At 34.0% G+C, this 72,089-nt stretch overlaps 1 protein-coding gene across 4 annotated transcripts; it reads right to left on the reverse strand.

Annotated features, from left to right (window-relative positions):
- Positions 1–7,382: 7,382 nt before the first annotated feature.
- Positions 7,383–32,525, reverse strand: LOC149566052 (WUSCHEL-related homeobox 12-like). Of its 4 annotated transcripts, XR_016362097.1 has the most exons (7): positions 32,345–32,510; positions 32,065–32,223; positions 31,522–31,642; positions 8,412–8,990; positions 7,930–8,140; positions 7,687–7,847; positions 7,383–7,585 (listed from the first exon to the last, which is right to left on the reverse strand). XR_016362097.1 is itself a non-coding variant. In XM_089819490.1 (6 exons), the coding sequence occupies exons 2-6, from the start codon at positions 32,122–32,124 to the stop codon at positions 7,838–7,840; spliced, it is 981 nt and encodes a 326-aa protein (XP_089675616.1). In that variant the 5' UTR covers positions 32,125–32,223; positions 32,345–32,525; the 3' UTR covers positions 7,383–7,837. The 4 variants fall into 4 exon arrangements, 2 of the variants coding, with proteins under 2 accessions (XP_089675616.1, XP_089675617.1); XR_016362098.1 differs by having other exon boundaries at positions 7,383–7,847; positions 7,930–8,120; positions 32,345–32,481; XM_089819490.1 differs by having other exon boundaries at positions 7,383–7,847; positions 32,345–32,525.
- Positions 32,526–72,089: the final 39,564 nt, after the last annotated feature.

Raw genomic sequence — 72,089 nt, forward strand, 5'->3', positions numbered from 1 at the left:
GCATTATCTTTAAAAAAAAACAAAGATTTATTTCTAAATAAACTCAAAAAGTGAAGAGTTATTTAAGAAATAAAGAAGATGATAGGATTGAGAAGATATTTATGATTTTCCAAAAAAATACAAAGTTGAGAAAATGACTATCTTTAATTTTTTTAATTTTTGGATTTAAGGAAAAAATAACTACGCATTTTTTTCTTTAAAAATTTAACAATTTGAATATATTTTACATTTTTTGATTTATTGTCATTTTTAAATTTAAGAATTTAGAAATTAGCAATTATAGAGTTTTTTGAGTTTTTGTAGATTTTAATTAAATTAAAAATTCAATGGTGAGAAAGGTGAGGTTAATCTATCTGAAATTAAGATGAAAATAATTAAAATTAGATGAAATGAAATTATTTGGAAATGAAAGTGAAATTAAAATAATTTGACAAATTAATGTGATTTAGGAAGAGTAATTAGATAATTAAATGATAATTATTCAAACTATAGGATAATGAAAATTGAATTTAAGAACATCTATTGAGGTTTAGTTATTCGATAGATTTTTTGTTCCAAAGTAATTACAAGAATTTTAGCTACCAATAAATGAGACAAGAAAAAACTATGCAACCAATTACAAGTCAAATACTAATATACAAGAAAGAAACAATAAAAAATTATATAAATTATAAAAAAAAGTTTTACATTGAAATTTTTTTTGCATTAACAAAACTTGATATTATGGTGAAACTGCAAAACTTCTTCCTTGATTTATTAGTTCCCACCAAGGCAAGAATACTTATGGATTCATGTCAATCCAAATATGACATTAACATTCACCAATCAAATTCAAGAATTTAAAAGATTATATGAGATTTCAAATGTTTATATCTTTTTCTAATTTTCCATTAATTTATAAATCATATTTTTCATCCATTCTATTGGTCCATACTATTTTTGGTGGGGGAGAAATTTAATTTTCTTCAACAAAAAAATACAAATATTTTCTAACAACGTCATCTTGCATTAATGAATGTATTAATTATAACTTTATCTTTCCACATTTGTGACAAGTTGATAAGATTTTATTTTTTCAATTATTTTATCTTCCACCTCACACAACATGTGTAATCAATATTAATTATCACAATCTATTAAATATTTTTAATTTCTTATTTTATATATATTTATTATTAGTTTTATATTGATGTTTATTTTTTACTATTTGATCTAACTTGTTCCTAAAACTTCATGCAATGCACAAGTTCAAATTATATATATATATATATATATATATATATATATATATATATATATATATATATATATATGTATGTATATATATAACTAATAAATATGTCTTTTTAATATAATTTCAATATGTTATACCTTTGTATTTAAATTTCTAATTTTTTTAAAAACTTTGTTTTTTTATTAAAAGTAGTTAAATTATTACTATTATTTTACTTTATAAAAATAAATTAAACAATATTATTTTTTAATTATATTTTATAATAGTGTTTAGTGTTACAATTTTTAAATTATATTATTTTTTATTATTAATATTTTTATTTAAATAATTTATCATTTAGTTTAAATACATTTAAAACTTAAATATATATTTTAAAATTAAATTAATAATTATATTTTATATCAAAAAACATATTTAACAAATAACCACAAAATAGAAATAATTCAATTCTAAAATATATATAAATTATTATTGGATTTTTATAAACTATGTATTAAAATAAAATAGTTATATTTTATTTCTTATTTATTACATCATATTTATTCATCAACATCAAATTTATATGTATTACATATATTTATTATTATAAATGTACATATTAAATTATATAGATATTATTTCATAATTAAAAATTACTTAATTTTATGAAAATTTTGGAAATACAAAATATTAAATAGTAAACCTTCTCTTAAATTAAACAATTAGTTTTATTGATAAAATATTTTTATATTCCAATACATTTCATTTTTTCTTATAGAAATGTGAGTTTTAATATAAAAATTAAATTCTTAGCTTCATTAATTAAAATATAATATATTTTAATTTTTTATTATAACCATGATTTTATTTTGACTATTTATTTTACTAAGAAAAATAATTATATTTAATTCTTTCTCTCACACACAACTTATGTTGGTATCACTCTATCTTACTATTTTATCTCTCTTCCTCTTCCTCTATATTATCTATCATTTTTTCCTCTGCATATATGTTTATGTTGTTATTGTTGTATACTGATATTTATCTCTATCTATATCTCTATCCTAGTTTTTTTCTAGTGCTAATGATTAAATAAAAATAGTGTGAGTTCCATTTGATAATCAAGATGAGAATAATACATAGTTGGGGGAGTTATTCCAACTACTTATGGTTGTCTAGTAGCATGCATGGTATGCTTAAACATATAATGTGATACTCCAAATGCTTCATCACTTCTTCAAGTTCTATAATTCAAACATTGGTATTGATATCTTTCCTCATTGCACATAATTTAAGTTGTCAATGTAGAAGGTGCAAATTTGTCTAAAGCATATGTATTAATCATAGTATGATATTAAGTACTTGGTGCCATATTGGGGACTTTGGCCTCTTATTCTTGGGCTTAAATGTCCAAAGATATAATAATATAGCACAAGAACTTAACAACAAAATATGAGCCATCCTATCAGATCACAAGTACATTCCTAGGACAAGAATTTAACAACAAAATATGAGCAATCATATCATATCATAATGTTAATGCATTCATAATGTTAATTTAGATTCTCACTCATCTACACCTCTACAATGATTATGCATTAGGCAGGAACTATGACACATTACGTCTCTTGTTAAAATTATTTTTGCATTTATTTTAAACAATAATCATAAAATTATATTTTCAAAAAAGACAACTCATAACACAACCACCTTATATCCAACGTTGCATACATTTTGTACACACAATTACATAGCACTACTAATACACATCTTCCACCCCTAGTCAAAATCATTCAACATGTATATAAAAATATCCACTCATAAGAAATTAATAACCACACACTATAATTTAATATATTCGCTCTACATAATGATTTTTGTACTCCATAACACATTGTCATACAACACCACAAACAAATGATACCACTATTGGTGTGTTTGTAATAAATGTAACTATCCACTTGCTGACAGTTAAATAAATTCCTTCTTATCACAGCACATTTTTCTTTAAATTTTTTGTATTTAAAAGGAAAATTAACCCCACCAAAAATGCTTTTAGCCAATTAGAAAAAGAATTTATATCTTCAAAAAATGATTTTAAAAATAAAACTTTTGAAATCTTAAAAGTGTAAAATTTATTTGTCATGTCAGTTAATCAAAAGGGGGGTTTAATGAAAACATTAGTACCCTGCCTATTAATAGGCAGGGACTAATAACTTAAATGTCCAAAGATATAATAATATAGCACAAGAACTTAACAACAAAATATGAGCCATCCTATCAGATCACAAGTACATTCCTAGGACAAGAATTTAACAACAAAATATGAGCAATCATATCATATCACAAGTGCATTTCTAGGTAGAAATTAATGCATTCATAATGTTAATTTAGATTCTCACTCATCTACACCTCTACAACGATTATGCATTAGGCAGGAACTATGACGCATTACGTCTCTTGTTAAAATTATTTTTACATTTATTTTAAACAATAATCATAAAATTATATTTTCAAAAAAGACAACTCATGACACAACCACCTTATATCCAACGTTGCATACATTTCATACACACAATTACATAGCACTACTAATACACGTCTTCCACCCCTAGTCAAAATCATTCAACATGTATATAAAAATATCCACTCGTAAGAAATTAATAACCACACACTATAATTTAATATATTTGCTCTACATAATGATTTTTGTACTCCATTGCACATTGTCATACAACACCACAAACAAATGATACCACTATTGGTGTGTTTGTAATAAATGTAACTATCCATTTGCTGACAGTTAAATAAATTCCTTCTTATCACAGCACATTTTTCTTTAAATTTTTTGTATTTAAAAGGAAAATTAACCCCACCAAAAATGCTTTTAGCCAATTAGAAAAAGAATTTATATCTTCAAAAAATGATTTTAAAAATAAAACTTTTGAAATCTTAAAAGTGTAAAATTTATTTGTCATGTCAGTTAATCAAAAGGGGGGTTTAATGAAAACATTAGTACCCTGCCTATTAATAGGCAGGGACTAATAACTTAAATATTTGAAATTTATACAAACAAGATCAATGTTAAGAAAGAATTAGTATCAATGAAGGTATACAATATATTCAATGCAGCAATAGAGGAAAAGTTTGTTTGTAATTGTTATCATAGGACCATACATATAGGACTATGTTATCATGGCATAGGATTCATATGATGTATTTAGTTATGTTGTATTGGCAATGATTTAGGGTTTGCTTCGTGGATTCTTTCCCTAATGAGCTTTTGAATCCAATTTTATTTTAACATGAATATATTTAGTCACTTGCCTAATTTTGCCTTTTTAAAAAAATTGTCTATCACCCATGCAGCTACTTCTCAACTCTACAACACTTCAAGAATTTGCAAAAACTTTCTATCCAATTTTCTCAACTGCATCTTCAACCTTACACATCTATTTTGTAGAGAATCACATCACATTGCAAGTTTTTCTTGTCAGTGTCGCTCTTAGAGTTTCTACTAATTTCTCACATTCTTTTTGTTGATTGAACATCTTTTTTATCAATTATTCACTTGATAATTCATTTATTTTTAAATGAAAGCCATTGACCAAAAAATCTCAAATTTGGGGTGAATAAATCATCCATCATGTATAATCTTGATTTTTTCATGTTTTCTACTTCTAGGTTATATATATTGAAACTACTTTATAACATTAAACTATAGGAGTTTGTTGCTTCCCCATTTAAGGACAATCGATAATAGTGCATAATAATTAGAATTTAAAAATTAATGTACAATATTAATTGTATAGTTGATCTCATCAAAATCCATAGAGCAATGTGTGCAGAGAGCTTGGTCATATTGAAATCAAAATTTAAAACAAATTCATTAGTTGCTTGGACACTATCTCACATGCCTCCTACAATTTAAGATAAATGAGGCCCTTTAAAGTTTATTGATGATCGTCATTACTCCTCCCACTCTTTTGTTTAAGGTTTCCCAAAGGTCATAAAGGAAACTAAAAGGACGACATTAAATTTGTCTCAAGTTGATTTCTCATTGACTTCACTTTCATCTTGGAATCACTCCTATTTCTTAGCGATTCATCAATTTCATGAGTTTTTTACAAGGTTTTTGAGGATTATATTAATTTTAATGTGCTATAAGTGAAAAACGGTGAATGAAAATCGAGTCAATGATTGGTCAACAATTTATTTCCAGATTGGGAGTTTTTAGGAAAAAAATTGGCAATGATTGGTCAACAATTTATTTCCAGATTGGGAGTTTTTTGGAAAAAAATTGGCAAGCCCCGAGATTCAAGATTAATAGGGTATAATTGGGATTTGCTTGAAGATTTATGCTTATATGTAAATTAATACCATTTTGTTTACGACATCCCCGAAGATAGGAGAGTGATGTTAAAGAGGATTAATAGTTTGGCAATGTTGGAAATGCACAAACTTGAAAAAAGTTTAAGGAGCATAGTTTTGATATCACTAGTTATAAAGTTGAATCATCAACTTTGCCAAAGCATAAACAACATTTAGTGGCAGGCCTAAAAAAAGACAACAATTTGGTTGAGAAAGAACATCAAAAAGGATGAGGGAGGCTATTGAGATATGCGGCTCCATGGTTTCATTAAGGAGAACGGACTAGAGCTGAGTGATTTTTAAGAATTTATCGATACAATAATTAAAACGTGATAAAAATAGTAAATAAATAGTTAAGCATTTAATATCTGTGGAATTAATTCCATCATAATATCATATCCCTATTTTGTCAATGAAAGTTCTTATAGATGCAATCTTATCAGTCACCCCGACGATTGGAGACATCACTTCTCCTAAGCCTCAAATTTTCCAAACGATCATGTGAAGCAACCATGTTGGTAACAACTAAGTGAGATTTGTTTGGTATGAGCCCTCATTTTGGAAATTTGCATACCTTGCTAATATCTAATATTATATGTAAAGGACAACTGATAATAAAATGAGATCCTTTAGAATATTCTGATTGATAAGTAGGAGATATTTCCCACAGCAAGGTAAATTGTGATATTGCTATCAAGATTTAACTGTGTAGTTTTTTTAGTCAAACTCATTGACCAATGTTTCAAGTAGCTACAATAAGCTCCTTTCAACAGTAAACACATACATTTACCTTACAATGGAAATTTTAAAATACTAATCAGTAGCAACCATGAGCTCCATTCTACAGCAAATACAGATTCCGCCTTTTTACCTTACGTGCTAGTTTATTTATAAAAGCCCATTCAAAAAAAGAATGTCATCATCTTCTAGGAGTGTATGCTTGTTATAAAATATATTAATATCTAGGTTGCATGGGTACTCGTACCTGCACCCCTGGTACATGTACCCAAGTAACAAGCACATGTATACCTATTTGGTTGAGAGCATCGTAGGTAAGGACCTTGATTAAGATGTCTGAACAAAAAATGGTTTTTTCTTTACATAACAGCTTCTTGTTTATCAATCTTAATTCGATATCTAATAGGTATATTATTGTAGGGGCCCTACTAGCTATGGGCATGTTACGTGTTTGAAACTTTGATACAATATTGATTAACGATAAACTTTGTCACTGTTCAAATCAGAAGTTTATCATTTGCAATATGTCATTGTCATATCATTTATGATCTTGTTCATATTTAAAGTCTGCCTTCTCTGTTATGTATCTAAACCTTTATCATATATTATTATTACAAACAAATAGCAAATCCGAAACTGAAAACAATACATTACATTTGTGAACTTTATCACTGTTCTTAGTTTTGAAAAACCTTTGTCATGACTCATAATTTCAGATTTTCTGTAAGTATAATTAAAAATAAAGTTTGACATACCCAAGTACCCCTATCCCCTATTTTGAAAAATAGACGTACCCATACTCATAGTATGTACCCCTGTCCCCATACAACCTTGATTAATATGTGATTGCACAAGAATGAGAAAAGAATACTGAGAATATTCAACCCTTGTCAGTCTTCCAGTGAAAAAGCATGATAGCCATCAAATCTCAAACCTGATTTCTTTTTGTTATACAGGCTTAAAGAATTAAATATGTAATGCCCGTTCTAGGAGGAAAGTTGGCAAAGATCTAGAGTGACAAAAAAAGCACGGCTCAAATAATTTTCATATCAAATAGCACTAGAATAAACTATTTCAAATTCTGCATTCATCTGATATAATTTTACATAGCATCAGTATCAAGTGCACTGATATCAATTAAACCTAAAAGACTAGAAACTCTACTTATCCATGGAATCACATAATCCTGATATATAACTTCGAATCCAGCACTATATTCACTCTCAGGTAAATCCCACATTTATTGCCAAGAAAATTTCGCTCCTGGTATAAAAAAGTAAAATACAGGGTAACTGAAATACATTAGAGTTCTGTAATCAGCACCACACATCCTATTATTTAACAAAAATATTTCAGATACTTACAAATTAATACAATAGTTTCTGATATTAATAGGTCTGCAAACTGCTGTGCCTAAACCAGTCAGACTATCATTCATTGAATACACCTGGAAAAATGATTTAAACCTTCTACCGAAGAATCTGATGATTCCTTTCCAGACATCTCTTGCTTCACTTAAACATGCCTGTCAACATAAGGTGGTCAGGATCTGATGCAAGATATAAATTTAATGAAACTGAAAGAATTGTACCTTACGGTAGAATTACCTTATAAGACTGTAGTTTTCACTGGCATGAAGTGGGTGAAAAGTAATTCCTGCATCATTTGTAGGGACCACATTCCCATGAGCATCCACCAACAGTGCAGTATCACCAAACATCTTTCTAATATCAACTACTCCAACTGGCACTTCCCACAGTTTTCCATCAAGCAGTATGGTCATCACACCAGATTCTTGCTGATTTAATACAGGAATTTCTGTCACATTAGAAATCAATTCAAAGATCAACACAACTACAACGGTATTAAGAGGTAACAGAAATGACTCCAAGCACAGTGGGAATGGATAATCGTAACATAACTACACACATTTCTAAGTTTAAAGTTATAGCTTAAAAAGCTAGCTTTCTGTTTCACATCACACCATTTGCAGTGCAGCAAACAGTGGTACACTTAGATCTCATTAATAAAGTATTGGCCTCTCCATTAACTTCAGTTTGACAAAGAGGTGTGCACAATGGGATGTTACCTTGAGAATCATTACATTGCTGCTGATCAGTGGTATGTTGTTTTACTCCAACCTTAACTTGGTTTTTCTCACCAAACTGTGCATTTGTGCTTGCATTACATGGACCCCCTTCACACATTTCATGCTCCACCTCATTCACATCTGGCTTTGCTTCAACCTGCACTTGCCCAACGAGAAACATGGCATCTTTACTCTCATAAGCGTCAGCAATCTTCTCACCCAACCATGCACTTTCATCCTCTCTAATCATTTCATCCTCGATTTGAGGCTTACTTTCTTTGTAGGATTCAGAATCTGTATCGACTTCAGATTCACCTTCTTTAAGTGGAAGATGGTTATGTTTTCTCTTAGCACGAGCTTTACGATTTTGGAACCAATTATACACATTCATTTCAGAAATGAGACCGTGCTGACTAAGCTCGCTAGTTATCTTCTTTATAGTCTGCTTATTAGGGGTGCCATTACCATGATCATATAGCCTCTCTAGAATATTAAGCTGGGCAGGACTTGGTGTCCAACGCTGTCGGGCAGGTTGTCTAAACCCTGGGCCTGGTAAAAATGGGTCATTGGGCATGTGCTCTGCAGCCAAAAAAACAATTAGTACAAAATTAAATATACATCAATAGCAGTGTTATAACAAAATAAACAAGTTTCAAAGAAATAAACAGGGTGACACTAGGAAAACATAAATTTATTCTTACTAACGTAACATTCTATGCCCTATGACCTTCAAAATGTTATATACTGAAGGTGAGAAACAGCCTGTGAATGATCAAGTCGTAAAGACATTTTGCACTTTAATGAATAAGCTAATAACCCGGGACATGTAACATGGATCTTTCCAAGGACAAAAAAAGAGCTCTTTTTACAATAAAGAAAAAAATGAATACAAGAAGACAGAATGTTAATAATAAAAAGTGCCTAGTCATAGTTGACACATCATGTCAGGAAACTATTATTGCAACAAAAACGTGTCAAATTTGAAGAACGAGACCTATTATCAATGAGAAGAATTGTTTTCACCATATTTTTAAGAAACAAAGGTTACAACCAATTATAACTCCCTTTTGTTGTAACCGATTGTACCACAACCATTACTGGTTGGAGTGGCCTACAAAGTGCTTCCTTCCGGGAAGAAAGTGCAACTTTAAGTATGGATATAAATCAAGATAGGGAGCATTGAATACTCCTATTTCAAAGTGAACTACAGACTTCACCTAGGCTCCCTTTGATAAAATACATGAAAAGGTAAAAGCAATACTCTCCATTCACCCTCACCACTTTCATATAACAAAAGCCATAAATATATCACCAATACTGCATTATGACAACTTTTAACATTTTCTATACTTATTGAGATGAATCATCGCATTATATTAGAATAGCATTAGGATACCAATAGGCCGACAATAAACAGCTCAAAGGGAACGGTATATCAATAGTTCAAATAGGGTGCTACATTTAAACACATCAAAGACACAATCAGTCTTTCATGAAATTATCATAATTTCATTTTGAACTATTCTCAAGAATATCTGCATCTCTATTACGCTTTTAATTGCCATTGACTCTAGTTACATATTCAAGCACACAAGCTATCACAATTCTGTTATCATATTTGCAGTGCATGGTGGGAGAAATCAAGTGACATAAGCATTTTTCTATTTGTATTAAAAACAAACGTTATTTCAGAGAATGGGAATCCCTTTAACCTAAATTGGTCCAATAGCAAAAAACCTGAATTAGTTCAATACCGAAAATTCCAGACAAAATAAATTCCACATACTTCAGGATATTGTAAGGTGTTATTTTAATCTTTGTTCCCTGAATTTATTTTGCTCAAAGTAGATTCAAACTTGCAGACAAGAAATTTTCCCATTTATTCCAAACAAATCTTGGCAAGTTGCAGGTTCAAACTCACCATGAGCACTTACCAAGTCTGATTCTACAGCTGCAATCTGGCCAGCATTGAAACTGCACCAAAAATGCAAGCTATTTCTCTTTCAAAACAGCCACAAAGTCACTTGTCAGTAACACAATGATCATTTGCCTTTCAGCTGTTTGTGTGGTGATTTTAGTTGAATGTGGAAGCAAGACTACAGATATTTTGAAGGTTTATTCAGTACATTCTTATGTTTTTTCCAATCAAAGTTTCTTCTAGATTTCATAAAAGAAAAAAATTTCCAAGTATTTTGAAACATAACTGTCCATGTATATTTGTGTTTTACAAGCACTTGAATTAATCTAAGCTAGCTAGGGTTCCACATTTCTCAAAAATGTTAATTTGATTGTTCAAAGCCAGATTCTGTTAATTTTAGTTTTATCAATGATAAGGTTGGCAACATTTATTTTCCTTGCATGCCAAGGCTTGAAATTTGCATCCTATGTTGTCAACAAGTGGAAGCTAATGCATTGAATACAAGTATGTCACTCTGAAGCATGGTGTATTAAAGCTGTCCCTAGGAATGGTCATTTGCAACTATTGTGGATCAAAAATAAGTAGAGGTATCATTTCTCCCAAATAGCAACTTGCATGTATTGTTGACCACGACGTCAAATTGTGTTTGAACATTGAGCAAATGAGTTATGTGAGACGGATGTCACCCTTGCATTGACAAAGCCAAAAAAATTGAGAAGATGAGGGAAGTTGCAGCAATGAATTCCAACATGGCATGGAAATCAAAGGCAGAAACATATATAGACAGTGTCTGCGAATCTGCAACACATCCACTGCATCAAGCTTTATCCAAATGTAATCAAATGGATTTATTGTTCTATGGAATATGTCAAGTGTTAGAATAAAAGCGTATTTTTTCTAACTAATTATATATTTAATTAAGGTCCTTTACACACTAGCCTATTTACTTAGGTCACCTGCATTTTTTTCCCTCAAATCATATGATGAGAACGCACCATAATCTAATTTTACCTTCACCTAGGTTTTTTCAAATGCCAAGTGAACTTTTTTACATCACCGGTGACGCCGGCACGTCACGCCCTCTAGTACCATGTAAAATGTTTTTAACCCAAAGCTATGAACTGGTGAGGTCGCAGATAGGGGACTTCATCCCCAATTATCAATACTGAGGCTCAATCTTACAAGCACATTGGATCAATGAAGGCAAAATGTCTGCAATCACAAATAGTCCAGGGGGTTTGAACCTCGGTGGTGACAACACCATCACCACTTAACCATCATGCTAAGGGATGAACCCACCCTCACCTGGGGCTTCATCTTGGTTTGCTTCTTGCATTTTCCTTACTATTAAGATTCATTTTTGTATAATTCATTCAATCCACATCCATTATATTTCATGCCTTTTTAGACCAATAGTCCATTTGTAGCATTTTCTATTATTTTTCTCTCTGTTTGTTACAAAAGTTTGATTGCAAGTAATCCTTTGGAGTTGTAGGGTCAATTTACGATTCAACTCCAACATTTTATCAGCTCTAATTTTATAATAAGTAATTACTAGCATAACACGAGCACTGGGGAATGTCAAGATGGGGAAAAGCAAGCTTAAATTTGGGGACGGTAGGGGGATGGCGATAGGGAGTGGGGGTCTGTAATATGCTATACATATAGTACTTGACATACTAGTTACAAAACGATGTATAATAGTATATGAACTAATAAATTATAATATCAAATACTTGGACACAGAAAATCTACAACATGAATATTAAAAATATCATAAAGATGATTACATTGAGTAGCATGATATCAAAACAAGTACAAAATCATGTGCATAGATTCGTAAATATGCATATGTAGTGTGTGTAAGTGTGTGTGTAACAATGAATTTTATGGTAGCCAATATACCCCATTTCTATGACAAATGTTTCAGCTGCAACTTTTTCTTGCAGAAACCTTGACAGTGAGATGGTGGCATGAAGGAGGTCAACCGACCTGGGTGCATGGGGTTTCTTTCTTCTTTTTCTTTTTCTTTTCGGGAGGAGGTTGTTACACAGGTAATTGCCAATCCATTTTTTGAGGGATATAACCTTGTGTAATCAATGATGCATCTTGGAGAGACAAGCCTCACTATTGCATCTAGAATTTCAAACACTTGTCCAAACAATGAAATCAAAATTCAAAAAAAGCAGAGCAGTTTTATTTTAGGGTCTTGGAATATAGGGTTGTAAAATTCCATAAAATGATGTATGGATTCATAAGGCTGTATGACACTATATAGTCTGTACAGCCACATATGCTAAAATTCAACAAAAATAAGCAGCACAACAAGATTTTTTAGTTTTATGATATTTGTTATTTTTATGAATGGTTGTTTTCCCTACAAGAAAATATTTTTAATTGGGCAGATTTGTGGGGTTTTCAACAATCTACCTGTTAATGTAGTTTTGTGACCACTTCAACATGCAGGATGAAACACTTGATATTTTAGGATGAAACATCAAAATCTAATTCTCTCTTAAATAAGGAAGCTTGGATGCTAAACAATGTATGATTGTGTGATGAACTAAGATAACACTAGGGTTTCTTCTTCTTGTGGACTTACTCATTTGTATGATGTGATATGTTGGCTCATTTGTATGATGTGATATGTTGGATATCACTTGGAAAATTGTGTTCATTCAATGGACATCAACCTTGCAAATGTGAATGATTCGGCAATTGAGCTCTTTAGTCACTTTATCAAAACAAATTACAAATAGGAATGGGTTTAGGAAGCTAATCTAACTCCACAATGTAAGAGACCATTGATGGTGAGTTGAAACTCTAACCAGTCCTTGCTTTGCCAAAAAAACCGTGCAAAGGACAACGCTTGTTTTTAAGGATGCATGGATGATTTTCATATTGTCAAACTCATTCAAATCCCCAATGATGTCACACATTAAATGAGCATTTTCAATTGAAGTTAAATGTGCAATTAGGCAAAGAGTACCCTTACATTGATGTTTGCAATCGAAAAACACCAAAAGATATGGAAACTAGCTTTACCATTAATCACCAATACTCCAAAATTTCACAAACATTCACCATAATAACAATGATGAAGGAATAATTTTGGTTGCATTGTAGCAACAACCATTCCAAGTCTCCCTCTCTACTCTGTTCTAACTAATCTAATCTTAGTTTAATGAGTTACAAATGAGAAGGCCTTGCATTTTATAGTTGTTCAAGTACAATGAATGGCTCTGATTGATTTAGAACCAATGGAGAAGATAACAACAACAAAATTCTAATGAAACTACCAACTACAAGCATTAAATTCTTAGAAGATAAGTGGGCATCACCTCAACATGTTTATCTTGTAGACTCCATCAATTTCTCTTGATACGCAATATTTTCAAACCTTGGATTGATGGCAATGGCTCGTATACCCAAATTGCTTCATCTACATGTCTTGATGTCTTGACCCTAATCCTTAGAAGTTCTCAACCTTAAACCTTTCTCCTTCACATGTATTTGAAGTTGCTTGTACTAGTATCTCACCTTGACCTACTTTTGCAGAAGTGATTAGGTGTTTCATTACATTGGATCTTTCAATTGAACTTGGATTTCTAAAGGAAATTCAAGATTGTGATGATCTTCATTTGCTTGTAGGCCTGTTCAATTTCCTTTAGTGTAACACCGATACTGCGGTACATTGAGACGACTTTTCGGGACAGGGGGACGAAGGGCCTCAATTTTGAGATGGTGGCAAGACGGCAAGGGGACAGCGGCAAGGCAGGGGGTGTTGTATCCTATACAGGTGGAACTTGAAATGCTAGTTACAAAATAATGTTTTAATATGACATCAAATTGAAATACTTGAGCATAGCAAAATCACAACACTAACCAAAACCATTGAACATTTAACATAGTAACATAGTACATACCCAATAGTAACATTTAAAAATCAAAATTCAAATAGAAATTAAAGTACCCATCTCGATTGTAACATGATTGCAAAATGGCAGAGGTGGGGATACTCGGTAGTACCCAATGCAGGGTTGTCTCGAGGGCAGGTACTTTGAGGTTTTGGGAGGGGTGCGAGTCCCAGTATTTCAATTTTTTCCTTGTATAGCTTTGCCTTTGACTTTCATCTAGATGACTCGAACTTGAATTTGCATCTTCACTTGATCTTCAACTTTGAAGAACCTTGCTTGCTTGAGGAACAACTTGTAGTTTGATGATGCTTGAGGTCTCCATGTTGTCCTTGATGTTGAAATCATGCTTGCACTTGAACCATTCAGCTCCTTGTCACCTTCGCTTGAACTTCAACTTGAACCTTGGCTTCCACATTTAGTCACAATTCAACCTTGCAAAACAATATCATTTTGATAAACATTTGAGTTCCATATTTTTCATATCAAAAGGCTATTACTAGAATTCAATTTCTTTATGACGATATTCTCTATGAGCATAGCCTTGAACTCAACATGAAAGATTGAAAAGATTGAACCTTTCGATAAACATTTGAGTTCCATATTTTTCATATCAAAGGGTTATTACTAGAACTCAATTTCTTGATGAAGATATTCTCTATGAGTATAGCCTTGAACTCAACATGAAAGATTAAGCCTTGTACTTCAAGACCAAATTATATATAGGCAAAATTGGGACTTCAGATTAAAACAATTCAATCATTAATCCTGTCAGTTTCAAATTCCTAGTTTGGAGATGTTTTCACAACCCTTTGCCAGCTTTGGATTACCATTAAACCTAACACACTTTGTTGTTGCACTCAAATTCTAAGTTTGAAACTTAAATCCAGAAGTGTTTGATTTCGATAAGGCCTTCTAAACTTTCAGACTCCAAACTTCCACAGATTTACAAATCCACACCCCTTTTTAACCTGATTTCCTTTGTATTTTATGATCAATTTCATCATCACAGCTAACTTGTTCAAGTCATCTGATTGAATTTGAAGGCAAATTGATATGGGGCAGAAAATGTATATGTATTAGGCTCAAACTCCTTGTGACTTTCAGAAATTTACCATATGTTGGGCACCTTCAAAGGTAGGGCCAAAAATGTATGCTAGTTGGGCTCATACAATTGGCATTTTCGGATTTGGAGGTGTCTTTGGGCTCTTCACCTTTTGGAAAAGATTGCACGTTAATTGTTTTCTTGCTTCTTGATTTTTGGAAAATGATTCTCCGTTTGGCTCAAAGCCTTGCATTTTTGGAGTTAGTACAGTTATTGGGCAAACACTTAATGCCTGGAAAGCTGGGACATATTTTGGCTTGCTGCTAGGCGTCTATAAATGGAATGCTGGGCAGAATTCGCCCTCTTGTTGGCCACAATTACATTTCATAGAACAAGGGCAGAATTTGTCCTTCACTTGGGCATAATGCAATGCACATTTGGAAATTATTAAAGTGTTAGGCGTGAACATAGGATTGTAACTTGGAGGTGCAATTACATGTACAACTCATGATTCAAATTGCAAACGATAGTGTTTTAGTTCCAAACTCAAATTGCGCTTGACTTCCTGATCTGCTAGTTGATCGTGTTGAGCCCCTTGACTTCTTGACTTCATTACTTACAATACAATCTCAACTTCTTTTGCATTGGTTTTAAATTTTCATCTCATTTCTAAGTTGACATCTTCATTCCTTTGCTTTCAAGTTACACATGGGTTGCTTGAGGGTTGCCATTTCATGGTGATTCAACTAAGTTTCAAAGACAATTTTCTTCTCACAACTTTGCATGCTTGTCTTGCTCTCAAACTCCACATTCCTCCATGAGTTGTATGAATCTCCACTTGGTGAGGACATAGGCTACATGCTAAAACCTTACATGGCTATTGAGAAACATGATCCTCTCCATGACTGTGAAGTGCATCTAAGACCACTCTTAAGACTTTGAAATCTATGCCCTTGGAAAGTTGCTAGACTGCCACTAAGACTACAAAAGTACTAACTGCTATAGTGAAAAGAGGGGTGCCCATTTGCAATGGAGCAATGGATCCAAAAGTTCACAACATCTAGCACCCACTTGAATGGAATGTTTTGAAACATTTCAAGGATAACAATTGTTTGAGACTTAGAAACTTCCATCAATCCTTTTCACCTATCAAACAACCGTGAAAAGCACACAAAATTGAAGAAACCACAAATTGAGCCATGAGTCTTCATCTTTCATTATCTATGTGTGTGTAAGTGCATTTTCCCGCTCAACAAGACCATTAAAAGCTCCCTAAGATCCATTGTAGTTAGCTATGTAAGATTTTGACACTTCAAAAGCAACCTAGATAGAGCCTCAGTATTTTGAAGTAATTGGAAAATATTTGCTTGTTATTAACAGTGGTCCAGAGATCAATTTATACAAGAGATTCAATGAAGTTTCCTTATGAAACAATCATAAAGAATAGAAACATTATATTCTAGAAACAAAAAACTAAATATTAGAAACATTCTAATATTTATAGAAGATTACAATAGATAACCATTAGATACTAAATAGAGATAATAGAAACTATCTATTATCGTAATACCCTCCCTTAATAGTTAATCTATCCAAAGCACAAAGTTGTCAAAAAGCGTAAAAGGCAGATTTTGTCTGCTCAAGGGGCTTCGCACTGTTCATTGTGGGCTGCTAACCATATTGCCTAGATAGGGCAGCTATGCGCTTTCGACATTCAACCTTCATGTGCCCATACTTGTGGCAATAGTTGCATTGAATGTTCTTTTTCCAGTAGCCTTTTGAATTTGGAGCAGAGGATGTCTGCTGAAAAGATTATTGATGGTACTTTGGATAATTCCCCAAAACTTTGCAGATGATCATAATGCTCCAAAACAAACCACAAAAAGCCATAATTTTTAGGAGAAAATTGAAAAAATCGAACACAATTTTTGGGGTGAAAAACCAGTCAAAACCTAACATGATTTTTGAGGTGAAAAATCAATCAAAACCCAACATGATTTTTGAGTTGAAAAATCGATCAAAACCTAACAATACAAAGCTTCATTTTTTAAGGAAAAACGGTAAAACCCAATAGATAATTTTTGAGGAAAAAATTACAAACCCACAAAAGAATCCTACACAATTTTGTGAATTACAGAATCAAACAATTTTAAGGGAAAATTTATAGAAACCAATAAGAAATTTTTTAAGGTAAAAAAATATGAAAACCCACCAAAATTTTTAAAGGAGGCAAAACACAAGATTTTGCATGGTTAAGCAGCACATGCAAGTACATGCAACCCTCAAAAAGTAAAGACCCAAAAAATTTGAAGAGTGACCCAGAAGAGAGCTCGAAAAATCTAGAAGGAATATGTTGTTGATTTACAGATCGGCTGGCTCAAAAATCGAGTAACAAAAATTGAGGCACCCAAAAAAATATTCAACCCAATTGAGATCTCAAAAAACCAACCACGAATCTGTTAAAAAAATTTGATTTGGTACAAAAAAAAAAGGGTTTCGAACAAAAACGGCACTGCTGCAAAAAAACCACAAAAAATGGCAGAAATATGCATAAAAAACATATAGATTTGGACAGAAATGGTTTGCAGAACTAAACTAGAAGTTGGTGGATTCAGATCTCTCAAAACAAAAACCCTAGTTGGATTATAGAGAGTTGGAAGCAAATATGCATGTAAATAATTCTGAAAATAAAAGGCAGATAATTTCAACCAAGAAATTATAATTATTTTCGAAAAAATTTAGAGTATTGGCTTTGATACCATATTACAAAGTAATTGAAAAATATTTGCTAGTTAAAAATAGTGATCAAGAGATTAGTTTATACAAGAGATTGAACGATGTTTCCTTATAAAACAATCGTACAGAATAAAAACATTCTATTCTAGAAACAGAAAACTAAATATTAGAAACATTCTAATATTTAAAAAAGATTACAATAGATAACCATTAGATATTAAACAGAGATAATAGAAACCATCTATTATCATAATACTCAATGCCAATCAAGCATCCATAGCCCGAATGAGGTTATCACTATAATTCTTGCCAAGATTGCCCTACTTGTGACATTTACAACGTTTCGTTTCTATTTTAGTACCTATAGTGTTGTCAACATACCCAATCCAGTATTTCATTTCATTTTCTCTTTTTTCCCTTTTCACATTTTTTTCACATTTTCCATTTGGTAAGGCTGAGAATTACAATAGCAGTAAAGTAGGAGTTAGGATTTTTTAGTATCTACAACTTCTCCTAAGAAACTCCAATGACTTGGAGTAAATAATTGTGAAGATAAAGTAATCAAAAGATTTGGGTATCCAAAACGTAACAGATGACTTCATCCAAAATGAGGACAAATCATAATTGCATGATAAGGCTAATAGGAATGATCTCCAAATCAAAATAACCTCCCAAAGAGATATCCAAGAAATAGACCAAATAGACCTACTAAGAGAACACCAAAGTGTTCTTTGTAAAATACATTGCTTTTCTTATAGATTGCGATCCCACAAAACTAAACTAACAAAGCAGGAACACTTAAACTAGAATGGTCAAACAACTAGCCATTACACTACTAGGGTCAAAAGACCCAAGGCGGATCTACAACCTAACACTATAAAGTAAACCAAACTAAATAACTAAGCCACTACACTACTTGGGTCAAGTGACTCAAGCTAGATCTACAACCTAACACTCTAAAGCAAACCAAACTAAAGCAACTAATTGAGCCTCTACATAATTTTTAAGCCAAATGATTTAAGGAACATTAGGATCAATAAAACAACTAAACTAAAACCAACAAAAGGGAAACATGTCCTAACTTCTTGAGCCAAATGGTTCAAGACAAATCTATTCTAACTATGTTCAAGGACATAAAACAAACAACTCTCAAAAGACCTACATATATACATGATCGAACATGATTTCTCAAAGTGTTTAGCAATAACAAGGCTTGGTTGATGGTTCTTAATCTTATAAAGTTCTTGTATTTTGAGAAATTGTCACCTCAAATTCAAATATAAGAAATTTGTCCTATAAAATCAATAGTCGAGGTAATTCATATGCTGTATGGTCAATCCAAATGCAAGTTGTCTTTCCTAAATCTCCATAATCAAAATGACAAACTTTTACAAATAAGAGCAAGGAAAGGAACAACTTAATGTCTTAGTTCTCAAATTAAACTTGTTGATCATCCACATCCTCAAGAGGAAGGAGTGGATGATATATTCTCCCACTAGCATCAACATTGAACTCATGATTGAAGAATGCAGGATCAATCGTGAATACATACCCATGAAGAACCTCTTATGATTTCTTATCCTTGTGTAGCGCAAACCTGCCTCCTGGTGTGTCTCTATCAGCATGTCTTCAAAAATCAAGGATTCCTTAGTGAGGTGATCTTCAAACACTTCTTTAGGAATATCTTGCAATTCTTCATGTGCATATTCCCTTTGTGGGTGTGGATGAACATTTCATCAAGCACTGATTGGTGGATTTTCAAATATCTTCATGAGGTGTTCATTGAATACAACCTCAAGTGGCAATTCACCAAGAGGTTGAAGCTGGTGATGAATCATGCCTCTTGCAGCAACTCATTCGTCCTATCCATGAGATCTTTCAGCACCCTCCCCCCACAACACCACACCCCCAAAAATCATTGTGGTGATGACAACTTCTTGTGCCTTGTCAAATTGCTCGTCACACTTAGGTTAATATGATGGCTTACACTTCTTGGTTCAATATGTCTACCCGAGTGTCTTCCTCTCCGAGGTTGCTTTAAATTTCTTGCAACTCATTTTTTAGGACTTCCTGTTGTAGCATAAATGAAACTTCATCAAGGATTTCATTGTCTTGAGGCATATTAAAATTATTTCTTTTAGTTGGATAAGAATTCTATTTCAAATCTTTGATCATCCTCTTTTGTGATAATAACGTGTAATTGTTCATTCTCAAGTGCCTCCAAATGTTGGTCTTCACTCGTAACCCTTTCTCTTCCTTGAATATATTCCATTGCCTCCTTTATTATCCTTTCAACACATTCCTCTTGTTATGTGATCCATGAAGGTACTTGAACACTTTGATGACTACATTAAACCAATATAACCTAGTTGCACTTGCCCTAATTTTCCCTAAAAAACTTTTTTTTGCATAATTTGAGTATAGTGTCAAAAATTGGCAAACCGAATTCTAAACATTTTCTAGTGTTGCAGATATATTTTTCCAATTTCACCCTTGGTACAATTTATTGCCTGTGAAAATCAGATTTTCGTTTTTGGCTCTTGAGCAATTTTCTGGCTAGATATTTGTTTTTCATGATTCATATGACATTGAAGAGATACTTCAAAATTTCATATCTAGCCATGCACTTTTTCCAAAATCTATCCAATGTATCTTTTGTTTAGTTTGGTGTTATTCCACATTTTGGTAGATTACTTGGACATTTTGGTACCTTGAAAAAATCAGTTTGCATAAAATGATGTTATAAACCTAGTGTTTAATCACAATAATTGAATTAAAATATAAAATCCATATTATCACTGTTAAATCCTAGCTTTGGACAAATGTGCTCGTGTCAAACAAACTGTTGTCGCACTTCAAAGTTAGAAACTTGAGCAAATTAGAGAGCTGCAGGTCTTGAGATAGATTAATTTGATAATCAATTTACACCACATTGAAAACAAGAATAAAATAGGGAGTATGCAAGTGGACCAACAACCAATATGGGCACTTAGAATCCTAGTTAGGGTTTACTACATAACTGCTATGAGTGGTGGCTGTCAAACGACTCCGTGTGATTGTCCAAGAACTTGATGCTGCTCCAGATCCAAGATGAAATAATTAATGGTGCACTTTCTGTTAACTCAGCTTGTAGATTGCCTCAATTAGTTTGCAGATTTGGTAATGATATGTACCTGGTACAGCTATTGAGAACTCAACTTGTGATCACCTCTTAATTTCATCCAATTGGATGACCCCTTGTGACTGAAAATGGTGCCACAGTTGCTTGCTAACAAGATTTCCAAATTCGTCATTGGACAATGGTAATCTCCACTGTCCTTAACTAAAGGTTTGTAGTAGTTGGGACTGGTAAATTCTGCTGAAGATTAAGGTGGTGCAGCTGACTGCTGTACCCTCATTATTCAACCCAGCAACTGTAGAAGTAGTCACCAATGGTTAAGCTGCCTTGATAAAACCCCAAACTCCCTTACAAACCATTTCACCACTTGTAGATCATTATTAAGAATGCAATCCCAATTGAAAACCCTGATTCATTTTTGCTCATAAAAGAGAGTGGTGTTGAATTCCATAGATCGATGCTGCAAATGTAATGGCACTGCATGTTGAAGAATGTGTTTTCCAATTGCAGCTACTTCTGATATTTATAACAGAGTGAGAGTATGGACATATCCCTTCATTAACATAACTAAAATCTCTTTATATATATATCTTGATGTTATTTATCTGAGTAAAGCTTACAAAACATCAACACTCCCTCTTAGCTATGGAGGATAAACACATGACCATATATTAACTCAATGTAATATACGAATATCTTTGATCAGAACATATTCACCATTTTGATATCAAGGGTATTGGTCTTCCAGAATATCAACACATGATATTCACCAAATACTTAATAAGGTTTGATATCACGTCTGATATCATGAGTATTGGCCTCCCAAAATATCAATGATATTCACCAATTAACCACAAGTGTTTGATATCAAATATGAATCTCAGATATCATGAGTATTGGCCTCCCAGAATATCAATGATATTCACCAAATACTCTTTGAGTAATAGCCTTCCAGAATGTTGAGATGCAAGATATTCACCATATACTGTGAGCAATGGCCTTCCAGAACATCAAGATGCGTGATATTCACCAAGTACTTTGTGAGTGATGGCCTTCCAAAACATCAAGACATGTGATGTTCACCAAGTACTCTATGTAATGGCCTTCTAGAATATCAATATGCATAGCATTCACCACGTACTCAAAAAATGTTTGTAAGGTGTGTGCACACACATTCTCATAATGCTTACCATATAAACATCTACCATACTAAGTATAATCTATTATGATCTACATAGACATAATAAGAGATCCATCATAATAAAAAATTAAGTTATTGTAACATCATCACCTTTCAATAACTTCTGCAAATACAAGTGACATCATTTGGAAGTCGTCACTTCCTTATGATGTACACAAGGGGTAGGCCCATTAATATCACATCATCACAAGGCACATTCATGAATCACAGCCCTCTTGACTGCTACAATTTATTGATCACTGAAGAATCCATCACAACATGGTTTACTCCCTCTAAATCAATATGATCGGGGTCGCTGAAGGTTGACTGGATCATATCTCTATCTGCTTGTTTTCTTTCAAGGTTGCCTAAAATGTCAGTTTCTCTCTAAATCTCAATCTTCTAAGCTCATTTACCTTTGAATAAGTGTTAGACCCCCTCTATATCTGATCCCATTTCCTGCAAGAACATACTCAAAGCAAAAAGATTGAGGCAAGTAGCTCTTATAAACATAAAAATAAGAGAGAGAAAGACTACAATAATACTCAAGAATAATAAATAGTTCGACATTAATAATAACACCATTCTAATAAAATATAGATAAAATATATTTTGAACATATATGCATTTATTCAAACTTCTATATATATATAATTTTTTATTTTTTAAATTTTTTTTTAAACATATTATTTTGCTATTAATGTCACATATAAAATCCAATTTATTAAAGCTTTTAATACATATATAAACAAATATCTTTATTAACAGAGAATTTCTCATACCTACCTCACCAAGGGCCCACAATACCCCTTTTGATAGTGGATAAAATGGACCAATTTTAAAACAATGATCTTCCCCTTTATTGAACGCATTTGACTTGTCAAAATGGGGCCTCGAGTACTCTCACAACAGTCAATGCGCAAGGTGCTAAAAGATCAATGGTTTTCACCGTCCATATACCTTTATTTAATGTAATTAATTGCATCATACTTTTATCTACTTTCCCAATGTATTTGACTTCGTCGCTCTTCTTTGTTCCTTTACTATGCCAAGACTTAATCCACTCTATGCACGAGATTCCATGCCCATAATGAATGATCCATTGGTCAGTGTACTCAATTCATCTACGAGGTTCGATAGTGAGTCGGGCCAATAATTCCTTTGCCCACGGCAAATTGTGAATGCATTTCAAAGTCTTCTTGCTTTATTTGGTTGTCGACTATATGTGCATATCACTAGCAAGGCTTTGTGTGGTGAATAATTTTTGCAATGATTGATTTCCTATGGACCGATACCTATTCAGTGTTCACCTTTGTTGTCAATAATGCAAACACCTTTTATATTTCTTGGTTTTTCCCCTTCATTCATGGTATTACAAGGGGGATTAAGTTTATATATGTTATCCCCTATATTTCGTATGTATTCTTCCTGTCGATATTAAATAGGTATGATCGATTCCTCTCTTAATCTAAGAAGAAATGAATTTCCCACTATGGAATCCCCCGCAAGAAATGAATGTAACCACTCACATGTAATCAATATTATAGATAGGACAGGGCCGAGACAATCCAATATGGCAATACAGTGCCAAAAGTGTCAGATCAAAATTAAAAGTAAATGAATGCGACAGTAATACAGATTTGGAAGCCTATATTATATGAAGCAAACTAGGCCCTCTCGACAATCCTTACAGGGCCCAATAAAAAATGGTCTCCAACTGTTACGTTGTTTTCAAATCTCGGAAACATTTTTCTCAATTTTCTCCTTAAACTATATGTAAGCGATGCTCTCATCAATTGAAACCGGTGCTCTTTATCAAATGTATTTGAACAATTTATTACATTTGCAGTTGGCTCTCATACCATGTTGAATTCCAGAGATCGATGCTGCAATTGTAATGGCATTGCCATATTGTGATATGTGTTTTCCAATTGCAGCCACTTCTTATATTTATAACAGAGTGAGAGAATGGACATGTCCCTTCATTCATTAACATAATTTAAATCTCTTAGTTAAATATCTTTTAATATAAATATTATATATATATATATATCTTGATGTAATTTATCCAAGTAAAGCTAGAAAATGTCAACAAGTGAGCTTTTTATTCTAACTAGTACAATTAGGGATTTCATCCTATTTGCACAAGTAACTGCACTTGCAGAGAGTTGCTCCAGAAAATCCCCAAAGATCAGAAGTCTTTTATTGAAAAAATTACTTCTATTCATAAAGAAGTTGGCTTTCACAAAGGATTGCCGCCAAAGAAAAGAACCATGCAAAATTATGTCAGCCTCAAAATAAATACTATTGTTATTATAGTAATAATTACAACAATAATTATTGTTGTTATTATCTATTATTATATTAGTGTTTAAAAACATTTTTTTAATTGAAGTATTGAGAGGTTCAGCCCTAAGGAATAAAGGATATGACAGGTGACTTCCGAAAGCACTTCTTTTGTAAATGAATTGAGATAAAGTGCCACCATTTTGCATGTATAATGGGGATTTTGTGTATCATGTTGTGCCTTTTTCTATAAATATTACTTTATAAAGTGCCATGGGGGGGATTTGTTGTCTTTGTTTTGTTATTTGCAAACACAACCTTGTCTACCTTCATGCATGTGTCTTGTTTTGCACACCTTTTTTCAGTTGCATGAAGTACCTTCTGCACATTATGATGATGGTTCTTCTCCTTGCACTACTTTGTGACACAGTTTCATTGGACTTGCCATCCCTCTCCCTTGTCAGCGTTGTGTGGGGGAAACATACTATTGGTGTTGATTCTTCCTTCGTTTTGATTTGTAGTGAACATTGTATGTATATTTTGTTCCTATATACTAAACGGATGCGACAATTGGTTAATCATTAATTTTGGTGAGATAGAACACATACCATAAAGACAGGCTTGCATTCTAATTTTACGAAGGCAACCTTGCATCATCACTTGATCAATTTCTTCACATTATTGGAACCTATATTTTTGGCTGACAATATATTTTGCATTGGTTTAGTCTTGTTGGGATCTGTTGTCCAGATTGATTCAATGTTTGTATCTTCGACTATCAGATTGTTGCCTTGGTTAGTCATCTGATCCTTGTTGAATTGTGTTGAGGTGATACAAATTTTTGTCTTTTTGATCCTGATTATCATCTTGATTTCAAAGGAGGTTCTTCAATATCAACACTTCAGCAATCATTTTTCCAACAATAGTCGCAACTACTTTGTGCTCATTATAACTTGTGCTCTTTTGGATTTATAGTTTCTTTGGCCTCCATTGCAATTTTTTCACTTTATCTCTCTTTTTGTTGCAGTCGTTTAATTGTCAATGATTCAACTCTAACATCAAGTTCACAACATTTGCTAGCACATACATAGATTAGAAAAAGAAGAGGCATAACAAAGCAAACATTGATGACTGCACACACTCAAATCAGTATAAGACACACACACTCAAATCAGTATAAGACAAACTCTTACTTACTGTAAAATTCAACAATTATGAAAAATCAATCACACTGTTACTGTAAATGAGGCTTACCCATTACCTTGCATAAGCTTCACTTAGGCAGCCAACATTATATTTAATTAGATAATTAGTTGCATTTTTATTTAATAATAAGAGTGCATATAAAGTTAGCTGCTGGTAGGTGCACGGTTACTTCTACCTACCGGTTCATTCTTTGCCCTTCTAAGGAATGCAAAATTTGTAAATTATTAGATCTCAATACAATTTCATTTCTATGGTGAAATATCTGTCTCTCTTTGAAGGTTATAATGCAGGTTGTAATACTGGCAAGAGTTTACTTCAACACATGCAAGATCTACCAACTAAGAGATGCAAGATTTAAGTGGAAGCCATTTTGAGAGAAAACCGCAGAGATAGCTACTTGGATCTACTGTCCAAATCCAACCAACAATAAATTGCTCTTTACAAATTGTCCTAGGGGCCAACCTACTGGATACACCAACTGTAATATGCACACATGATCCTTGCCCAATTTTTTTGCATCTTTCACACTGAGTTATCTCGTCAAACAGTTTACTTGGTAATGAATATATTGTTTCAGATTGATATATTTCAACTTAGATAGTTTTCAGGTCTCACGGAACATCACAATTGCATTGGGAATAACCTAGAACGGTGATAACAAAATGCAATAGCTGCTGGTATAAATATAACAGAAAATCTCAATACCGACCCTTGCTGGAAAATACAGAAAGAAGATAAATATTTCTGACTTTTTATTTGATAGAGATAACGTTGCACAGGTCTGCAATATAATCAGAAGCATTCATCCATTCATGCTGAAGTGATACAAAATTAGCTAGCTTTAAGAACAGCAACAATACCCAAAAAAGATATGCTCAGCTTATACAAAGGTCTCAGTATTGAACAGCAGCATAAGAATTTCAACATTCATTGTCTAGGCCCGACTATAAACGCTCAGGAAGAACTCTCAGAAACAGTATACAACAAAGTTGACCTTCAAGCATGAATAAATGTGCAAAGAGGAGTTTATAATATAAAGAAAACTATATTCAGCAACCACTTCTACATCCATATCTTACGTATAATCCCCCCACGACTTCCAGCAAACTCTCTCGTGTCCTTGGCAAGATTTCCATGACCAGCAGATTGTATGATAGGCGGCCACCAAACAAACAAATCTCTGCCCTTAAACTCCTACCCTACATTCTCCCACTTTTCCTCTTTATAAAACTCACGGATTGTTCTTGGAATGGGATAAACGCCCAATAAATGTGGATTGCTGCAACTAAGAATTTCAGCAAGTTTTAGAACTCTTGGGGGCACCAAGCAATCAAGGTAAGTGACCCTTCAACACCCAACAACAAGAGATAAAGCCTTACATCTTAGCAAACAAGTTTCACACTTCCAACAGCAAAAAACTTTTATCTCCTTCATAAGTGTCGCCCAAACCCAACACGAATATGGTGTCCAAGTATTTATTGAGTCTCAGAAACCCATCAACTGGCAATTGACATAAGTATCCTTGGCATCAAACAAGAATAAGCAAGCTGTACAAGATCGTGTCCAAGAAACCAGAGTAAAATTAACCATTAAGCATAGCATTTCTCATGAATGGCATTTAAATAAGCTTGCCTGAAAACTCGCAATAAAACCAAACTAAAATATTTCTTGAGGAATGGCACCTCAAATATCTTGCCTAGAGACTCCCTCAACATGGTAAATCATTTGACAGAGAACGGAAGAGAATGGAAAAGTAAAAATTTGGTTGATTATGATATTGAGGAAGACAAGGAACATGAATGTGAAAACAATAATGAAGAGGAAGGGAAGAGTAAAGGGATTGACGAGGATGAGGAAAAGGACGAAGATTCAGATAGCTCGGAGAAATCAACTGAGAACAACTCCATCCACATCTCTGAGCGCATAAAAGAAGATCGATAGACCTGACCCATGTCATTATGCTACAGGAAATGGAGATGAACAAAACCATTGCTGAAGGGACCTGTCCTGATTGCAAAGCCACTGAAAAAGAGTTGAAAATGCTCAAAGCTGAAGTCATGGGCATTGAGAAGAAGTTGGGTAGAATCTCTCTGTTCAACTTGAGTATCATGCACAGTTCTGCCACCTCTCTTTGCCTGATGCAAAAGAAGATCCTGGGGAATGATAATGCTAATGAAGGAAACTATAAGTTTAAGTTCCTCACTGAAGACTGGATAAATGTGCACTGCATAATTAAGAATACCTGCTAGGGTTCATTTGACATGGTGAATCATTCGACAGAGAACAGAAGAGAACGGAAAAGTAAAGATTTGGTTTATTATGATATTGAGGAAGACAAGGAGCATGAATGTGAAAACAATTATGAAGAGGAAGGGAAGAGTAAAGGGGTTGATGAGGATGGGCAAAAGGATGAAGATACAGATAGCTCAGACAAATCAACTGAGAACAACTCCATCCACATCTCCGAGTGCATAAAAGAAGATCGATAGACCTATCCCATGCCATAATGCTAGAGGAAATGGAGATGAACAAAACCATTGCTGACGGGACCCGTAAAACCAATGCAGAAGGGACATGTCCTGATTGCAAAGCCACTACAAAAGAGTTGAAAATGCTCAAAGCTAAAGTCAAGGGCATTGAGAAGAAGTTGGGGAGAGTCTCTCTGTTCAGCTTGAGGGTCATGCACAGTTCTGCCACCTCTCTTTGCCTGATGTAAAAGAAGATCCTGGGGAATGATGATGCTAATGAAGGAAACTATAAGTTTAAGTTCCTCACTGAAGACTGAATAAATGTGTGCTGCATAATTAAGAATAACCGCAAGGGTTCACTTTTCTTTGTTTTAGTCTATTACTACTGTTTATGCCCCTAAGTGGCCTTATAACAAGACTCTTTAAGGTTTAGATAGTTTACTGGGCTATGGTTCTAGAGTTAGAACTTTTGTCTATGGTAAGTTGCTGAACTGGTATAGTTTTTAACTTTTTTATGTTAGTATGCTATTAGTGTGTCGAGGATGCTTTACTGATGATGGTTTTATGCACTCTAGGCTGTTGTTGTATAAGGTCATCACCCTTGTTTTGCTACTTATTAATATCAAAAACATATGCTGAAATTTATCTTTGAAAGACTTCACAAATTTCTTAAAGCTAGAATTGTTGAATCCAATTGCAATATCTGAATAACTCTGCCAAAAGTGCCAGCTATGGTCCCAAAAAGGGTTTCATCCCCCAAAGACCGAGATCATCCACATTCGATCTCCCAAACCATAAGGGTCTTCTCAATCAGAGAAAATGAATAACATGTGATGCCCCCAACTTAACCCATGAGGCCTAACAATGCATTAGTTGTCCTTTCCTTGGGTTACCCGAGTGGAAAAGGATGTAGAGCGTTATTAGGTTAAGTGTGATCTCTTCGGCTTGTAGTCTATTCTATTCTTAGGTTGTGGGCACATCTACTAATGCAACTTAAGTGACTCCTAGCCTAAAGACTTAATTTGTTTCCCTCTACATGTATTTTAAGTAATTTAGATGAGTGTATGACAAAAAGGCCTACGGAGTGAGGGTTTCCAAGGAGCTTATTGGCTCATTTTTAGGGTTTTGATGTGGAGCGTTGGATTGAGCCAGTAGTGGATAAAGGACTAAGGTTTAATCATATTTCTGGGGATATATAACAATCAAGGGTTCTTTCAGGGCTCATTATGTTATCAGTCTTTTCTCTATTGCTGCTGTAGGCATTGGCTTAATGTCTCAAACCCTTGAGTATCCTTGGTTTCGAAGAGAAATATGGACTCCCCCTAGTCAAAATGGTGTGTTTTGGTGGAATGGACTTGGTTTGTGATTCCCTAGCACATCATTTTTAAAGTTACATATCCCTATCAGGTTTAGAGACCATTTTCTGAAGGTCAAATTCAAGCACCAGGTTTAGATCATGAAAAGGTGGAAACAAATTGGCGAGAACCACTAGGTATTGAAGACATTTCTAAGGCATCTGTGTCTAAATCCACAAACTATTAATTACAGTTCATTTCAAAAAAAGGAAAAACAATGTGAAACATTTCTGGAGTTTCTAAGCAGATTTAGAGTGATTTTTCTGTACTTTTCTAGACTAGGAAACACTCAAAAATTTATATGTATTAGCAGAATAGAAAACTTAGTTTGTTGAAGAATTTCTTCTATGCAAATAAAATTTCACAGTTTTTTGTGCCCTATTTTTGAAGACATTATTTTGATATTATATCCCTATTTGGGGATATTACATAACCTGCATAAACTGTATCATCCAAATGAGCTGTCAATCCCTCTTTATAAGCTTTACAAGAACTTTTTAGCATCTAAGCATTTAGAACTTCTTGTTGCCTTTCCAACAAGCTATAATACTAAGGATCCTAATTATTATTTTAATTAAAATGGCAACCTTAGTGCAATTAATTTAAATTGCTCAATGTTACACCCAACTAACAAGAATGGTCAAAACGCATTAAAATCAAAAACTAACTAAACAGGAGTGGTACTGAAAATCAATAATGATAATTGGACCTAAGACTAACTAAAAAAAAAGCTCCACTGAACTCCAATATCTTTAACACTAGGTGTTCCTGCACCAAAGGTGCAATTGCAGATTTTCTTCATTAAAGATTGAGTGAAGAATTGGATAGAAAAGCTCCAATACTTTCCTATTGGCGAACAGATAGCAAATATACTGACAAGGCTTTGGTGAAAAATAAGTCTGGATTTGTCAAGGATAAGTTGGATGTTGTACAAAACACCTTCCTCACCAAGAGGGAAAGTTAGTTTTTTGTTTAGCTCAGAAAGTGGAGTGATATTACTTTAAAGCAACTTGAGTTGGATCTTTAGCAACAACTTTAGTTTTTATTCTATAAATAGGATCATTATGAGTTTGTGTAGTTGCATAAAGCACGAGTGATTTTATGTGTTTTCAAGTCAAAGAAAGCAAGGAAAGTCTCTTTCCTTGCTTGTTAAGTAAAGCAGTTGGGCTCTATATATGTAAAGTTGTAGCAAACTCTATTGTATTCTGGAAGATAAAGTTTGTTGTTAAGCTGAATAGAAGATCCAACAGTTGCAGGTTTTTCCCATTGGGGTTTCCTAGGTATATTTGTGTTATTGTCTAATTGTGTTTGGTTTCTGTTATTTTGCTTCCACTATTTAGTTTCAATTAATTAACCCAAAGTATTAATTGTTATAGATCAGATAGAGCTTCTTTCTGTGAATTTATTGTGCAATTAATCTATAACTGGGTTGTGAGAAATTAACATTTATAACCCAAAAAAAAATGAGAGTTGATGTATAGAATTGAAAGATACAATCCAAGCCAATAGTGGCATGTTGTGATAGTTAAGTTGTTGAGTTGTTATTCTTGCCATCAAGGTTCGAATCTAATAGGGATGAGGTCCCCTTTTGTGGCCTCGCTGGTTCATAGCTCCAAGTCAAAAGATTTACCCCTCTTATTAAAAAAATTAAAAAAGAAGAAAGATGCAATCCAAACATATCCTATATTGCATTTAAGCTAGCCTATATCATTGACCAACATTTGCTAGTAACAAAAGATTCACCAACGTAAGAAATACCCCTCATGTCTTTGAGTTCGATTATAACTCAAATTCAATGGGTCGGAAAGTGAAACCAATGACTCCGGGAAAAGATAAAAATTCAAATAAAAGGGAAACAAATGGTATTATAACTAAAATACTCACGGGTAGAAGCATAGACTTGCTGCGACATGGCCTTATGCATTTCGACCAACTGGCTACAAATAGTTGAAAAAGCGCTAATCTGCCTGCGCAGGGTCTCCATCTGTTTTTTTGTCATGACAACCTGGACAACAAATGAACAGAGACAAATGGTTTTATTTAAATATAAAATGGTTAGTGAATCATCATACTATATTTGACAATTTATTTCCATCTATAAAAAATACCACAAACAAAGTTGTGATGAAGAACATAAAATGTGCTTAGGGACATCACGTTCTGTTATCAAAACTTTCAATGTCAAATAAGCTTCGGGAAGATATTCGGCAGAAATATTTCCCTCCTTTTGGATTGATGGACTGAAAAGAGTGATTCCAAATGTGAATTAAGATAATTTTACACAAATTCTTATCAAAGCTTGTTTCGTAAATAAAGCTTACTATTACTGCATGAATCTCAAGTGAAAACCAGGGAAAATGTGTCTAAATTCTTCTTAGTTATCAATTTCTCACTTTTTGAAACAGAGAAGAAAAGACAAGCTCTAACCTGACCATCATCGCCTGGGAGAATCCCAGTCGAGCATTTGTCTACTTCCTCCGCATCCATTGCATTGCAAACGAAACCCTATATTCTGGGTTATATCAGCCTTCGGAATGCGAAATCAGCCCTCAAAGCCTTGGTTTCACTTGCCACAAGCTCAATTCCCTGTCAAAACAAATTGGTGTATTATTTCAACCCTGATGAGGCAAATACAGTCTAAAATCCTCAGCTGTGCCCTAGACATATAAATTTAAACTATTTCTGGATAATTTCAGTAATTTCTCACGAGTGCTGGATTTCCTTAACGCGGCCTTCTGATCCTGCATACTTTTACAAACGTGAATAACTTCGAGAGAGAGCGTCAATTTTTTCAAATTATAGCTCCAAATGCATGATATCTTCAAGCGATTTAACAGCTGCAATACATTTTGTACGGATTCGGTTGATTTTATAAAAATAAATGAATTGGAAAAACCTTTAAAACCATGTGCCTCTTTTAGACTCCTTGAAATTTGCCGAAGGACTTTACGAGGAATGTAATTTTAGTCTATCAAATTGTTTCAATTTGTTTCAAAAATATCATATTTTAATATTTATAAACATTTGTAAGGTAATCGGTGTTTAATAAATAATTAATTAATTAATTAATGTGAATAAAGATTAAATTATAATATTATTTACTTTATGATATATAAATAAAATAATAAAAATCTAAAAGAATCACGTAAAAAATCTTGTTAAAAAAAAAAATAACATGAACTTAACACCTAAAAAAATCTAAGTAATTAAAAAATAAAAACTAAACTGATTGAAAAAGTTAAAAAATAAACTAAAATATAATTTTTGAAACTTAAAATTAAGTCAATTAAAAATTTAAAAAAAAAACTAATTTAAAAATAAACTAAAAAAATTTTAAGAATTAAAAACTTAAAAAAAAAATTTAAAAATAAAAAATAAATTAAAATAATTTTAGTAACTTAAAAACTAAACTAATTTAAATAATAAACTAAAATAATTTTAAAAACTAGAAATTAAATCAATTTACAAATCTAAAAATAAAATTAATTTAAAAAATAATTTTAAATATTAAAACTAAATCAATTTTAAAAACTAAAAATAAACTAAAATATTTTTAAGAACTAAAATTGAATTATTTAAAAATCTAAAAGCTAAAATAATTTAAATTAAATAGTCATACTTGTAAGGAAACTCAAGTGTGGAAACAGCTTCCTACACTAATTTCTTAAGGAAAGTATGGTGCAAATCCTTTTTAAAAATTTACACTTACAAATTCGATATCATGTAAATAACAATATTGCAGCCAACCATGCATACAGAAAATAGATAGAGAAAGAAACACATAACACAAAGATTTGCCGGTGGGGAAAAACCTTTCGGTAAAACAACCCCACCCCTTCAAAACCTGCACAATGTATTATCTTCGACACAAGGTTACAATACACTTGCAATGCAAGTTTAACAGCAACAATAGAAGACTTCAGCAGCACCTCTGTACCTGCACACTCTCCTCTTCCTCTCTCTTTGCAATACTACTTTTATGAACATCTTAAGACCCAACAAAATGCCCACAAAGGAGTTGGGCATTTTTCATGGCTCAACCACTAAGAACCATGCACAATGCCACATGTACATGCAATACCAAGAAAAGGGTGTCCATCCCTTGAATAGGCAATGACAACTTGTCATAGAATCCACCAAAAATAGCGATCACAAGAGAAGTGTAAGGGAATCTGTCATACCAACCTATTTTTGGCATATTCTCTTACACACACCAACCACTTAATCTTGGGCGCCCAAAAAAGGCCTCATGTCATAAGATGCTCTTACACCTGTCATAGCTCATTCTTTAAATAGCTCTTACGCGTCATAGGAATCTGTCATAACCTTTTCAGCCATGATCTCCTTCACACACTTCAAGATGTCGACACATGTAAGTGATCAACATGCCAACTAGACATGTATACTCACCTTTACATATTATTTGCAAAAATACATTTACAAAACAAATAATAATAAGAATAGGAATTATACAAGGTTGAGACACCTTATTCCTAACATTCTCCCACTTGTCGAACACCTTGTAAGAGCAATAGGAACATAACAGGGATTAACCGCTATAGGCCAAAAGGCCCATAGACTCCGAACACCATCTGAACTTCTCAGTGCCCACTGGTTTCGTTAATGCATCTGCAATATTCTTCACAGTATCTACCTTCTCCAAATTTACCTTTCCATCTTCCACCATATCTCTCACAAAGTGAAACTGCACATCAATGTGCTTTGTTTTGGCATGGAAAGTTGGATTCTTCGCAAGGCAAATAGTACTCTGACTGTCAAACCAAATAGTAATCTATTTTGCATCAACACCAACATCAGAACACAATCTCTTAAGCCAAATGGCTTCCTTACAAGCATGAGTAGCAGCCATGTACTCAGCTTCTGTAGTGGACAAAGCAACCACAGGTTGTCACTTAATCATCCAACTGATGGCACCACCAAACATAGTGAACACATAACCACTGGTGGATCTCCTGCTGTCAATATCACCTGCCCAATCTGAATCCACAAATCCACGAATACAAATTGAATGCAGAGCTCCAGAAGAGTTACCATGATAACATATGGAGTAATCTGATGTACCCCTCAAATATCTAAATACTCACTTAATTGCATCCCAATGTACCCGTCCAAGATTAGCCATAAATCGGCTCAGAACTCCCACTGCTTGGGCAATGTCTGGTCTAGTACAAATCATAGCATACATAAAACTGCCAATTGCACTAGCATAAGGTACTCTACTCATGTCCTCCATCTCACTAGGAGATTTTGGACAATCTTCTACAGATAACTTTGTTCCCACAAAAACAGGAACACACAAAGGTCTACAATCTGCCATGTTGAACCTGTCCAACACAGACTTCACATACTTAGTCTGACTCAACCAAAGTTTTTTGTTAGACCTGTCTCTACTGATTTCCATACCCAAGATGTACCTAGCTGCCCCAAGATCTTTCATCTCAAACTGTGCTGACAACTAAGATTTAAAATCAGAAATCATACCCTTACCCTTCCCAAATAGCAACATATCATCAACATATAATGCAACAATAAGAAGGCGATCATTTACAACTCTGAAATAAACACAATGATCTGATTTTGATCTTACAAATCCAATTGACAACACAAAGGCATCAAACTTAAGGTACCACATCCTAGGAGATTGCTTCAAACCATATAGAGATTTCTTTAATCTGCAAACTAAGGATTCTTTACTTTTAACAATGTAGTGCTCAGGGTGTGACATATAAATCTCTTCCTCCAAATCACCATGAAGGAAAGTTGTCTTCACATCCATCTATTCTATCTCTAAATCATATGATGCAACAAGAGATAACAGAAATCTAATGGATGTCAACTTTGCAACAGGAGAGAATATTTCACCATAATTTATTCCCTCTACCTGTGAATACCCCTTCGCAACCAATCTGGCTTTGTACCTTTCAACACTGTCATTTGTACAGAATTTCTTCTTGAACACCCATTTACAGTCGACAAATTTTCTCCTTTTAGGCAAAGGTACAAGGTCTCAAGTTTTGTTTTTCTCTAATGAAGCCATCTCATCATCCATGGCCTCAATCCAAGAACCTACATCTTCCATACCCAAAGCCTCTTTCACAAATCTAGGCTCATCAGTATTAGTAATCAAAGCAAAAGCACAACTAGAATCTAACATAGAATAACCAAACCTTTATGGTTGCTTTCTTTCTCTCGTGGATCTCCTCAAGGGCTACGATTGAGGTTGTTATTCCTCTTCTTCTTCTGAACTATCAGAGCTACTAGAGCTCTCCTCATCATTAGACCCAACATGGTCTTTTTGTTCAGTCTTCTCAGGGGTAGGAGGAAACTAAACAATATCTTCTTTCTTTTCTTTTTCATCTGGTTGTAGCACAATAGGAGAAGATGTTAACTCTCTAAAAATAACATTTCTACTATACAACACCTTACTAGTCACAAGATCCCAAAGCTTGTATCCTTTCACACCAGCACTGTACTCGATGAAAATACATTTAACAGCTTTGTTTTCCAACTTAGCTATTTTCTCCTTTGGAACATGTGCATAAGCTTCACAACCAAAAACACGAAGATGTCTAATTGAAGGCTTTTTACCAGACCACACCTCCATGGGTGTCTTACCAACAAGGGTTGATGTAGGAGATCTGTTAACCAGATAGCAAGCAGTGGCCACAACTTCAATCCAAAACTTTTGTTCTAAACTAGCTCCACTAAGCATACTCCTAGCCTTCTCCATCAGTGTCCTGTTCATTCTCTCTGTAACTCCATTTTTCTCTGGGGTATAAGGAGTTTTCTTATGCCTCTTGATACCTTGTTCTTTATAGAATTGTTCAAACTTTGTTGAGCAAAACTCACCACCATTGTCAGTTCTCACACACTTAATCTTCTTACTAGTTTGATTCTCTACAACGGCTTTAAATTCCTTGAATCAACTAAAGACTTGTGTCTTACTTTTAAGGAAATAAATCCATGTCCTTCTACTGTAATCATCTATGAAAGATACAAAAAATATAGACTTGGAGATTGAAGGAACTTTTACAGGACCAAATACATCAGAATGAATAAGATCCAAAACATTAGAAGATTTATGAGAACTAGAGTAAAATTGAACACGATTTTTTTTACCATAGATACAATGTTCACAGAAGTCAAACTCGACATTGCAATCATTTAACCCCTCAATGAGATTTTTATTTTTCAGGGTTTTGAGACCCTTTTCACCAATGTGACCAAATCTCATATGCCACAGCATTGTCTTTTCTGCAGGAAGCTTACCTTCCAAAGTGTTTGCATTGCCATTAGAACCAATAACCACAGAATTCTTCATTGCTCATTCGGATGGTGAGGATGAAGAACTATTACATAGAGGAATACATGCATCTAGCTGAAATAAGGTACCTCTCCTAGTACCCCTTGCAAGCACTATCGATCCTCTCATCATCTTGCATCCTTCTTTCGAGAAAACAACTTGCACACCTACATCATTCAACATACTTACAGATAATAGGTTTCATGCCAAACCTGAAATGTGCATAACTCCATTGATTCCCTTTTCTCGTCCATCAGAAAATTTGATAGTGACCCTTCCACGTCCAACTATCTTTAGGTGAGAATCATCACCCAAGTACACCTTTCCACCATCGAACTCTTCATATTTTGAGAACCAATTTCGATGAGAGGTCATGTGAAAAGATGCACTCAAGTCAACCAACCACACATCATCAGATGCATGGTTGCCAAAGCTACAATGAATGCATCGCCATCTTCTTGAGATCTTTCTGATGCTGAATCTGAACCTTTCTTCTTCTTCTTCGACTCTTTGCAATCTTTATGGAAGTGCCCAAGTTTATCACAATTCCAACATTTTGCCTTGGACTTATTGGAAGTCTTTGACTTCCCACGGGATTTGGATCTACCCTTATTTTTAGACTTATTTTCATTTTTCTTCCCTCTTTCTGTGGATCTCCCACGAACAACAAGGGCATCTTTTTTTGAAACAGAAGCCTTTCTCCGCATCTCCTCTGATAGCAGTGAAGACACCATGTCATCCATTTTGAAAGTGACTATCGTGCTTTCGAGAGCCATCACAAGATGGTCCCATGAATCCGGTAAAGAAAACAAAAGTGTGTAGCAATGATCCTCCTCCTCTAACTTGACACCAGCTGATGTCAATTATGTAGCCAGTAGATTAAATGCATTTAAATGATCCGTTAAGGATCCACCTTCCTCCATTTGCAGAGAGTACAACTTCTTCCTAAGGAACAACTTGTTCACCAAAGATTTGGCCTGATACACAGACCCAAGTCGTGTCCACAAACTATATGCGGTTTTCTCATCTAAAACATTCACGAGAACTGCATCGGTTAAACAGAGTCTTATGAGACCCTTAGCTTTATGGTCTTTGATATCCCAATCTGCTTGAACCACAGTTGTTGGTCTTGTAGCATTTGAAGTCGCTTCCCATAGGTCATGATCTTCCAACATGTCTTCCATCTTGAGTTTCCACAACTTGAAATTAGTGTCATTAAATTTCTCCACCTCCATTCTTCCATATGATGAACTTGCCATCTCAATCTGCAAATAAGATGTAGGATGCTCTGCACAAGACTCCCACTCAACTTAAGATTAGTTCAAAAAACCCTACCCAACAACTAGGATCAAAAGTTGATCAAGCTCTGATACCACTTGTAAGGAAACTCAGGTGCGGAAACAGCTTCCTACACTAATATCTTAAGGAAAGTATGGTTCAAATCCTTTTAAAAATTTTACACTTGCAAATTTGATATCATATAAACAACAATATTGCAGCCAACCATGCATACAAAAAATAGATAGAGAAAGAAACACATAACACAAAGATTTGCCGATGGGGAAAAACCTTTCGGTAAAACAACCCCACCCCTTCAAAACCTGCACAATGTATTATCTTCGACACAAGGTCACAATACACTTGCAATGCAAGTTTAACAACAACAATAGAAGACTTCAGCAGCACCTCAGTACCTGCACACTCTCCTCTTCCTCTCTCTTTGCAATACTACTTGTATGAACATCTTAAGACCCAACAAAATGCCCACAAAGGAGTTGGGCACTTTTCATGGCTCAACCACTAAGAACCATGCACAATGCCACATGTACATGCAATACCAAGAAAAAGGTGTTCATCCCTTGAATAGGAAATGATAGCTTGTCATAGAATCTGCCAAAAATAGCGGTCACAAGAGAAGTGTAAGGGAATCCATCATACCAACCTATTTTTGGCATATTCTCTTACACACACCAACCACTTATTCTTGGGTGCCCAAAAAAGGCCCCATGTCATAAGATGCTCTTACACCTGTCATAGCTCATTCCTTAAATAACTCTTATGCGTCATAGGAATCTGTCATAACCTTTTCAGCCATGATCTCCTTCACACACTTCAAGATGCCGACACATGTAAGTGATCAACATGCCAACTAGACATGTACACTCACATTTACATATTATTTGCAAAAAAACATTTACAAAACAAATAATAATGAGAATAGGAATTATACAAGGTTGAGACACTTTATTCCTAACAATACTAACATTTTGATAGGAACTTCAATGCTCTAAAACCTTATTAAGTTTGTAATGCAAAAATTAGGAGACTGATGTAAATTCTCATTTAGTTCTGTGTCCACTTTATTGTCATGTTTTAGTATAATGATAGGGAGGGGGTCATGCATGTACATCCTAACTTTCAAAGTTCATGTATAATATCATAAGGATTTCATATTCATTTTTTCAATTCTATTGTGCAAAATCTAGTTTGGAATTTTTAAAAACTTTTTTTGAATATTATACATTTATGTCGTGTATGATTTGGATAAAATATTTGTCCATTTGGGGTGTTGATTGTTGATACATGCATAAGCCCAACTCCACAACTTTTGTTGACTCAAGCTTCAAATTGGACCTCCACGCCACATAGCATGCCTATCGTGAACTCCTACTTGATCACATGTATACTAGTTATCACCATACAATTTTATTTGCAAGGGAATTAACTACACATCACTTACCATGAAATCCCTTGCATGATACACAAATCTCAAGCACCTCTTAACGCTCCTACCTTCTAATAAAGCATATTAACTTGTCCATTCAGTGTTGTTTCTACTAGTCTTTGATAAGTTAGGTACTAGAAGGTGTTTGCTTGTGGTCTTTGCAAAGTGGTTACACCTTGGTTCTTTAACAATATTGTTTTGTTCCCTCCTTAACATGTTAAGTAGCATTGTATTTAATTATTGGTTTGCATTGTTTGGATTTTTTTCATTTGAATTAATGATGTTTACTTCCCTTCATTATTGGTTTACAGGTTTGGGTATACAACTTCCATGGTTGAATAACACTTGTAGCTCCATTATTTTGACGACACCCCTTCAACCTAGGTGAGGTTTATAACCTTACTAAGGTGCACTAGTCTCATGTGATTGCATGTTTCTCTCAATTTTGAAATTGTTTTTAGTTTTTGTTTCTTTTTAGTAAAATGTAATTATAATGTTAGATCTAATTTTATGGTTTCCTATCTATTATGTTTTGTGTGTATACAATATAGGAGATACATTAACCAAATATCCATAATAGATAGAGCTCATATATGTCACATTGCTTATAAACAATGAGCTTATAAAAAAATGCATGATAGATTCTCAAGAACTTCTAAAAATGCCATGGCATTAGGACTCATTAAGGAATCAAGTTTTTGGGTAGATAAGGCATATCACAAAAGTTATGTTATGAATTCAGGAATTATTTAGAGTTATTCTTATTGTAGGGTTAATGGAAAAAAATTCGAGCTTGCACATGCAACATTCTCTAATAAAACAAATTGAATAAATATTATTATTATTGGCATTCCACCTTAACAGGGAAATTTTTTATAGTTTTTTTAGTATAAACCAAGTTGGCTTTAGAACTTTTACCCACCCTGCATGGCATAGACACTATGTTTTTATTAGTATGCTGCAAGACTTTACTTTTATTATTGTCGATACTTTGAACTTTATGCTTTTTTTGTTTTTGATAGAGGCAAACTATGGGTTGTTGTTTATGTGTTGAAAAGGTTAGAGTGCTATTAATATGATAGTATTGTTACATGGTCCATCACCCTCTTGTTGCTTTTAATGAAAAAAAAAAGGACACATTCATTATTTAAGACCTTTTTATCTCCCATCCTTTAGCAATGCTATGGACCATGGATGTATTTGTTCTCTATCACCTCTTTCTCTTGTTCTGCCCTATATCTTCCATTTTTACCATGCATTTTTTGATACCACAAGGGTGGCTCATTATGGGCCAACCTTGGAACAGGTCAATCAAGGTCGACTTGTTCCTCAAGGATTCTAAATTTTGAGCCCAATTTTATTTTAGGTTTTTAAATTTAATAATCGTGTACTCATATCAACTTGATTCATTTTTGCACCTAAACATTGGATAAAAGGAAGCCTAGGCATCTCATTTTTACGTCCACAAGTTATCCACAATCATTATAGAAATTGCACATGCAAGTTCAAGTAGAAAAGCATTCAAGTGAGGAGATTTTCATCAAGCATTCAAGGCATTCAAAGATTCAAGGATTCTTTGTGAGCATTGCTTCTTGAAGATCTAGCAATTTGTTGGCCATCAAGGGAGATGATCTAAATTGAAGCATTCATCACCTTCTTCATTGATGCAAACTTACTTCCATGGCTCTATGATGTGGTTTTGGTAGATCCATTGCATTTGTGGAGATTTCCTACATCCTTCATTGCAAATTTGACATATACGACATAGAAGCATTGCAAATCCTTATTGATAATGATTTTCTATGAGCAAAGTGAATACTTACATTTGTCTTGCTTTCATTTACATATTTACATTTCAATATCAAGGTTTATTCTCAATCTAGGGCTTGACCAAGGAAAGCTCTCATCCACACAAAACAAAACAAAAAAGTTCTTCTATGTGCAGGAGTAGGATCACAAAATTGCAACCACAAATCTAAAAAATAATCAGCAAACCATTTCCAAAGATGTTGGATTGAACTTATTATTGTGTCCTAGGAACTTGGTAACTTTTTGGTAAAGCATCTAGAACATGTGGTGCCAAGTCGACATCTTCTTGAGACCCTAAGAAAAAAAGTATTTTTTGGGTTTTCTATTGTGATCATGAATCCGTAGTTAGAAGTTACCTCACAATCTTAGATCTGTGATTTTCAAAGTAAAAAAGAATATTACTCTACACATTTCAAGATGAGTACTTTATCATTTATTTCTCTTTTAGTCTAGACCTAATTTCATGTCTTAATTGGTTTGATTGCTTACATTTAGCACCTAGACCTATCTTACACTTCTCATCAAATTAATTAACTCAAGTGCACATTTACATTTACATATCTTTAGTCAAATTTACTTTGCATGAAAGAGAACTTGCTTGCATACTTTCTTGATATAATTTAGCATTTGGATCCCTTTATCCTTTTGGGTTTTGCTAATATAACTTGAGTTATATTGAGAGTTACGTTTGGAATCCCCTTTTTCTATTGTATTGAATGTTACTGTAAAGTGAAGGCCCAATATTTACCTATCCTATTGTGCACTTCCATTTCCCCCATATACATTATGGTGAACCCATTTTTATTTTTGGAGTTAGATCTCTTGATCTCCCTTATTTGGTATTTGTTTTACCAAAATATTTTGGTGAATCCAACGTGCCTTAAACATTATGGTGAACCCAATGTGTCTCCACTTTTTTTTATTTTTGGAATTAGATCTCTTGATCTCCCTTATTTGGTATTGATTTTACCAAAATATTTTGGTGAACTTGACGTGTGCCCCTTTCTATTTGGAGTTATATTATTTCATTAGGTGTTATTTTGGTGAGCCTAGTGTCCTATACCTCTATCTTGGAGCTATATCTTTCTCCCTTTTGGTCTCTCTTGGAATAGGTGTTTGCCTTCTTTTAATAAACCTGACACGTCTCTTCTTTTTTATTATAGAATTAGATTTATCTATATTTGTGCAGTTAGATATTTGTATGCTCTTTGTTGCATTAATATTTGTGTGGTGAGATCTCATTAGAGTTTTCTTTTGTGATCTCTTCTTATATGAGCTTCATTATATTAAGTCCAAACTCTAGCATTCTTGTTACGAGAAGTTGTAGACTCGTGGCCTCTTTTGATCATGATTCCTCTTTCCTTCCTAGGACTCATGATGAAACTAATATTTATCCTCAAGATCTCATTCCTATCATGGGGCATAACTCATATCATTGTCCTTGTGATGAAGAGGACGTATGTTCCTTCTTCCCAATTTGATAAGCTCTCTCATGAGTTTGATAAATTAGAAAATTGACATGTACAAGAGACCAAAATCTTGATAGTATTGTCACTATTGAGGCCATTAAGAAGCTTATTACTCATGGTCATAACAACATCTCCATTTCATGTGGTATATCTCACCTTGTTAATACTCATGTTAATCGTTTGACAAAATGTGCTCAAGGGTTAGGATACACTCCTCCTTCCAAAACCATTCAGCATTTTGTCCCTATTTCCACTTCTATTCCTAGTATTCCTACCCATGTGCCACCTCTCACGACAACTTTTACACCAGTCTCTAATCCTCTAAGTGTTTGTTTTCCTAACTCTTCACTTCCCTTGAGTGTTCCTCTTACCTTTGTACCTTCTTCATTACCCTTATATAATGTTATTCCTTTTACATATTCCAATCATCTTTTTGTTCCTTCCAATCCTCCACCTACATCCTTACATTTTCCTTCCTCTTCTTACAACTTTGCGAGTACATTCATTATGTCTATGCCTACTATTGTGTCTTTTAATCCTACCATTAGTAGCTTGTTTCAAATCATCACTACTTTCTAACAACAAGTCAATCAATTCACTCAATCTAAGTACAACATCCCTACATGTCACTTTGCTAATCCTCTTTCCTTAGACATACTTCGTGTTGTTATCCCACAACATGTTGAGATGTTTCATCTTGAGACTTATAATGGTAAGGGTGATCATGTGATTCATGTTAGAACTTTCCAAACTATATCCAATGATTTTTTTTCACACCTATAGGCTTATGGCTAAGTTGTTCACATGTACTTTCACAAAGAAATCTTTGAAATTGTATTGCTCTTTACCCCCTTATTCTATAGACTATTTTCAAACCCTTAGTAATGATTTCATTCAACAATTTCAAACAATATTGGTTCTCAATTTTATTTGACTGATTTAATGCATTGCAAGTAAAGTTAAAGGAAAAGTTAGTGACTTTATTGGTACATTCAAAAACATGTATGCTGAAATATCTTATCATGTACCTAATCATGATATTCAATGAATTTTTATTTATAATTTTTAAATGATAGTAAAGATTCTTCTTACTAAGTATACTTCTTCTCACATATTTGTGTAGTGTTTCACCATTATCAGTTACAAGTGAACCAACTTGAGAGCTCTATTGCAATGGCTCATGCTACGATTAATAAGAGTGACATCTTCGTTCATCAAAACAAATTTTCTAAGCCTAAAAATCACATCAAGATTCACATATCAACCAACACAATTGATTATCAAGTAGTTGCTACATCTAAAGGTATTGTTACTTTTTCCTTTATGTATCATCCTAATTGTAAATACACTTCATTGTCTAAACCTTTTCCTGTAGAGATGAAAAAGTTTATTAATACTAACATTCAAAACCTTCCTCATATTTATTCTATTGACACTAGCAAACAAATGACTAAATCATTTGATCACAATGCTTTTTATCAATACCATCATCAACTTGGTCATTATACTCAAAAAGTGTTATGCTTTGAAAAATATTATTCAAGACCTTATTGATTCCACTGTTATATATGTTGATGCTAAGGTTAATTGTATGAATAAATTTGTAGCATCTCCTAATTAGAATTTGCAAATATACGCCAACCCCTTACCTTCATAGTCAAAAATTGTCATTAATCAACTGTATAAGGTGAAATGTGAAACAATCATAAGAGAGCTCAATTACTCCACATTTCAGGGGTTGATTAACCTTATATCTCAAAGGGAAGTTCAAGAGAATGATATTTTCAATTCAGACTCTCAGGTAATTAAATCTAAGTAGATTAGTACAATTGAAATGATGAAGGATCACCAATGCAAACCAAAGATTTAATGATTATAGAGTTAGAGAATGAATACAAGATCCTTAAAACCCTAATGTAGCAAGAGATATGAAATGTAATTAAGACTATAGTTATCTATAGTAAATTTATTAAAATGAATAAAGAAAATATGTGACTAACCTTAAGAATTGGATGGAATATTGGATCTAATTTTTTGCCTTTTGTATTTCTCCAAACTACAAATATAAATGGTTCTAAAGTTGAAACTGCAAGATCTACAAAACCTAGAAATTATTCAACTCTTGGTCAAGGCTTATTTGTAAGGTCAATGCCCACTTAGGTTAGGGCCTACTTCCTAGGGGTAGGGACACATTGCATCCTTGGGCTTCTATGTTTGATCACAAAACATATCCTAGATCTTTGAAGCTTTGCAAAAAGGGTTTCTAAATTTGTCCTTTGATTTTCCTTTTGAGATATGTAACTTGTAAGAAAAATGGTTTTGGTTTTTTAATGGTGGTTTTTCCTTAGTCAAACCCTAGTTTAGAAATTAACCTTGAAATTGAAATGTTGAAATGTAAACTAATAAACCAATTCATCTTACAATAGTAGGGTTTTACAAATCAAACACAATAAACTCAATTTACTAAGTTTATTTGGATCAAGAAAGCATAAATGTAGAAGGAGGATGAAAGATGGAGTCCTATGACAAGCTCCACTATCACAAATGGAGGAAGCTATATCTTGAAAGATTGTGGCATGAGCATGTAAAATAGATGATGAATCCTCCAATGGAACTCCTTCAAAGATCCTTGAAAGAACCTTAAATGCAAAAGATTTCTTCTCTAATGACTTGCAAGAGGATCTCCTTAGATGTACTTGAAGATAACTTGATGTCTCAAATACCTAAAGGCTTGAATGCTTGAGTGCTCATGCATAGATGTATGTGTGTGATTGATGGATTGTAGATGTGAAGGATGGATGCAAAATGGAGCAAATAAGGTGCTTATAAAGGATTTAGAATTAATTGCTAGCCCCAACTAATAATTTTAAAGATAAGGGAGATAATGTTTGTGAAAGAGTCATATCAATTGTTATGTTTTCATTGATGTCAAGGCTGAATTGGTAAGATACTATGTTAATTCAATAGAGTACCATATCATTTGATTGATGGAAATGATTTGAAGAAAGTAGAATGGAAGAAAGTGTTGATACGTATGAGGAATTAAAATGGGCACTCGATGAGTTTGAATTTGACATTATAATGATAATTCAATTATTTTACATGATATGATTAAGTGTTGAGATCATGTATAAGTAAGTTATGAAGTCATGAAATTAGAAAAAGAAGAAGCAGTAAGTTGCACCGGGCTAGTTGGTGAGGTCGATAAATGAAGGAATAGTAGTCACCGAGCTATTACAGTAGTCACTTAGCATATGTTAAGTAGATGAAGAATGAATGTTATTAATATAGCAAGAAGAGTGTTAACAGAGCTTAGTATTGATTGAGAGAGTATAGTGTTAATAGAGCAAGGGAAAGAAGAACAATTTCTAGAAAATTCAATTGAAGGCCAGCATTTGATGAAAATATGGATTAATCAAGAAGTTTCTAAGATAAGGATGAGGTTTGTTACAAGATTTATGGCTTGGAAAATTCAAAGTAGATCAGATGAAGGTGATTTAATGATCAAATGTGAAACTCAAAGTTCAAGGAGAAATCATGATGCCCTAATGTCTAGATTCAATGTATCTTAGCTTAACGAAGATCAAACAATTGTGGTTAGGAAGAAAAACATAGGATAATCTAGTGAAGTGATAATAATTTTTCTATTCAAGGGATGAAAAAGATGTTCATTGTTGGTGATCAAGTTGTTTGTGAAGAAGAAGATAGAAGGTGAAACTAAGAAGAGAAACATTGTGAGATCTGGCAATTCAAGTGTGAAGTTGATGTGTATGTGAGTGGATCAACTAGAAGGAAGAAAGAAGAAGGAAAAAGGAAAAAGAATGAGTAAAGTGGAGCTATCAAACAACAGAGGTTGTTGCATTCTTGATAAGATCATATCTCTATTATAATCTAATCATTGCAGCACAAAATCTCTTAATTGAGTGGACTTAACAATCTTATTAATAAATTTTTTTTATGGTGACATTCCTTTGAATTTGTAGTCATTTGGAGAAGGCCACTCAAATTGAGGATTGATAAGGTCTAGATGATCTTTGGTGGAAATCTCCTGACAAGGTCACATTAACAATGTGTATGCAGCCTTTTACAAGGTTGGCTTCTTATAGAGCTCGCATCATAAGAGTGAAATTTTGGACTATTGATTCCCAAGTGGTTTTTGTTGGAAATAATCATCCAATTGTATATTGTTATTGATGTTTACACAAATGTCAGTATTAGTACTAAGAAATATTGAGTTTATATTATTAACCTTTTATATCTCAGTATTAATCGAGTAGTCAGGTAATGAAGACTTTCTAGCATTAACTGAGCAGTTGGTTAATGAAAGGATTCATGATTGCAGTATTGATCAAGTGGTCGGGCATCAAAGGAGATCAACATTAACCAAGTGGTTGGGCATCAAAGGAGTTCAGTATTGATTGAGTGGTCAAGCAATGAAGAAGTCATAGTGTCAACTGAGTGTTCAATTCTAGTGTTGATCGAGTGACAACAAATTGAAATTGTAAAATGTTTTATTATTTAAGGTTGACTATTTGGATATTTATTGATGTTTTGATATTCAAGCCGACCTTTCCTAGCTTATGATACATAAGGAAGGTCAAGTTATGAGGATAAAGTGTATCAAGGAGAATATGAAAAGGATGGATATGTGAGCGAAGGAAAATGTCAGAGTAGGAAAGTGTGGAAGATAAGTTGCAAAGAAACATCTAATTAGGAAGGATCCAGAGGTTAATCCAGAACATAGATCTCAATCTACAAAGAAAGTTGCTTCATAAATTAGGTCAAATTATTGTTTCTTTCTAACTATTGTAGCAACAAAGAAATCTCTTAATAGAGTTGACTTAATAGTCATTTTGTAAATCCTCTAACAAGGTGACATTTCAATATTGAAGTGTTTGAAGACCTCTAAACAAACCACTCCTACCAGGGTGAACTAAACCCTCTAATAGGGTCATACTTAATAATATGTTTTGTAATCTTTAATAGGGTTGGCTCCTAACATGGCTCACTTTAGAAAAGTAAAAATTACTGTGACTAGTTGCAAGGTGGTTTTTCCCAAATTGGGTTTCCATGTTAAATCTTGTTGTCATCTGTGTTCATGCTATTTAATCATGCTTTATATTTCCACAACTAAGTTGTTAAAGGATAAAACAATTTAAGAAATTTTAAGATTTTTTTGTTAACCGAGCATTAGTTACATTCTAGTGTTAGCTGAGCTATTGAGTTTTGCATGATCAGTGAAAGTTTGTATTGACATCTAAGGGAAAAGGATTTATTTTTATAGGAATTGATTCACCCCTCCCCTCTTAGTCACTCATCTTACATTTCCAACAATTGGTAGAACATTTCTCAATACAATGAAAGGATCAAAGATTGTGTAAGTGCAATCAAAGCTACAGGAGGTAAAATTGATGATGAGACAGTAATCAACAAGGTAATAAGAACTCTTCTTCCTATTTATGCAATTGTAGTTTTAGTCATTCAAGAGATGGATTGCAATCTAGAACATGGCTTAACTCTGGATACTCTCATAGGAAAATTGACTGCTTTTGAGTTGGATAACTTTGATAATTATGCTCCTTCTTTTAACAATCTTGAATCTACATTCAAAGCAAAACTAACCCTTGGTAGAAAAGGAAGGAACTAAAAAAAAAACAAGGTGACAATGAAGAAGAAGATGAATCAAATGAAGATCTTGAAGTCATTCAAGCTCTCATAACAAAAAGGGTAGCAAGAGGAAAAAATAAAAATTAGAATAAAGATTCCATTGATTTGTTTCTCATGTGAAGAAGTTGGTCACATTGCTACAAGGTGTTCAAAAAAAGAAGATAAATATAAAAATACATTCAACAAGTTCAAAGGCAATAAATACTTCAAAAACTACAAGGACTACCAAGGCAAAGGTTAGAAATCATGTTACATTGCAAAAGATTCTAACAATGATGGTGATGAATAGAAGTAGTTTATATTGTTGTTAAAGATGAATCTGATAATGAGGAAAATAAAAAGATGACACTTATCTCTCATGTTAAAAAAATGATACATGGATCATATATAGTGGTTTCTCTCATCACATGACTAGTGATAAAACAAAATTTGAAAATTTGGAACACTATGATGGTGGAAGTGTTAGATTTGGAAACAGTGAACCATGTTATGTAAAAGGAAAAGGAATCATAGCATTAACTAATGCAACTAAATGCAAGAATCCCTATTGGGTTGAAGGATTAAGACATAATCTACTCGGTGTAGCATAGTGGAACAATGTAGGATACAAAGTTCAATTCATGAATGACCAAGCCAACTATTGGATGGAAAAGAAAACTAGTTGGATCTGGCAATTAGACAAAAGGAAATTTGTTTAACCTAAATCTCAATGAAAGTTCTTGTTTGTTACCTCAAGGTGAATAAAGTTGGATATGGAGTAAAAGAATAATTCATCTTAACTTTGATAACCTAATTACCATAAGAAAGAACAACAAAGTAAGAGGCATACTTGTTACAAACAATAGTCCACCAAGATAACTGGGGATGGGGGGTGAATCAGTTATCCAACAATTAAAACATATATCTTCTTTAAACAAACTTAACCATTCAACCAAAGTAAACAAAAACCATACAAAGATGCACATAGACAATTACACCACATATGTTGACTAGGGAAACCCTTGATTAGAGGGAAAACATTAGTGGGAATGATGCCCACAAGATGATGTACTAATATAAATATTCCTTGCTAGAGGATGGACCCTATTAGGGGTCTATTACAACATTCAGTAAAATGAGTCCCTATTAGGAGACTCTGAATCCTTGTTAGGAGATTCCAACCCTATTAGAAGTCATGCCAACCCTGTTAGGAGTTGTGGCATAATGTATGCAAGAAGAACCCACTGCCCAAACATGTAATTTTAACTATAAGAAGAGCTCACTACTAAAACAAGTAATTTATTTGTATCTTCTTCTTTCCTTTTTCCTTTCCTCTATCCTTTCCTCTGTCCTATCAACTAGACCAATCACTATCAGACCTTGTAGACTAGGTCACGAGCCTCAGATCCAAATACCAAACCTCAAATCACTCAACAAAACCTTGGCAATGAAATTTCCTTCACTTCTGCACTGCTCTACTCAACTTCACATTCTACATTTTACTGTTGTATTCTGATAATTCAAATCCATACCATGATAAAGGAAAATTTCCTTACTTTATATTGAGTCCATAAAATAATTCCCTGAGTTGGCTGTTAGACTTTCTCAATTAATTATTATAGGACCACATTAAGAACATGTTACACTTAGCAATAACCTTAATCTTTTGCCTTGAAACTTGAATAGCTTTTCGTACATGTAATATTATGGTGAGAGAGCTTAGCCACATCATCCTCAATATATCTTCTCCATGTGCTCAACCTCGATCCTCAAGATATAAAATCTACTAAGAGATATAACAAGTTTACAAGAACATGCCTCTATAAATTCTATCTCAGAACAGACATTACCAAAACTTTCATAACTTCTTCTAGACTTGTCCTTTCTGCTTTTGACATTAAATGCATATTCCAGATACTCAAAAGTATCTCCCATAACCTTGAGTGGTTATCATGCTCAACTAGTCATCTATACCAACTTGATCTTTCATTGTTCTTCTGTTAGATACCATAGAAGACATCAAACATGCTATGTTGACATCAATGACAAACTTGGTCATGAATGTAACACATCATCATCCAACCAATATTCCAACAATCTCCCCCTTTGGCATTGATGGCAACATAGATAAAAAATGTCTAGTTCTAAGAATACCAACAAAAGATTGTTCATCTTCAAATCCTATTCATCAATCATACTCCCCCATTGATATACCTCAACATGCTCAATACCAAACTGTTATTTCGCATACTGTGCTTATGTCGAACATCATCCTCAGCATACTGCCAAACTTTTAACATAATGTTTTTCTACAATATTTCTCCCTCCTTCAGCATAATTTTTTTCATGCCAAACTTCTCCCCCATTGACATCAATGTCAAAGGTTTTTGCAACCAATATCTCTGCATCAAACTCTACAACAAGTGATACTTATTCAGCTCTAGTGTCAAAAGACACTATTCACAACAATATCAACAAGAGTCCTAGTTGACTCTATCCATCACAAATACTCCCCCATATAGGAAGCATCAGCATCCAGCCTAGACAAACAATGGTGCTCTGTTACCCTGGACTAATGCATTCTTATATCTTCTATTCTGATGTAGGAAGGGGCATAACCCCAAGCATACATCACAAATACTCAAAACTCTCTTTGGTAAGAGGCTTAGTGAATATATCTACAATTTGTTCTTTTGTGCTCATATACTCGAATCTTATTTCTTTTTCTACAATTTTTTCTCTGAACATATGATACTCAATAGAAATGTGCTTAGTCTTTGAATGCAACACTGGATTCTTAGACATATTCACCGTGCTTGTGTTGTCACAATGTATAACAACAAATTCACTAATTTCTATCCTTATATCCTTCAGTATCTGCTTCATCTAAATAACTTGATTGCAGTTATTTGTTGCTGCAACATACTATGCTTCTATTGTACTTTGAGATGTACAATCTTGCTTCTTGCTTAACCAAGAAACCAATCTTCCTCCAAGAAGGAAAGCTCCTCCATTGGTGTTTTTTATGTCATCCATACTGCCTACCCAATTTGCATCAGTATAAGCACTTAGAGTAAAATCATTAGATCTGTTATACCATAATCCAAATTCTGAAGTTCCTTTCAGATATTTAAATATCCTCTTCACTGCTGCATAATGTGCTTCTCTAGGATTAGCCTAGAATCTTGCAATAATTCCAACTGCATTTGCTATATCTAGCCTTGTGTGAGTCAGATATTGCAATCCTCTTATCATAGATCTGTACTTCTTCTATTCAATAGTAGGTGTCTCATCCTTTGTAGATAACTTGTGTCCAGTTACCATAGGTGTTCCAACAGGTTTACATGTTTCCAAACCAAACCTTTTCAATAAATCCTTCAAATGCTTAGTCTAGGAAATAAAGGTTCCTTCTTTGTTCTGTACTATCTGCAATCCTAGGAAATATTTCATCTCTCGTATCATACTCAATTCAAATTCTTTCTTCATTTCTTTTGCAAACTTCTCACTTTCTTCATTGTTTCCTCCAAATATAATGTCATCAACAAAATTATCAAAATCAATAAACCATCATCAATTTCTTTCCAATACAAATTACTATTTGTCATACCTTTGCTATATCCCAGCTTTGTCAAATGCTTGTCAAAATTTGCATACCAAGTTCTAGGTGCTCGCTTCAATCCATAAAATGCTTTCCTCAGTCTGCATACTATGTCCTTGTCATCTGTCAAAGGACATCCTTCAGGCTGCTCAACGTATACCTCTTCTTCAAGTTCTCCATTCAGAAACGCTGACTTGACATCCATATAATAAATTTTGAATTTCTTCTGTGCTGCATAGGCTAAGAATAATCTTACTACTTTTATTCTAGCAACTAGAGCATAATTCTCCTCATGATCTATTCCTTCTTACTGTTAGTAACCTTTACATACCAATCTTGCTTTGTTTCTTACAATTTCTCTCCTTGCTCATTCATCTTGTTCCTGAATACCCATTTGGTTCCTATCACATTCTTGTCTTCTAGTCTAGGGACCAATTCCCATGTTCCATTCTTTTCTATCTAATCCAATTCCTCTTTCATAGCTTGTTTCTAGTAATCATGTTTGCATGCTTCATCTGCATTCTTTGACTCAACTTGAGATATCAAACATAGTTCTTCATTCACTTTGCTCCTTGTCATCACACCTTTGTCTTTACTTTCGATGATTTGTTCGGATGGGTGATTCTTTATCATGTTCTTTCCTGAAGTAGGAATTTTTATCTCAACTCTTGGTTCTACTAAAGGTTCCAAGCATTTTCCTTTCCTTAGCTCTCCTTCATTCTGCAAATCATTGTTAGTCTCAAGAAATATCTCTTCATTCCTTGGCTTAGTAACAACATCATCATCTGAATTGTAATCAACTATTCTCTCTTATATTCTAAAATTCTCATCAATTCTCACATTTGCACTTTCCATAATAGTCTTAGTTCTTTGATTATAACATCTATAAGCCTTGCTTTTCAATGAATAACCAAGAAACATACTTTCACCACTTCTAACATCAAACTTACCAATATCATCATCTCTCTTTATGTTTCCAAATATTCTGAAATATAACTGTGGGTGAATGACCAAACCATAATTCATAAGGTGTCTTGTTTGTGTCTTTCCTGACTTGCACTTTGTTCATAGTTTAGATTGTTGTATTCACAACTTCTCTCCAAAGTGTCTTGGATACATCATTTTCTGTCAACATAGCTCTTGTAGCTTTTGTAACAGATTTGTTCCTTCTCTCTGCAATGCCATTTTGTTCAAGAGTCTTCAACTTAACTTTTTCTTCTATTCTAGGATCAAATTTATTTTCTCGAATCAGATTCCCATTATGAAAATCTTTGTTAATGATAACTTTAATATTTTCATGGTTAGCCTTTCAATCAACAATAGTTACCAAAGCTACTACTTCCTTTTCCTTAACTATTTCTAGCTCATTATTACAATCTTTCAAGAATCTTTCCATACTTGCTTTAAATTCTTCATCTTTATCAGAAATCAAACTCTTTCTAGATCTCCTTACTCTCTTAGGGCATGTAGAAGAAAAATGACCAAACTCTTTACATGTCCAACAAGCAAAAAATTTCATACCTTCAGGTTCTCTCTTTGTAAGTAGATCAATACCTTCCTTTATCTTTATGTCTTCTTCTAATCTAGATCTATCTTCACTTGTGCTACTATTCCTTTGTATACAACAGAAGGATTCTAGATCTGAAAACTCAATATTCTACTCTTTACACAAATCTAATAACTCACCAAGAATTTCTATCACTCGGATGTCAAAATTTCCACTGTTTGACTTAGGACTATCTTTGCTTGCCACTAATCTCCCAAAGCTCTTAAGCTTATCTTTCAAGGACCTAAAACTTTGATATTGATTGTTAGAAACAATAGTCCACCAAGATAACTTGGGGGGAGTGAATTAGTTATCCAACACTTAAAACATTTATCTTCTTCAAACAAACCTAATCATTCAACCAAAGTAAACAAAAACCATACAAAGATGCACATAGACAATTACACCAGATATGTTGATTAGGGAAATCCTTGATCAGAGGGAAAACCCTGGTAGGAATGATGCCCACAAGATGATGTACCAATATAAATATTCCTTGTTAGAGGATAGACCTTGTTAGGAGTCTATTACAACATTTAGTACAATGAGTCCCTATTAGGAGACTTTGAATCCTTGTTAGGAGATTCCAACCCTGTTAGAAGTTGTGGCAACCCTTTTAGGAGTTGTGGTATAATGTATGCAAGAAGAGCCCACTACCCAAACATGCAATTTCAACTACAAGAAGAGCTCATTGCTCAAACAAGTAATTTATTGGTATCTTCTTCTTTTGTCTATTCTTTTCTCTATCCTTTCCTCTATCTTGTCAGCTAGACCAATCATTGCCAAACCTTATAGACCAGGTCATGAACCTTGGATCACTCAGCAAAACCTCGACAATGGCATTTCCTTCACTTTTCTACTACTCTACTCAAATTATCATTTTGTACTTTACTGTTGTATTCCAATGATTCAAATCCATACCATGATAAAGGAAAATGTCCTTCCTTTATACTAAGCCCATAAAACAATTCCTTGAGTTGGATGTTAGACGTTCTCAATTAATTATTATAGGACCACATCAAGAACATGTTACACTTAACGATAACCTTAATCTTTTGCCTTACAACTTGAATAACTTTTTGTACATGCAATATTATGATGAGTGAGCTTAGCCATGTCTTCTCCATGTCTTCAACCTTGATCCTCAAGATATCAAATCTACTAAGAGATATAAAAAGTTTATCAGAACATGCCTCTGTAAACTCTATCTCAAAATAGACATCACCAAAACTTTCATAACTTCTTCTAGACTTATCCTTTATGCTTTCAACATTAACTGCATATGCCAGATACTCAATTTTATCTCCCATAACCTTGAGTGGTTATCATGCTCAACTAGCCATCCGTACCAACTTGATCTTTTGTTGTTCTTCTATTAGATAGAATAGAAGACATCAAACATGCTATGTTGACATCAATGACAAACTCAATCATGAATGCAACATATCATCATCAAACCAATCTTCCAACAATACCTTATCTGAAGAAACCTTAGGTGGGTATGTGCAAACAATGTCAAATTAGTAAGATGAGTAAAAGAAGTTTCAAAAGTAAGACCTATAACTCTAAAGAAGTTTTGGAACTAGTTCACATAGATCTTTGTGGGCTAATAGGTGTGGAAAGTAAATGTGGAGATATATATATTTTTCTATTTATTGATGATTATTCTAGAATGATGACTATAATATTTTTGAAAGATAAGTATGATACTTTTCAAAGGTTTAAATGGTATTTAGCTAGATTTGAGAAATAAAAAGGGAAGAATCTAAAATGATTTAGATTATATAGAGGAGGAGAATTTGTCTCAAATGAATTCAATGTGTTTTGCAATGAAAGAGGAATCAAAAGACAGGTTTCCACACCCAAAACTCCAGAATAGAATGGAATAGAAGAGAGAAGGAACATATCCATCATGGAATGTGAAAGAACATTATCAAAAGAGAATAATGTTGCACCAAAATAATGGAGAGAAGTAATCAACACAACAGTTCATACATTGAACTGAGTTTAATTCAAGAAAGGTACAAACAAAACACCTTATGAATTATGGTATGGGTACAAGCCTAATGCTTGTTATCTTAGAGTATTTGGAAACAAATGTTATATTGTAAAAGATGTAAGGAAAGGAAATCTTGATGAAAAAAGTGATAAAAAAATATTCCTAGGGTACTCCAATAAAACTAAGCAATACAAATGTATGAATCTTACTACTCACAAAGTCACAGAAAGTGCACATGTGAAAATTAATGAGTTTGTAGAAAGAAGTGAAGAACAAAGCAAAAAAGAGCCTAAAGATTACAAAAAGTTTCTATATTATGAAGAGGAACCTAAACCTTACCTCTAAAAGGTGAAGCCAACCAATAAACAAGTGCACCTAACAAATCACTAGCAGTTCAACCTGAGTTGTAGCCCTATGTAGTTCAACCTGAGTCACAAGCGATACTACCTGAGTTACAACCAAATCAGCCAGAGGAACCCAAGCAAAAGGATGAAGATCTTGAAGAATAAAGTAAACCAAGTTCGAAAACAAGTAAGAAAGATCCAAGGCTTGCAAAGTTTTCCAGAAGGCATCATACTCTTGATCAAATAATTGGAGGAGAGACATAAGGCATATTGACAAGGAACAAATTAAAAGGAACATGTTTACTTAGTAAAGTTGAGCCTAGATCTGTAAAATATGCTTTAGAAAATTAAATTTAGATAGAAGTAATAAATGAAGAGATTGAGCAAATAGAAAAGAATAAAACCTAGTCTCTTGTTCCTAGACCCAAGGATAAAATGTGATTGGTACAAAAAGGATATTTAGAAATAAAATGAATGAGAAAGGAGAAGAGACAAGAAACACGGAAAGACTTGTATGCAAAGGTTATGCTCAAGAAGAATGCATTGATTATGGGGAAATATTTCCCCCTAATGCAAGATTTGAAGGAATCAAAACACTTCTAGCATATGCAACACAAAGAGATTCAAAATATATCAGAAGGATGTCAAATCGAATTTCTCAAATGGAGTCTTAGAGGAAGAAGATTACATTAAATAGCCTAGAGGTTTCATAGATCCAAGCCAAAGAAACATGGTATGTAAACTTCATAAAGCCTTATATGGATTAAAGCAAGCTTCTAGAGCATGGTACGAAAGACTTCATGGATATCTAGTCAAAATTGGTTTTGAGAAGACAAATGATAATAGCAATTTGTATATCAAGGAAGGACCTCATGACAAGATATTGCTTGCAAAAATATTTGTAGATGTTATCTTATTCATAGGACATGATAACTTATGTAAATCATTCTTTGAAGAAATAAGGAAAGAATTTGAAATGTTTATGTTTGGAGAAATCAATTTTTTTGTGGGTCTACAAGTTAATTCGATGGAGGATGGGATATTCACCACTCAATCAAAATGCATCAAGGAAAAATTGAAAATATTTGGAATGGAATATTCCAAACCAATTGGAACACCTATGTCTACTGGACATAAGCTCTTAAAGAATGATGATTCAAAGGAGGTAAATCAAACTACTTACAAATCAATGATTGGGAAACTTCAATATGTGGTTCACACAAGACCTGATATTGCATTAGTAGTTGGCATAGTTGTGAGATTTTATGTTAATCCTAAAGAAAATCACATGATGGTAGTCAAGAGAATTTTGAGACATCTAAAAGGAATTGAAGACTATGGGTTATGATACAAGAAAGGAGGAAATCTTGAGTTAAGAACCTTTACTAATGCAAATTGGGCAGGAAGCATTGATGATAGAAAAGGTACTAGTGGAGGAGCATTCTTTCTTGGAAAGAGGCTAGTGTCTTGGACAAGCAAGAAACATAATTGTATTTCTCAAACATAATGTGGATAAAAAATTTAATGTCAAGAATGAAGGAAGACATAAAGGAACTGGTGGTTATCTATTGTAATAACAAAAGTGAAATCAATATATCCAAAAATTTAGTGATGCACTTAAAGAAAAAACACATTTCAATCAAATATCATTTCCTAAGGGAGTTAGTTCAAGACAAAGAGGTGAGATTGGAATATCTGAACACCAAGAAGTAGATAGTAGATATATTTACCAAAGCTTTACCCAAGGATGCATTCATGTATCTAATAGGTAAACTAGGGGTTATTCCCCTATCTAACGCTCACTAAAGAAAATGATAGTGTGGCATTAACCAAGCTCCATTGAAGATCAATCAAGTTGATATAGTGAAATGCATAACATATAGCATATGAATCGATACATAAGGTACATTATAATTTCATATATATGTATCATTTGGAAATTGATGTCAAAGAGGGGGATTTTAGTGTCAACATGGATTAGTAACATGGAATATTGTGAAAATTTTAGTACTAATGAGATTGAGGGAGAGTCTTGATGATGGAGTATACAGCTAAGGGGGAGAAAATGATTATAAAAGAGTAGTATTAGGAAAGAAACAAAAACAAATCCTAGAAGAATCTTAGAGGGAGCTAGTATGGATGAGAATCATAATTAAATTAAGGATATTATATAATTGCTCATACTTTTATCAGCTTATGTTGACCTATCATGTTGCCATCAATGCCACAGACGAAGTTTGGTGGAAATAATTATACAAGTGTATATTGTCATTGATGTTTACACAAATGTCAGTATTAACCGAGAAATATAGAGTTTGTAGTATTAAGCTTGTATATCTTAGTATTAATTGAGCAGTTAGGTAATGAAGACTTTCTAGCATTAATCGAGCAGTTGATTAATGAAAGGATTCCTGCTTGTAGTATTGATTGAGTGGTTAGGGAATGAAGAAGTCATAGTGTCAACTGAGTGTTTAGTTCAAATTGACCGAGTGACAACATATTGAAATTGTAAAATGTTTTATTGTTTAAGGTTGATTATTTGGATGTTTATTGATGTTTTGAAAAGGTATTCAAGCCAACTTTTCCTATCCTATGATATATAAGAAAAGTCAAGTTGTGATGATAAAGTATATTAAGGAGAATATGAAAAGGATGGATATGTGAGTGAAAGCAAAAGGTAAAATAGGAAAGTGTGGAAGATAAGTTACAAAGAAACATCTGATCAGGAAGGATTTAGAGGTTAAACCAAAACAAAGATTTGAATTTGCAAAGAAAGTTGCTTCATAAATTAGGTCAAATTGTTGGTACTTTCTAACCATTGTAGCATTAAATAAATCTCTTAACAGAGTTGAATTAATAGTCATTTTTTAAATCCTCTAACATGGTGACATTTCAAAATTGAAGTGTTTGAAAAACTCTAACTAGACCAGTCCTAATAAGGTCAACTAAATCCTCTAAAAGGGTCATACTTAATAGTATCTTTTGTAACCTTTAATAGGGTTGGCTCCTAACAAAGCTCACTTCAAAAGAGTAAAAATTATTGTGACTAGTTACAAGGTGGTTTTTCCCAAATTGGGTTTCCATGGTAAATATTGGTGTCATTTGTGTTCATGCTATTTACTTATGATTTATCTTTATACAACTAAGTTACTAAAGGATAAGATAGTTTAACAAATCTTAACATTTCTTTGTTAACTATGCATCAGTTATATTCTAGTGTTAATCGAGCTATCCAATTTTGCATGATTAGTGAAAGTTTGTATTGACATCTAAGAGAAAAGGATTTTTTTGTGGTAACCAATTCACCCCTCCCGTCTCTGTTACTCATCTTACATTTCCAATAGTTTTTTTCTTTACAAGGTTTCCATGTTAAAATACTTGTGTCAAAATGTGTGGATGTTGATTGTGTTGCATGTTTATTTCATGTTTATTAGTTCATGTTGCAACTCAGCATATACATATGAAGTTTACTTTGATACTCAATGTATGAAGTTAACACTTTTATTGCAAAGATTGAATAATTTATTATTGTGAAGTTTGATATGTTTACTAAGCTAGTGATTAAAAGTTAAAAGTGATAAGCTTATATAAAAGTGTTTTAAAGACCTATGGATAACTGAATCCCCCTGCTCTAAAATGTATAATAATTGGTATTGGAGTTGAGTGCTTGAAGGAGAAATTTTTAAGGGACTTAAGCTAAAGACCCAAAGATGTATAAGAGTGAGTTTCTCAAGATTAATAAAGATAACTTTACATCATAGCAAAGAAGAATGGGCTCATACTTGAAAAGAATTGGAGACTATGTATTATACTATCTGGATAATCAATACACACATCCAACCTATTATAATATATACTCCACTGATATAACTGAGAGGGGTAGGGGGAGATGAATCAGTTATCCAACTATTATCACAATTATCAACCTTAAACAAAGTTAACCATATGAGTGATATAAACTGAAACCACAACAAGATACTTATACATAATAACACCAAATATGTTAACTAGGGAAACTATCTAGTCATGCCATCTGATATTCCAGCTTCCCCTCCATCACCCCATCAACCAAGCTTCCAATCTTCCACCCCCATCACACTAGCTATTCCTGTCAATCCACCTCCACCTTCGACACACGAGTCTCCAAGGAATCTCCTAGAGGAAATACAAGAAAAGTTGCCTCCAACAGTCGATAAGCCATGTCATCTAATCCAACTATGTGAAGTAGTCAGTGATGAAGCTTCCCCATCTATAATATCACCTCCATATCCCATAGCTATCATCCCCATACCATCCATCAAATTGCTTAAAATCCTTCCACTTCCCGCAAGCATCAAAATCCCACCACCTATCAAATCCCTCCAAATCCTATCCACATCACCTCCAAGCATTTCCCAAATCTCTCATAATGACCCTTATGCATCCATCTTCTACTCACCCATCTCCACTACTGAATCTCCCATCTATCCATCCGCTGCCTTTGAAGAATCCATCCCTTCACCTCCTATCGCACCATCCACTCCAAACCAATCCTATCAAGATCCTGCCCAAAAGCATGTTGAGATCCCCCAAAGCATAAATGAAGATATCATCATACCATGTCTTCCATCCATAGTGCAGTCACCATCTCCTCCATCTCCAAAACCTCGAGCCATATCTCCTCCACTACAAGATATCTTGTCATCCCACCAGCTACATCAAGATCCTATCCTTCCATCTCCCCCGCTCCATGCTTCCATCTTACCACCTATCCAATCTATTCCACCATCTATAATCTACCCTCTTGGTTCACCTACATTCATCCACGGTGGCCCTCTCTCAGTAGAAGAATTAAGAACAGTATCTCCCCATTGCAATACACCTAATAAATCACTTCTACCATTTTCTGCAAGCAAAAATTTTCCTCAGCTTGTTCAAATGCTCAATCGATGGCATTATCAAGGTCAAGGTTTAGGACCACAAGAGCAAGGAATCAGAGAGCCTATTATTGCACAAAAAAATCTAGGATTTCATGGTCTTGGATATGTATCCAAAGGCTCACCATCTAAAGGTGTTGGTACACCACACCCCCAAACCAAGCCTATCTCCAAGCCCACCATGCCAGCCTCCCATCACTCCTTCAAGAAATCTTATGTCATCCCCCCTCCACCATCTTTGCAACCCAAAACAACCTACCATATCCCCCCTTCATCCACTAAATCCATTTTGGGTCCCTATGTCCCAAAATCTACCATCCTCCATCCTCCTATTAGCCATCATAAAAATCCTATTCCATCCATTCCTATGCAAGATCAACAAAGGCACATATCAGGGCACATCATCCATCATCATCCCCCTACATGCTCTTTCATATCCTCTCCATCTCATAAAGCTTCTCCTAACCATCTTCCCAAAGCTTACCACAACAATGTAAATGCCAACTTCAAAATGCATAAAGCTAAAAATCCACATCCTAGGCAATCATATGTCTATTCTAAAAGACATACTCCAAAAAGGCAAAATCCAATCAAAGAATGCAAAACAATGCAAAAGCCTATGAAAAGAAAATCCAAAACCATGTGGATCCCCAAAAAAAAAGTTGAAACCCAATGCATAATGGCATCCACCATTGCTAATCCCCCATCTAGTGACTCATGTCCCCCATCTCCTAACTCCATCTTGGGTGCCTATATCCCCAAGCACGCTTCCACAAATCCTCCATCACACCCGCATCTACCATCTATCCCCCATATGCTCTTTTCACACCCGTTCCAACGTGTGCCAATGTTGCTCTTGCAAGCATCCCCATCTCATGCTCCTTTCCAACATTTTCATCCCTCCATCTCCTACCATCAATCCCATCTAATCCGATCTATTACATAAATCACACATCTGGTGTACCAATAGCTAGCAACAAAATTGAACATTCCAACAGCCAGTGAAAAATCCCAAAAAAGCCAAAATAGCTAAAGAAAGCCAAAATCATTCCAGCTAAGTCCAAAGTCAAAAAGTCAAAAAAGAAAAGAAAAATAAAGTGTCCACTGGTGAAAACTTGGCAATTCAAGTGCCTTGGACAAGTACCATGATGAAAACTTGGCAAACAAGCATCATGCGTAATCCTACCATCCCCAACTTAGCCTATCACCCTCATGCTTTTGGTCATCTCTTGACATCCACCTCCATCTTCCAATCTATCCACCTATCCTCCATCCTCTAGCTTCCATCTCACACCATCCACTAATCTTATGCAGCTTCAGCCAATCATCTCAGCTATCATCCATCTCCCTAGCCCCTTCAGCTTTTTCCATCCTAGCTTCAATCCTATCACATCCATCATAAGACCTCCTTCCGCATGTTATCTTCTGATTGGGGGCACTATATTCCTTGGAGATCTTGTCTTGTCCATCCTCCCTTGTCATTGGTATCTAGCTCTAGGCTATCCTCATGCAAACCCAATGTAATCTCTTTATATCCATCATAATCCTAGCTATCTACCATCCTATCCAGCCATCTCATCCTGCTCCTCTAGCTATCCTTGGTCACAAAATCTCTCATCATCATTGGATGCATCCTGCCAAATCCATATCTTTCGCTATCACCCCACCCTTAGCTTTCGCATCTTGCACAACGTCGAACCATCCCACTATCCTATCATCCTGAGCTTTTGCCTGCTTGTAAATATCTTGGTCAGCTTCAACTTGTAAATATCTTTGTTAGTCAGCTTGTACATCCTCTTTATCTTAGTACCATTGTATCTATCCAGCTTCTTTGTTAGTTCCTCCTTGATCAACATCTTGCACACATCGCACATCTTGGTTAGCTATTCCTATGCATCCTTTAGCTAGATTTCTTGTCACCAAAGTGCTATCCTTCTTAGTTCAGCTTGCCAGACGCATCACCCATCCAGATCCATCAGCTTAGGTGCTCTCCGATAGATCCTTGTAGGATATAGCTTTCCTCATGTCTGATCTTGGTCCGTTAGTACCTCGTCCTACCCATCTCGTTGGCAAATAGTTCTCTTTTGGATTTTTGCTTTCTTTTGATTTGGAATCTTCCCTTTTGGATCTTGAAATATCTTTTCCAAGCAATCTCCTTGTTCCCTCCTCAAGGTTGCCACGATCTTCCATATCATGGTATGCTGCGAATGGGGCAATTAGAGCGTAAGGTCTTGATCAGGTCTTTTGTTTGTTTTTATTTTCTGCTTGTGGGTTCTCCAGTGTCGTTTCCACGCTGCTTCCTCTAGGATTCATGTGTGATGCTGGGGCAATCCTTGTGTGTTTTTTTTGGGTTAGTTTGTCAGTCCTCTGGATGGTTGGTGAAAAGGCCTTGATGTTCTTGGTAACCTTGGAAATTAACCAATAGTCCTATAGAAAATCTAGTGCTCAACTACATGGTGGTACTTCTCTTTGAAGTATCCCCCTGCTCAAAAAGCTTCAATGGGTTTCCTTCATCTCCATTATCCCCCATCCATATCCAGCATCTGTCTCTCCTACCCTAGCTAATGCATCAGTATCTCTTTGAATCACTCATCACTCTTAGCTTTAGGGATCCACAATCCTAGTCTTAGGGATCCACCAATCCAAATCAACCCACCAAGCCTCATCTTTCGAGATCCACAATCCTAGTCCTAGGGATCTCCGAAACCCATCTTCCACTAATCTGACTCTTTGAAATCCTGTTGCATCAGCTTTGTAATCCCCTCATCCATCTCCCTCTCCTGGATTCCTTTTTATAGCGCTCTGCTCCTTCATCCTCCACCTTCCCTAAAGTCTTAAGCTTGCTTCCTCTTGTGCATCTGATTCTCCTTTATCATTCTCCCATAGTGAGAGTTTGAGCTAATTCAGCCCCTTCTCTTTGCCAATCTGAGTCTCCTTGCTCATCTCAGATTCTTGTACTTTTCAAGAAGCCATCGAGCCTCGCTTTCTCTCCTCGCTACCTTCTTGAGGGGGCATCTCACAGTCCATTCTCTCCTCTTCTGCTCTAGCCTTGGGCATCTTATTTTCTTATCTTTGATGCCATGCCACTTGCGACATCACATCAAAGAGGGGCAAAATGTAGACACCTAAAAACCTTTAGAAAATAAAGTATTTTTATTTTCTGAAAAAGTCTTGATGACATCATCATTTATTAATTAATTAATTAATTAATTAATTAATTAATTTTTATGCCATTAAATCCCTTTATCTTAATTAAAAATATTTAATTAAGGAATCCCTCCCAAAAATGTTTAAATCTTATTTAAACATTATTTCCTTATTTATTAATTATTTAATTAATAAATTGACCAAAAATCCTAAAATAAATAAAAAATTTATTTTTTGCCCAAAACTTGGCCAATTTCCTTATGACCAATAACCTCTTCCAAAATCTTCTAATCCTTCTTTAATTTCGATTAAAGGCTAATCTCATCATTTCCTACCCCTAACCCCAACTCAAAATATTTAATTAAGATTAAATATTAATCCTCATGTTTATTAAAAAAGTTTTAATAAATATCTCCTCAACCCAAACCCTTGAAATAAATAAAATTTTATTTATTTCCTAAAAATCTAATTTATCCTCATCCTAAGAAGTTCTAGACTCTTCTAGAAAGTCTTCATCCTCATCTTAGGAAATTCTAGACTATTCTAGAAAGTCTTTATCCTCATCCAAAATCTAGACTCTTCTAGAAGATGTCTTTAAACCTAATCCTAATCCCCTCCTAACCTTGTCACATTCCCTAAACATGGGTTAAAACTTACTAACCCAAGCCAAAGTTAACAAATATCTCCTCCTTCACCAACCCTCATTAAATGCCATCCACTTGCCTATCCCTAAGCTAATCCTAAACCATCCTAATCCATCCTCTAATCATTTGCACAAGCCTAAACAAGCTTAAAACCTTCCTAATCAAGTCCAAGTCGAAATTGCTCTCATCACCCTCAAAATATCTCAACCATAAAACTTTATGAAGTTCACTAGGTCATAAATGACTCTTACAAGCCCTTTTATTGCTCTTACAAGTCATTATGAGGGTCTTTATGAAGATTTTATCCCTTGAGCCTCCTTTGTTGACTCATCCTTCCCCTTTCCTCCATCCTCTGACCATGTGACATGTGTCACTCCTTGATTGGTTGTAAGGAAGCACAATCCATGTGCTCTCCTCTCATGCAATCTAAGCCCTCCATGAGCTTTTTCCCATCCTTGCATCTTAGCCCTCAATCCCTCAAGCCTCTTGCCTATAAATTGGATCCTTCCCCTTTGCAAAAGAACACAATCCATGAAGTAAAGTCATAATGCCATTTTGAGAAGCCATTTTACATCCAAACCATACACTCACATCCAAATTCCAACTCCATTTGAAGCCCTTTTTGAAGCATAAGCTTGAGCATACATCCTATCTATTTAGACAAAGCCACTCAACAAGAGAGCTTCTCATTGAGAGAGTCCATTAATGGCTCATATTCTCAATTGAGAGTTCATCTTAGTCTATCTTGAAGTTTATGAATTTTGTTTAGTTTGTAGAAGCTTTATTTAAATTTGGTTTCTATTAGCATACTAACATTGCTCATATACAGTTAGGAGTCCTGGAAGACAGTTAGACCCACTGCCCAAACAACTTCAAGGGTAAGATCAATGAACCCACTGTCCAAATGATCTTTGTATTATTCCTTGTAGAATAATAGAAATGTACTGTATTGTTCCTTCCTCTTTCTTTTTCCTATCAACCAGGGTTCCACTTCTTCTGATCTTGTAATGAGATCACAAATCTCGCATGCAATAATCCCTTGGACTGCTTACATGCATTCAGTAAGCACTCTGCTTCTTTTTGCACTTCACACTTCTTGCAACAATGGATACACATTACAAATAAGGAAAAGATCTTTCATTTATACCATATCTCCATAATAATTCCTCGAGTCAGCCTTGAGGCTTTCCTAATTAATTATAATAAGATAATTAATTAATTATAGTTATAATAGCACTATTAGATTATAGTCTATAAAAACTTCACATGTGCGATACTAGGGCTTACAGACTCAGTGATGTCATCCACTAACTATCATTTGTCATTGTCCAACTATGCATCCACTCACTGCATCTTAGATGTAATCTAGTGAAAAAACATTAAGAACTACTTTCCAAATACTCCATCTCTAAACTACTCTTTGTAAATTATGTACAACTTCCATATGTCTTCAACTTAGACTCTACGCACTTAACTATGTCATCAAGACACTGTGTCGAACTTGTTTGTAACTACGCATTACCAAACAATCAAACCATTGTCCATACCATTAAGATCTTTGTTTGCTACTTAGTCAATCTTTACATAAACCATGCTAAGTTGACATCAATGACAAAAACAGTCATGAATGCAACATGCTAATACTCTCCAATGCTTAGGATACTCCCCTAATGTAGCATCAAGAGCATTCATGCTAACAATTTTCTTCTTTGATATTGATGGCAACATAGATGAAAAAACCATCTAAGTTCCAAGATTACCAAATAGTATTCTACTATTGTTGTTGACCAACATTAGTTGTCTACATGCTAAGAAGAATCTCAAAACAACAGGTGCATGATAGATGCATAGCCCTACTTGTTAGACATTAATTGTTTACTTCACACTAAATAATTCACAATACATTGCATGCATATTCTTGCTTCCTTTCATAAATCTTTCAAAATCTCTCTAAAGAGATATCTCTCCTTTATGCATATTCACTCCCCATGCCTTAAGAGATACTCTACCCCACACCTAAGGAGATGTTTTATTTTCATGCATACTCTCCCCCATTGACATCAATGTCAAGGACCTCAATCTTAATGCTATTACATATCAATTGATAAATACCAATTGTTAATATGTTGCACCAAGTCTTCAAACAACTCAAGTGTCCTGTTAGTTGGTGTTTGAACCCAATTTAGAGCTTGAAAACCCAATCTTCCTAATGTTTCTCCTCTAATTTATATCAAAAATGTTTTGTAAAGTCATATTATGTAAGGCAAGTTTCAGACAAAATTTCATGATAGTGAACCAAAATATTCAAGCTAAAGGTTCAAGGCTTTCCTTTATAAACTTCGTACCATTTGAACTAGTTCAATACCTGTTCAATTGTTTAGAGGTTCAACAGGTTCATAGTTTCATTTATTTCATAATGACTCCATCAAGTATAGAAAATTCGCATAACTCTTTCAAATCCAAATTAAAAAGTGTAGGTAACTTGTCAATCCTAATATAAAGGGACAAGTGTCATGGAATAAATCTTCCATTATGTTGTATGCATGTCAAAAACACATCCAACAACATGGGTTGCCCCATGTCGTTGCCAAGAGAAGGTTAAAGCACTTCCACTAAGAAAATATAATTTTTTTGAGAGATATTAAGGGATTTTGAAAACCAAAGAATGTAGGATCTATGGTTGAATCATTACTTGTACCTAGATATACTCTTGTCAATGATATCATCGAAGGAAGGCCAAAGCCTATAGTTTCCACTATTAAATATTTTGTGCTTGGTGTTGGCTTAAAGTTGGGAATAGCTTGCAATGCACACATCCCATGTGCAAATTTCAACTCGATATCATCCCTGAGCTTGGGAGTACACAAAGATTGCCTCCTTTCACTAGAGTTCAAAAGGCAATTAACACATTGCCGACATCCAAATCATGGAATTCTAAAAATGAATGTAAAGTTGGACTCATGGATTGATTTATACTTATTGCAACTAGTGTGAGGCCTTTTTCAACATATCTGAGGACTTATGACTTGATTCAAGGTAGAGGTGTCTTCAACATGTATGAAGACAGGTGTAACACAAGTGACATTTTACATGGAATGGATCAAATTTTGTGACCGGAAGGAGCAACAACATCAAGAGATGTAATGGTCAATATCATAAGTTTCAAGCATGATACAAGTCAACATATGGTGATTGAGTTAATATTGTCCACAATGCACATGAAACATCAACAATTAGGGTCCGTTTGGTTCATGGAATGTAAAAAACCCAAATTTCTACAAGCCTTGGTTTAGCCAAATCAAGGTTTTGCATATCTTCATTTCAATTTTTGGGATTTTACTGAAACTATTTTTTTCACTTGGAAGATGTGTGTGAAGTGCATAAGCTTGGAGTTGAAGGAAAATTTCAAAAAATAGTCCAATCTATTGTTTTAAAACTCCTTAAAAAACAAAACCAGGTTTTGATTTTCAATTCCTGCCTACTAGTAGGAATTTGGAAAACTTGGTTTTGAGGCAAAATTGGAAGTTGCGTATGCTAATTCCATTTTGCAAATTTTGAAATAAACATACAAATTTTCAAATCTGGCTTTTGAAAAAGCCAATTCCTGTCATCTTCCACAAACCAAACAGACCCTTAGAGAAGGTCGCAGTCATCATTAGGTCACATTTTTATAAGATAGTAAACTCGTGGCATCGTTGATTCCAAAAGGCACCACGATAAAGTCTAAGGCAATCGAGATGTAGTTGTAAGGGAACATGTAACCCACAAGTTAGGTGTTTGATCAATCTGTGCCGAGTTGTGGGAATTTTGAAAGACCAATATGCTTGTGTTGACTTCAAGTTGACTCATCCCCATGTGACTCCTTTCCACCACAAAAATAGTGATTGTGTTCATAACTGCATGTATGAGGTAGAGGTGAAGCACCTAAGTCATCTTTGAGAATATCATCCCCAATTCGTTCCTTGGTCAATGCTAAGTCATATTTCAGAATCAAAGACACAAGGGATAGTTACAACAATTATCAATGCATTCATAGTTAAAGATATGAAATAAATGTATCATATCAGACTCAAAAATGCAAAAGGAGCATATGAATTGTTTGACATAATACTCATATATCATATTGTAGTAGTAGAATACAGTCTATACTCGATTCAGTGAAGATTAAAGTGAGATATTGGTATGAAGAAGTGTTGTTATTCACATCATTGGAACATGCTCGAGCAATGAAATTCTCATGCCATGAGCTTTAAGTAAAGAATCACATAAAGGGACACCCCAAAGTTTACATAACATAAGACATTCATGCCTACACTCATTACATAAAATTGGTGAAACTCACGAAACATGAATCTCCTACTTGGGGTATATAATGCACACCATGGATAATGAAAATGGTGGTATTAATAGAAAGTTTAATCATCCATGGACTAATCATGATAAATGCCTCCAATTGAGTATTCAATGAGCTCTTCCACTATGTAGATGAAAATATGGATACGAGAGATGGGATGAAGTTTCTTTCATTTGTGATCATAGAGATTGCAGGATGAGATTACTGGGTATGAGAAGTAGTTGAGATGTCATCATTGAGTGGTAAAGATATGACACAATTTTAAGGTGAAAGTTGTAGGTCAATACATGGTAAAAATATTATGGTAAATATTCAAAGCATGGAAATGGGTATGTTCAAAGTGTTGGAGATGACAACTGGATGTTTAACAGAATGCCAATGAATTCATGGCTCAAAGGGTGCTTGGGATACTTGTACCAAGTGCCAAGTTAACATGGTAGGCACTCAAGATGAGTTGATTGTTGATCACAATATCCATAGTTAAGGCATAATAGAAGTCACCTAGGTGAATTGTAGTTGAAGACACGATGTAGAAGATATGGACACAAATACATCTAGAGCCTTCTAGTTTTAGGTTTCAAATCAACACCGAGTGTTCCCTGAAGATGAATAAACTAAACATCTCATGATGCAAAATTGTTATAAATTTTCATTTATAATATTTTGTTTAAATATAAATATTATAGAGACACATATAAATTTCAATGAGCTTTTCAAAAACAAACTTTAGAAAGTTTAAAAGCAATGTGTTTGGTTACCATGAATCAATTTTAATAACTGAAAAGTTACAAGAAGAGTAAAAGGATGCAGATTTTTCAAAGGAATGGGGATGTTGATAGATAAAGGGGAACTAGAAGCTTATTTAAAGGGGTTTTTCTTAGTTTGGGGGGGGGGGGGGGGGGGGCTGGTTCTTTTTCTGAAGGAGGTAGACGACCTGCTTCTTCTTTCCCAAGGTGGAGAGTCTGGAAGTTCTACTTTCTTGTAGACTATGTGTTGTGTGAGAGGGGAAATGCAAATTGTATGAAGCGGTAGTTTTTTATCGTAAACAAAGATGCCCATTTTAAGTTAGATTTATTTTCCAATTTTATGCAAGTATTTTGATTGTTAGTAGTGTTCGAAAATTGGATTATTTTTTGGGTTAAATGAAGATTCCATTATTTTGAAGACCATGCACTTCGAATTGATCTTACTCTTGGTTTATGCATGAATGAGAGCTGAGTAATGGAGTTAAATTCTACTACTGAACTCATTAATTGTAGAGGTTGTTCTTGTTCGATTAGTCATTTCTTGACCTTTCTAATCACATATATGAGGGTAAAGATTTGTGTGTGTTTTCATTATTGTTTATGAAAGTCATTTCTTTTCATTTCTATTTAGTTTTTTGCCCACTATCTGAGAATAGTGAGGACAACCTTCACTTTTAGGTTAAAATAATTTCTTAATCTCATTCTTTGTATATCTAAATTAGGGAGTTGTACCCTATAAAATTCAGAGGGCGCTTGCACAATCCAATGGCAAAGCAACCCAATTGTTGGTAGCTTTTTGTGTCTTCATTTTTGGGTGAATAAAGGTTATTTTGGAAGTTTTGTGTGAAGGAAAATTTGTTTACCAATATGTCCAAAGACACTATTTAATACCAAATACCAAGAGTGCTTAGTGACTCAAATCATCATGAATACTCCATCATATATGAAGTATTAACATTTAGTCTAACCTAATGATAGTGCTCTATACCATTAGACTAATGCACTTTCTACATCATTTACTTAGAAGTAGGCAGGGGCATAACCCCTATCATGCCTCTCAAGTACTCAAAAGTATTTTTAAGAAAAGGTTTCGTAAAGATATCTAGAATTTGATCTTTAGTAGTCACATATTCCAATCTGATCTCCTTTTTTGTTGCTTTCTCTCTTAACACATGATACTTAATAGATATATGCTTAGTCTTAGAATGTAATACATGATTCTTAGACATACTCACTATACTTGTGTTATCATAGTAAATGATAACAAGTTCTTCAAACTCAATTATGATATCCTTTAGCATTTGCTTCATCCACATAACTTGATTACAGTTATTTGCTACTGTAACATACTCTGCCTCAGCTATACTCTGTGAAATACAATCTTTCTTCTTGCTTAACCAAGAAACCAATCTTCCTCCAAGAAAGAATGCTCCACCATTAGTGCTCTTTTTGTTATCCACATTGCCTGCCCAATCCACACCAGTATCTACACACAGAATGAAATCACTAAATTTGTCATACCAAATTCCATAATTAGATGCCCCTTTCAAATATCTAAATATTCTCTTCATTGATGTGAAATGATACTCCTTAGGATCAGCTTAAAATATAGCTACAATCCCAACTGCATTTTCTATATTTGCTCTAGTGTGAGTTAGATACTGCAAACCTCTAATCATGGATCTATACTTCTTCTGCTCTAATGTAGGTGTCTCATCTTTTTTGGATAACTTGTGACCAGTTATCATAGGTGTACCAATAGGTTTACAACTTTCCAAATCAAACCTTTTCAAAAAATCATTCAAGTACTTAGCTTGTGAAATGAAAATATCATCATTGTTTTGCACAATCTATAATCCTAGAAAAAATTTCATTTCTGCTATCATGCTCATTTTAAACTCATTCTTCATTTCTTCAATAAACTTATCACTTGCTTCATCATTACCTCCAAAAATGATGTCATCAACAAATATTACAATAATTAGCAAACAATTTTCAATTTCTTTCAAATACAAGTTATTGTTTTCCACACCTTTAGCAAATCCAAGCTTTGCCAAATAACTATCCAACCTTGCATACCAGGTTCTAGGTGCTTGTTTCAAACCATATAAAAATTTCTTTAGTCTATATACCATGTCTTTGTCTTCCAATAAAGGAAAACATTTAGGCTTCTCAATATATACCT

Source organism: Cupressus sempervirens, chromosome 3 (assembly GCF_028749045.1).
Source record: "Cupressus sempervirens isolate cs-2001-9-10 chromosome 3, ASM2874904v1, whole genome shotgun sequence".
NCBI lineage: Eukaryota > Viridiplantae > Streptophyta > Pinopsida > Cupressales > Cupressaceae > Cupressus > Cupressus sempervirens.

Excerpts from the sequence above, each read along its gene's own strand:
- LOC149566052 (XM_089819490.1), bottom strand. The coding sequence starts at position 32,124 with ATGGATGCGGAGGAAGTAGACAAATGCTCGACTGGGATTCTCCCAGGC. Across the intron at positions 31,643-32,064 it reads TCCCAGGCGATGATGGTCAG|GTTGTCATGACAAAAAAACA; the intron begins GTTAGAGCTTGT and ends TTTGTTGTCCAG. Across the intron at positions 8,141-8,411 it reads GCAATGTAATGATTCTCAAG|AAATTCCTGTATTAAATCAG; the intron begins GTAACATCCCAT and ends CTAATGTGACAG.